The sequence below is a fragment of the Podarcis gaigeae genome (assembly GCF_964106915.1).
Source record: "Podarcis gaigeae genome assembly, chromosome: 2".
NCBI classification, from domain to species: Eukaryota; Metazoa; Chordata; class Lepidosauria; order Squamata; family Lacertidae; genus Podarcis; species Podarcis gaigeae.
In genome coordinates, this window is record NC_139679.1 from 70,555,694 (window position 1) to 70,611,528 (window position 55,835).

Sequence of the window (55,835 nt, forward strand, 5' to 3'; positions counted from 1 at the left end):
GGGGGGCAGAGCCCCCCCCAAACGAATTTTTGAGGGGGCTCGGGCCCCCTCAGGCCCCATGGAGTCGGCGCCTATGGACCCAGGGCCAGATGTGGCCCTCCAAGCATATCTGTGGCCCTAAGGATACTTCAGATGCCACATCCCCTCCTAATCCACACTTCTCCATCCCTCCCCAAGTGCTTTGGTATGTCCTTAAACTAGCTTGCCAGGATGGCATCGTATGAGTGTAGAAATGTCTGTCTTTTTTTGTGGCTGGAATGCGGCCTATCATATAAAGGTAAGAGTAGCACCTTTTGCCCACCGTCATGTCTAGCCCCATCCACCACTGGCAAATGGCTCCTGGAAGTTTTCCCTTGATGTAATGTGGGGGTTTTTTAACTAAAAAAAAAAAAATGTTCCCCATTCCTGGGATCTGGGCAAGGCTATCCATCTTGCAGTTGGAGCAATTGCACCAGGGCCCATGTCTGCAGATTATGAGCTCCCCCCCCCCCCCAAGAAAAAAGCAAGAGTCTTTTGGAAGCTGAGTTAGGAATCAAAATGTGACTGGAGAGGACCCTTTTTTTACTTGAAGTCAAGGATGCAGGTTTCATATAGCTCGCCTGAGCAATTCCCGATGTCTGAAGGGTTCCTTCACCTTCCACTGTGATTGGCTGTGAAGTAATCCTCTCTTTTTTTTTTTGGAGTTTGTGTTGTAAGGGGGTTGCAGCCGAAGGTAGCCCCCCTCCCACTTTTTGTGAGATATTTGGAGGTGGGTGGGGGCAAAAATGGGCACTGGAATGGTGGCAGGGGGCATATTTTGTGGCCCAGAGGGTTTTAATAGAGGGAGAAGAAGCAGACCGAAGTAAACCGCCCGCTGCTTCTTCCATTCCTCTCAGACTGAGGCTGGACTACATGCGACAAGAGCCGGAATTAGAAACAGCCTCGCGTTAAGCTCCGCGCTGGCCACGCCCCGGGTAGGTGATTAGCCGCTGAGTTTTGCGCGTCCTGATTGGCTGATCGGGCCGACCGCGAGGTTTGAAAGAGCAGGAGAAGCAGAAGAGGATTTCGAGGGCTCCATTGTGGCTCGTACGGACACCGGCGATCGAGCGGACAAAGCTTGGCGGGCCGGGCAGAGGAGAGCACGGAGCGGGGGAAAGCCTGGTGAGAGGGGGGAGAATTCCTTTGGACTCAATCCTTGCTACTGGTGTCGGGGAGAACGCGGCTCGGGCGTGAGTTGCTCCTTTACTTCTGCAACGGCCGCGGCGGGTGATTTAAGTCTCCCGCTGCCCCTCCTAATGTGAGCGCTGAGCATGTCTCATTTTGGGTACTCGTGAAAACCTCCCCCTTTCACTAGGTTGGCAGTCGTATTCGTAATTCTGGGCATTTATTTACCCACCTTATTTAAATTCCTCTTTACCTTATGGGACCTGGAAGATACGTTACAGACGCTAGGCTTGAGGCGGGTCTCCTGAATTAAGTTGCTCTCATAGGGAAAAGAAGAGGTGGATCCCAAAGGCAAATTAGGTAGAGTGGCATGTTCTTTTTACAAAATCCTTTGCAGAAGCTGGTTAAAGAAGCTACGCTTGCACGAAGGTCACATTCGTTGCTGCTACAATAGTGTCTGAGCCAAACAATGCACTTTCTAGTACTTCCATAACGAAACAAAGTGCCCACATGACAGTGTTTTCGCTGTCGTCCTAACCCCACTTCCTTGGAACTAAGTCCTAGTGGATTTATTTCTGAGGATATGTAGTTGGGAGTGTACTTAAGGGCTGTCCCTTGGTTGGTAGAGACCACGTGTGTTGAATACAGAAGGTCCCAGGTTCAGTCCCTGACATCCTCAGGTAGTGTGCAGACTGGGAAAGATGCTCTCTGAAACCTTGAGAGCTGCTCTCAGCAGGTAGAACAGACAATACTGGGCCCAGATGGAGCAGTGGTCAGGTAAGGTACCTCCAGATTTTTATCTAGTTAGTTTTTCCTAGAATGCAATGCATCTCTAGCCGAGGTATGTTGCTGGGATCCTATCTACTGTTTGGCTAGTGGAGTCAAGTAGATGGTTTTATTCAGTTCCAAAAGGTAATAAAATTGTGTTCCAAGGATGGAGGGGAAGGGACCTGACTCATGGCATGAATGGAACAGGGACTCCATAATTCTCAAGATGTATCATCACGCAGTTAACAGCCCTGACAAAGGGGCCAGACTAGGTGTTATCAGAGGGAAATGAGACCCAAGAAGAACAAATAAAGGTGCAGAGGGATGTTTTCCTGACAAGGGGATATGTAAATACTCTCATTGTGTGAAGTGGGTACTTGAACCATGTGTGATTGACAGGGGTATGTCTGGACCTCAGGTTTCTGTCTGGGACATACCTATGTTTTGATGCTGCTTTGTGAAATGTATTATGGGAAATTTTGGGGACTCTTAAGAAGCCATGTGCCCTTTGTTCTGGGCTTCTTCTTCCTTGTTTTAGTTTGGGAATTAAAACCTTGCTGCAACAATAAAGTGATCAAGGCTTCCTAGCCGCTGTTTTGCTTCAATTTGCCTGGCTGTGGTTTCTTGCTTGAACCTGACTGATTCAGAACCTGCAGGGCTAGGCCCTAGCAAAGCTGGGAAACGGTTTCAGTATTGTACCCCAATATTTTATCCTTATCATAGGCATCACACATTTTGCAGTTATAGGAAGTGTTGTTATAATTTATTTAGAAGTGGCAAGGAACCTGGAAACCAGGTGGCAAAGTCTGGCAGTGGAACTTATGCTTCTTTTTCTATTCCTCATCCTATGATGGGCTTCTCTTGCAGCATCAGTGTGTAGCCGCTATGGCCTCCCCAGTAGGGCTGTTATCTGACGAAGAAGCTGTCACTTCTCCTGTGCTGGAGTCCACTGTGGCAGAATGTGGGCCTGGCTTGTGCCGAGACCTCTTGGCGGAGTTCTCTGCCATCTCTTCAAGCAGTGAGCAGGTAAGAGCAGTGAGGTGAAGAACTAAAACCCTTGTTTGTGCTCCCTCGGGGGTAGCCAATGTGATGCTCTTTAATATGGTTGGACTGCAGCTGCCCACCAGCCCTGTCCAGCAGGACCTATGGTTGGGAAAGATGGAGCTGTAGACCAACAGCCTCTGAAAAGCATCTGATTGGTTACCTCTGGTCTGGTTTCAAAACAATTAAAAAAACAACAAAACGAATGGGCTAGTATTGCCTAACTCTCCTAAGTATGAACCTAAAAGTCACATGTGACTTCTCCACAGGCCGCTTCTGATGACAATGGAAAAGTGAAGGTATATGCAAGAGTGCGACCCCTGACACCAGCCGAGATGGAGAAACAGGAAGATAAAGTGAGTTTATAGGCAATGCATGGGCCAGCATCTAAGGTGTGTGGGGGGGGGGGCTGCTTTTCCTAATCTCCTGGGAGGGGATAGACACTGGTCTCTGCCCTTATCCAGAGGTATAATCACACCAGGAGGTTGCCCCCTTTCGCTCTCTGGCAAGGGGAAGAGTAGCCTGGCCCCAGCCTATCCTCATCAAGCTACAATTCCCCAAGTTCCTTATAAAGAAGGATCGATTGTTAAGCCATCCTGGTAATTGTAGCTCTGTGAAGGGAATAGGGGCTCTTAACGACTCTCAGCACCTTTTAAAAAAACAACAACACAGATCCCATAATTCTTTGGGGGAAGCCACAAATGTTTAAACTAGTATGCGGGGGTGCTCCTGCTGTGGCAAATAATGTTGAACGCGGAATGTTAACTGTCCTCTCTAGGGCTGCGCCTGTATTGACGATTCCGAGACCCTTCTTCTCAAAGCACCAAAGGATTCCTTCACCATGAGAAACATTGAACGGGGGCTTGGTCAGGCGGTGCACAAATTCACCTTCACTCAGGTACATACTTGGATCTTGGGTTTATGTAGGATTCAACATGGCCACCAGTTTTTTTAAGGATTTTGCAGGGCTCCACTGAGGAAAAAGTGGAGAAGCAGGGGCAACCCTTCCCCTCTTCGTTTTACTGCCTAACTCTAACCCCCTGAGGGGGAATGTATGGCCTGCCTCATATTTTGACCTGCAACTCCCATCAGCCCTAGTGGTCAAGGTTAATGGAAGTTGTAGTTCAACAATGTCTGGAAGGCCCCAGGTTCCCTTTCTCTGCTCTCTAAAGGACTAACCTGTAACATTTGGGGTTGCAGATCTTTGGTCCAGAGGTGGGCCAGGCGGCTTTCTTTGATGCAACGATGAAGGATGTGGTGAAGGGTGTGCTCCATGGGCAGAACTGGCTGGTCTACACCTATGGCGTCACTAATTCAGGGAAGACTTACACCATCCAGGGTAAGAAGCACTCAAGTCTGTGCTGGTTCAGGCAAGCACCTCTGCCTAGTGGCGGGGGGCGGGGGGGGCGGCACTTGTTTCAGTGTCTGCTCACTTCTTCTTTGACTTGCAGGTAGTGGTACTGATGCGGGGATCCTGCCTCGCTCCCTGGCCATCATTTTCAATAGTATTGGGACGCGGTTGTACCGGGCCATGGATCTGAAGCCCTTCCTCTCGAGTGAGGTGACCTGGCTGGACAGCAAGCAGGTTCGACAGGAGGAAATGAAAAAGCAGGCCCTGCTTTGCGGCAAGATGAAGGAGGTGAGTGTCCCTCCCGCTCGCCAAGTCTCTTGTTATAAGGAGAAAAATGCCCTGATCAGCAACTCAGTGGTCTTCCTTCCTTCCTTTGGAATTACAGGAGGAGCTGTATACTTCTCTGAATAGAAGTCACAGCACAGCATCCCAGCTGCAAGCAGGCACAAGCGGAAGCATTGACAGTGGCTTAGGTGGCCTCTCTTACAGCTGCCAGTCTGCCAACCTGACAAGCACCAGCCAGCTAGAAGGTACCTACTGCCCTGAGCCACCTGTTTGGGGACAGGTGGTTTTCTAATGGTCACGATCAAAGCTGAGAAGTACCTCAAGAGGTGTGGAATCTCAAAATAGATAGGGCTACCCAACCCACAAGAGAGCAAGGGGGGGATATCTAGTGATAGCATCCATATATCCATTTTATAACAATGTTGAGGTGGTTTATGGGGACTCATTGATGGGCTTTACAGGAGAGGGCCTTTGGGCTTCCTCTGGAGGGGCTTGTAAAATACTCCCTCAAATCGCTTTTGGCTTGGCCATTGCTTGATGGCCAAAGCCAGTCTTCTGTCACTAACTATAAAGCAGAAAGCTGGACTGTTGCTAAAATCTTATTTACCATTCAGTAGAAGATTTGTATTTTACCACTCTGATTTCACACCAGTGAGGGCATGCAAAGGCCTTCAGAAGAGTGAGTGGGCTAGCAATGAAGGGACTTACAGGAGACTTAAAATTAAGGCAGATTCAGAGGCATATGAGAAATTTTGCAAGGGGAGATGCCTATAGCCTTCTTTAACAGGGCAACTGCTGTGTGTTAAAAGGGGGGGGGGATTATAAAGTTAGTGGGGAGCCAGGCGAGGGCATTGGGAAGGGACATTGTGTCTTTTGGGTGAATTTCAGCTGTGGCAATCACTGGCAATATACACGTTTGGCTTTCATTGACAGAGACAGGGCCTCGCTGGGCTGACCCAGATAATGTCTCAGTGCTGGCACAAGACGTGCAGTTTTCCATCTGGGTCTCCTTCTTTGAGATCTACAATGAACAGATTTATGACTTGCTGGAGACGACCACACTTGGCCCAAACTGCAAGAGGCCCACCTTGCGGCTGTGCGAAGATCAGACCGGCAACCCCTATGTCAAAGGTAGAGACTGGCCAGCTTACCCAGCCAGCGGTTTTCCCGTAGCTTGATCCACTGGCAGTCTGTGGGTGGCAGCATTGGTAACGTGGGCTGTGTAACGGAAGAGGGTCTTGTCCACTTGCTGAGGGTGATCCCTCGTAGAGATCTGAAGCCACATATTCCTGTTCCCAGATCTGAACTGGATCAATGTTCAAGATGCTGCTGAGGCCTGGAAACTGCTGAAACTGGGCAGGAGAAATCAGAGCGTTGCCAGCACCCACATGAACCAGCATTCTAGCCGCAGGTCTGTAACAGCACCATAATTTTATTTATTAGCAGAGGGGTGGGGTGAAAGTGTGTGTCTCAGAATTGGCAAAACATGTCTTTCGCACAAGAAAACAAAACCCATGGAGGTAGGGGGGCAGCTCTGTGTGTATGAGATAGGGAATGGGGGTGACAATCTGAGCCCAAGCTACTGGTTTTCATTACTCTTTTGCTCTTTGCAGTCACAGCATTTTCTCCATTCGCATTCTGCACCTCCAGGAAAGCAGCAGTGGGATGGAGCCAAAAATCAGCGAGTAAGTCAAAGTTTTTGCATGCAGCGAAGGGCAGAATTATGAGTTTCCCTGTCAGTTGGCTGAAGGGCAATCTCATTTAAGGGTAGGGGAGTTCAGAAGGGCAAATGGGGTGTGTGGGAGAGAGTACTCTCCCCCCCCCCCCAGTCACAATGGGCACTTCTCAGACAGACGCCCACTGTATGTGTAAAGCTTTCAGGGGCTTTTCCAGTATCCCTGCAATGTGCCAGACCTGGAATGAAAATCTGTAATTAGTCCCCCGTTTTGCTTACCTGAAGCAGAGCAACCTAAATCTTCCATAGCGCTGAATTAACAGGTTTTGTTGGGTGTATTTGGCAGTGGTTGACATGTCTGGTGTGCAGGATTTCTAACCTGAAGAATGCAACACTTGGCTCTGGTAGGATTAGACTTCCTGTATCCTGATACTGACACCCCCCTCCCTCCTCCCCAGGATGTCCCTCTGTGACCTGGCCGGCTCAGAGCGCTGCAAAGAACAGAGAGTCGGGGACCGCCTGAAAGAGGCAAATAACATCAACACCTCCTTGCACACGTTGGGGCGTTGCCTCACTTTGCTGCGCCAGAACCAGCAGACCAGGTAAAGCTCTTCCTAGCTCTCAGTCCGACAGCTCCTCATAGCTCTGACTTGAACCCAGCAAGGAGCGCTTCCTGTAGGATGTCCTCTCCAACTTGAGATGTTGCTGGTTGTGTGTAGGGTTTGTCGAATTGGATTCCCGGCAGGTGGGGTGCCGGCCATGGTTGCTGCTTTTCTGCTCCATTTCTGGGGCTTAAATCCTCTTCCTGTATCCTTAACAGGCTGAAGCAGAGTGTCGTTCCTTTCCGGGACAGCAAGCTCACCCGTGTGTTCCAAGGCTTCTTCACAGGACGTGGGCAGTCCTGTATGATTGTTAATATCAACCCATGTGCTTCATCGTACTATGAGACTCTTCACGTGGCTAAGTTTTCAGCTATTGCTAGTCAGGTGAGACACAAAGTTGTTGAAGGTGAAACTAGGTGCCTGCAAGGTTCCATAAATGTTGGCTGGCCTTTGAAGTTTCACTGCTAATCCCTCCTCTCTCTCTCTCTTCTCCCCTCCCGTCCCGTCCCCCCAGTGTACCCCAAAGTGTGCTTGTTACACTTGTACTCTCTCCCCTACACCTCTTAAGTGTTTCCCCATTTTCTTTCCTTTAATAATGATAATGATGATAATAATTAACAATAATTTATTATTTATACCCCACCCATCTGGCTGGGTTTCCCCAACTCCCAACAGCATATTAAAAACACGATAAAACATCAAACATTAAAAACTTCCCTAAACAGGGCTGCCTTCAGATTTCTTCTAAAAGTCAGATAATTGTTTATTTCCTTGACATCTGAAGAGAGGGCATTCCACAGGGCGGGCGCCACTACCGAGAAGGCCCTCTGCCTGGTTCCCTGTAACCTCACTTCTCGCTGGGAGGGAACCGCCAGAAGGCCCTCAGTGCTAGACCTTGGTGTATGAGCTGAACAATGGGGGTGGAGATGCTCCTTCAGGTATACTGAGCCGAGGCCGTTTAGGGTTTAAAGGTCAACACCAATACTTTGAATTGTGCTCAGAAGCGTACCTATTTATTTGTATTTATTGCATTTGTTTACTGCACTTTGCCTGTAGATCTCAAGGCAGTCCACGACATAAAAATGCAAAATGCATAATAAAAACAAGAATGGAAACAAACTAATAAGCCCCCCAGACCCCAGCCTCTCTTCTCCAGTATCTTCTCCACACCTTACCTTGGCAACCTTTGGCTAAGTTCAGCAGCACCTGCAATTCCCTCTCTGAAGGACCCCTGGGTGCTGGTGTGCTATGTAGCACAGCTGGTTGGCTGCAAGAGAGCGGAGAAACAGGCAAGATTAGGGAATATGGTATATCTCAATCCTTGCCAGGGAAGAAACAGACTTTCCATAGTATGAGGAAGGACAGATAGCTGATTGTACTTCTAGGGAGGGCTAGATGTGGCTTATTAACCTCCAGGCATGGATATCAACTGGGGCAGGAGAATTTCCGACAATGTGTTAAACTGGCTAGGTTAAACATAAGGCTGTAGCCCATGGGTGGGAAAGCGAGGGCCAGATGCAGGCCTCTGCCTTGGCCCTGGGATTCTCCCTAGGCCACATCCCCCTGTGCTATCCTCAGGTGCTTTTGCCTGGCTGGGATGTGCCCATTGCTCTTTGGAATATGCCAACAGCAACACTTTGTATACCTTCCAGATCCTACAAGCTCCTACAAAGCTCCTGTCGATTCAGTCTCTCATCAAGGAGCACAGCCTCCGGGGGAAGAAGATCGCTGAAGAAGTACCGTATCAAGAAGCTGAATCGGACGAAGAGAGCGAGGATGAAATGGATGTGACCACATATGACAAAGAGGCAAGTGCTTGTTTGTCACTCACTGAGAAAGTCTCCCATTGGCAGGGTCCTTTGGTAGACTGGAGCAGTCAGAAAACCTTTTATGGACCCCCAGCCAAGAATAGACCGTGAAGTGTCAACTGAGGTTCAAAAATTCTGTGCCCTCACACAGGAAAAAATGGAAAGCTGTCTGATGCAATGATAGCCAGTTACCCCTAGGCTCCAAAACCTCCTTTGGATACTTACTTGCCCATTAAAAATTGAGTAGCTGTAGTAATGCTTGGATGTCTGGGGCAATTCCTCAACTTGGCTGTTCTGGAAAACCTGGGACTCAGCTACATTAGTCAAAAACCTGCGTTTTAAATGTGTTATAAACATGCAACACCAGATGGCACTGGAGAGCACAAAACTTTTCTATGAGATTTTACATACAGGGTTTTAAAAAAATTTGTTGAATGGTTGAATTTATGACTTACAGCGTTTTATTCCTGTGTGTAGATCCACCCCAGTTGTCATGTTCCTTTCCTCTCTTCCTTCAGGACCTGTTGCGTGTGGTTGAAGCTGTGCGAGACCTTCTGCTCAAAGAGCGGCAGGAGAAGTTTCAGCTGGAAATGCGTCTCCGCGATGAGATCTGCAATGAGATGATGGATCTCCTACAGAAGAAGGAACAGTGGACCAGGTACTGTTGGTGGCAGAGGGCTGTGGAGGCACGTCTCCTCCTTTCCAGGATTGGCCTTGGCGGTCCATCCCACATCTTGTCTGTTCTTGATATGACTCTTTCCCTGCCCACCCACTTTCACCTTCCTCTCTGCAGTGAGCATGTGGACATCCAAAAGGAGATGCTGGAGGACGTTTATGAGGAGAAACTGAACAGTCTGAAGGAGTCACTTACGGACTACTATCAGGAGAAGATTGAGGTGTGTGGGGTGAAAGAGCTGTGGGAAGGAGGTGCTGGAGGGTTTCCTGAGGGCAGGACGTTGCAGTTCCAAACCTTAGCACTGACCTGAAGGAAGGCACCCAGTTTTATTGGTGTCTGCAAAACTGCAGGGCCTCATGACATCTTTAAAAAGATTTAACAAATTTTATAACGGCATACGTGTCGTCAAATGTGCGCTCTAAGTCCATGAAAGCTTATGGCAGGGACACCCCAACGTTTTTGGAACCAGGGGCACATTTGGAAATCTCAGAAACTGTCATGGGCACTAATCAAAAGCCATTTTACATAAAGAAAAAAGCACACCTGCCAGTTCTCAGAACCCCCAAAACATCCACACCATGCTCCCCAAAACGAAGTCAGGCAAAAGCATGCCATACACCCCAAAATAAGGCAACCCCCACAAAAAAAGCCTTTTAAAAGGACAATTGAAGCAATTCAGGAAGAGCAGAGGGTGTTTTGGGGGGGTTCAGTGAGGGTGTCTGAGGGTTCCATGGTCAGAAACCCTAGCTTATGACATGGTGATTTCAGTCCACACAGAAGAAAGTTTGGGCAAGCAGGAGTGACCTGTGCACAGTTCAGGAAAGTTTTCATATACAGTGGTGCCCTGCAAGACAAATGCCTCGCAAGACGGAAAACCTGCTAGACGAAAGGGTTTTCCGTTTTGGAGGTGCTTCACAAAACGAATTTCCTATGGGCTTGCTTCGCAAGACGAAAATGTCTTGCGAGTTTCTGCAGGTTTTTTTTCCTCCCCCCCTTTTTCCCAAGCCGCTAAGCTGCTTATCAGCTGATCCACTAAGCCGCTTATCAGCTGATCCACTAAGCCGCTTATCAGCTGATTTGCTAAGCCGCTTATCAGCTAAGCCCGCTAATAGCGCTAATCCGCTAATGGGCTTGCTTCGCAAGACGAAAAGACCGCAAGACGAAGAGACTCGCGGAACGGATTCTTTTCGTCTTGCGAGGCACCACTGTAACTGGAGAATGCGGGGGGGGGGGGAGAAAAATGCCTTTCCATATGTGTGTGGAACAGATCTGATCTGCGAAGAGACTAGCTATCTCCCAAACAGCCTACTGAAGGCTTATAAATAAATATGCAAGAGGTTTGTGTGTGTTGCCACCTTGGAGGAGTGGACTACAAATGTGATTTGATAGGTTCTGTATGCAGGCGCATTCGTGGAATCCTTTGCACACTTGGCACTGAAACTTGGCTCTGCCATGGATTTCTGGGAGCATGAGAGTCTGCCCAAATGAGAATCTCATAACCCTGCAGGACAGGGATGGCAACCCATGGCCCTTCCAGATGATGTTGGGCTCCAATTCTCCAGGGGTGATGGAAGCTGTGGTCCAGTAACAACCGGAGAGTAGTTGCCGGTTCCCCATTCCTACTATAGGAGATTCTGGGGAAGTTTGATCAGCTTATCTTCTGCTGCTGCGGTTCATTCTCATCTCAGGTTGGCAGGCTGCATCTTCCCAAACAGAGCCTTTCCTGTAAATTGTCTTGTTTGTCTCCCTCAGAGTCAGGATGAAAAGATAAAAGAGCTGCAGGATGCCTTGCAAGAAGCAAAACGGCAACAGCAGCTCCAGGAGAGAAAGGAGGCAGATCCGGAGCAGACTCCACGCAAATCCAAACGACTGGCAGCAGCAACGCCTGCCCAGAATCAGGAATTGCTGCAGGCGAAAGCCAAGTTAGAGCAGTGTCAAGCAGAGCTGCAAAGAACTACAGAAGGTGAGGCGTTCTCCCCCTTGTAGTCGCATGGGCTCCAAGCAGGTGGTTGTCAAGAGATCAGACTGCGCAGCATCAATCTAGTGAACTGCAAGCTGACCTAGCATTTGGGAACCTTGGCTTCTGTGAGTGAGCGACCATGAAGTGTTAAAGCACACCTAGGATATCTGCCTATTATTAGTGTGGGACCCCTGCTCCTCCTTGGGAGCAGGTCTCCTTTTAAGAAGCTGTATTATAACAGGTCAGGCCGTGGGACCAGTTTTGTCTTTCCCATCCACCGATATATGACTTTTAAAGTGGAGGTACCTGGGAGGGAACCCGAAAAGCTTTGCATGCAAATCCCATTCCCCATCTTTATCTCTGTAAATGGTTGCGCATTGCAAGAAGTACTTTTTTAATATGGCAGGTTCCCACCTGACAGAGGTCAAAATTAGAGGGGGGGGAGGAGAATCCAAATAATTGATTTAAGGCCATTTTTGTTTAATATTTTAAATGCCCTACCAAAATTATGCACTTTGATCAAATTATAAATTTATTTGAGCATGTTTCTTTGCAAGACAATTGAAATACTCGTAGCCCTGAAATAGCAAGGTCTGGGGTGGTGAAAGCCAAAGAAGGGGGATAAAGTCCCCTTGACTATTAGGATCCCACCCAGTCGTCATCCTTCAAATGCTCCCCCTGCCCCACAAGCATGAGGTCTAGAGACATACCGTATTTTTCGCTCTATAACACGCACCCGACCATAACACACACGTAGTTTTTAGAGGAGGAAAACAAGAAAAAAATATTCTAAGCGAAACAGTGGATGTATGATTTTTGTGGTTCATGCTGTGGCCACAGACATGTGATCTGACGGTGAATTTGGAGTAGCCCAATGCAAAAATCCTGAGGATCCATGCTTTGTAAACACGTTTTTGCGCCATTGCGGCCCCATGAAACAGTGGGTGCGTGTGTGTTTTTTGGTGTAGGCTGTAGCCATGGACATGCTATCTGATCTGATGGTGAATTTGGGGTGACCCAGTGCAAAAATCCTGAGGATCCATGTGGATCCGTGCTTTGTAACCACGTTTTAAGTGGGGAGGGAAGGAAAAGCACTCAAGGGACAAGGAGCACGCGTGGGGTGTGTAGAGAAGGATGCTGCTAATAATGCAGGAGAGGAGTTTAAGGGGAGAAGGAACACGCATGGGCTGTGTGGAGAAGGATGCTGCTAATAATGCAGGAGAGGCTCCTCTCCTCTCCCGCTTTGCTCCTTTAAAACAAGCAGGCTCTGCTTCTCTCCCTCCTCCCCAGCTCGGCAGCTGCCGAAAGGCTCACACTCACACTTAAAGATAATTAAAAGCAACGCGCTAAGACAAACAAAGGAAACCACGATAGTAACCACTCTGAGACAAATCAAGAAAAATTTTGACCAACACTCTCCCCCAACAAGCACAGTGAGATCAAAACACACACACGCAGAGAACTGGCCCTAAAGTCGCAGGGGTGCTGGGGGAGTGAACGGGAAGCAAGAGAAGGAGAACGATCCCTCACACACAGAGAGAGACACAGAGTATCAATCCTAAAGTCGCAGGGGCGCTGGGAGAGCTGGGAGAGTGAACGGGAAGCAGGAGGAGGAGAACGATAGCTCAAGCACACACACACACAGCCCCTACAGTGGCTAATCCAAAATCAGACAGCAAAAAACTGCAGGCAGGGACAGAGAGCACGGGGTTGTTTTAAAGCAGCCAACCGGACAGAAGTCGCTTACACTCGTGTAAGCGGCTCCTCTCCTCTCCCACTCTGCTTCTCTCCCTCCTCCCTGGCTGGGCTCGCTGACAGGAGCTGCTTACACCCACTTTGCTGTTTCAAAGCAAGCTACGGACTGCTCACGACTGCAGCAGATTCCCCCGCTATCCGTAGGCATTCGCTCCATAACACCGTAGGCATTCGCTCCTTACTTTCTAGGAGGAAGAAACTGCGTGTTATGGAGCGAAAATTACGCTAATGCAGAGACGAACCTGGAAAATATACAGTAGTACCTCAGGTTACATATGCTTCAGGTTACAGACTCCGCTAACCCAGAAATAGTGCTTCAGGTTAAGAACTTTGCTTCAGGATGAGAACAGAAATTGTGCTCTGGTGGCGCAGCGGCAGCGGGAGGCCCCATTAGCTAAAGTGGTGCTTCAGGTTAAGAACAGTTTCAAGTTAAGTACGGACCTCCGGAACGAATTAAATACTTAACCTGAGGTACCACTGTAGTTCATTCCTATGTTTAGTGCCCCTAGTCTAGCAGTATATTTTCTAAATCTTCACCATTTCCCATTGTAGGGTAAACTATTTTGCTCTCCTCTGGCCTGGTCTGTAGCAGAAGGAAGGGGATTAAAGCGATGCACAACTTCTCTAAAAATAGCATTGTCGGGGTTCAAATCTGGCTTGAAACATTGCTCCTTAAACTGAAGAGTGTGGGAAAAGGCCTGGGTAGCCTGGCAGTTCTTGGGGAGAATTCAGCTCTTGTATTGAGGACTGGCAAAAATAATTTTAACGGTTGGGCTAAATTGCAATGATCTGTGGTTTGTCCTTAGAGTTGCGTAAACACCAGAAGATGCTGGAGCCTCCACTTTCCTCAAAGCCCATTACAACAAATGTGGACCGGAAGCTGGAAGAAGGCCAAAAGGTAACTGCCTGACCTTCTTTCCTGGCATCTGCCAACCTCCTTCCTTTACCCTGGCCTGAATGGCACTGTCTCTGAAAGCTTCATCTGCTGCCAATGGGTGCATAACTTCTTGTTCTCCCCAACCCCAACTTGCCACTGTATGTGGTCCAGTCTTCCTTAAGGGGCTGGACGCTGCCTTGTGCTTAAATGTCCTTCCCTCTCTCAGAATGTAAGGATGCTGAGATCTGAACTGCAGAAACTTGGGGAGTCCCTCCAGTCAGCCGAAAGAGCATGTTGCCACAGCACAGGAGCCGGGAAACTCCGTGAAGCTCTCTCAAAGTGTGACAGCATCCTGGCGAAGCAGGTAGGTGAAGGAGTCTCCCAAATTTCAGCAGCTTACAGGGGGCATGCATGCTCTGCTACACAAGATTTAGTTTTGTCCATTTTAGTCACTTTACATTGGTGCCTATAGACTGAACCATAAAAATTTCAGATCCAGCAGCACAACACACACAAATATATACAAGGTGACCTTTGATTTGATGGTGGAAAACCTTTGAAATAGATAGATAAATCCTTAGTGTCCTTAAGGTTCTGTGCCTTGATCCATTTTTATCTTGTAAACTGCTCTGAGATCTTCAGATGGAGTGTGGTGTATAAATTCAATACATTGTTGTTGTTGTTGTTACTACTATTTATTTGTACCAAGATTGTGCTTGAAAGTGCCAGATCTGATGTTTATGTTTTGGTCCATGGTGACAGATGCCACTGGCTGGGGAGAGGTGGGGGAAATACCATATAAAAACGTGCCAGTTTTTAAAAAACATTAAACCATTTTCTGGCGTAGTTGTGCTCACAACCACACTGCATCACACAACATTAGTGACCATAGAATCAACTCCTCCTCCCTCAGTTGTCATAGACCAGTCCACAATATTTGGTGGCTGGCTGAAGCAATCCCAGAGGGCCCTTGTTAAGGTCCAGGCACCTGTCATCTTCATCTCTAATGTTTCTGAGTCCATAAGCATTTTCAGAAGTCTTCACATTCAGGGTAATTGGCTGAAATGATTGGCACCTGTCTGACAAGAGGGGAGGCTCCATCTTCATAAAACTGAATTTCTCCACTGGCTCTTCCAGGACCAGACTTTGGCTGAGCTGCAGAACAACATGATGCTGGTGAAGATGGATTTGCGGAAGAAAGCAGCCTGTATTGCAGAGCAATTTCACACTGTGCAGAGGCTCCAAGCAGCACCGACCTCTTGCAGCAAAAAACGGTTTTGTGCCAACAATGAAAATGTGCAGCCCAGAAGTCAACCTCCCTTCAAGAAGCCTTTCTTGCACAATTTCCTGACTTGCGCAACAGCCATGCCTGCTGTAGCAATAGAGACCCCCTATAGTAGTATCCTACGTGCCCGTGGCTCTCCAACATCTAAATCCACGGCCTTTGGCAAAAAACACTGACTTTTGGGGGGTTGTAGTGTACCTGGGAACAAGCAACCGGTTGATAACTTTAATATTTTCCTTCACGTTAATGTGTTGAGGCCTGAGCTAACTAAATCTTTGGCTTCCCAAAGATGGTTACTTACTATGCATGCCCTCGGTTTCAGGCCAGCTGCTACTCCAGTGTATATGGAACCTGGATTCATATTCCTTATGTTTATCACCTCCAATAGCTTATGTTATGCATGTGAAATGTACATTATGTTAATTGTATAATAAATGTACCTTGTGTCTTCTAAAACCTCATGTTTATGTGAACAAGCTCTAATAAGGGAAACCTTTCTGGCATTTGTTTTTAAGTTTCTTCTATTTACCTGGTGGACTAGTCTCCACAACCACGAGGCCATAGCTGTTAACTTTTCCCTTTTCTTGCAAGGGATCCTATTCGGAATAAGGGAAACGTTGACAGCTATGCACAAGGCTGATTTTTGTGTCCCTCTGGTAGCCCAGACATGAGACTTCAATGGTTAATCTACACATGATCCCTAATACAGAAAGTATTCAAAATTCAAAGATTTTAATGGAACAGGCAATGTATCTTACTCAGTTGTGCATTTCTGGACAAAGGGAATCTAGCTCCTTGGGAGTGGGTAGAAGAACAGACTATATTTTCATAAGTGCTACTCTTAGTATAAATAAAAGTACTTAACTGATGCTAAATTGTATTCCCAGCCTTAAGACAATTATGAGCAGTGCAAACTATTCCAAACCAACAAGACGGATAATAACTACATCTATGGGCATAAATCCTGACAAAGTTCCAAGTCTGGCCTGCTAATTCCGGTTCTTGACTGAGGGCACAAATAGAAAGGACTCCCATGTCTTAAGGTTGTAGTTTTAAATCATGGCTATAATTCTACAGCAGTGGTGAGAAACTTGTTGCAGGCATCACATACTGACACCAGGGCAAGGTGTCTACTCTAAAAATACCCAGTTTAAACTGATCCTTAGAGGTGGTACAGTATTGTAATTGTCCTATATTTAGTCTTCTACAAAGCTGAAACCAAGGCATATACTATTAGATACTGATAACATACGCAGTAGAGCAAATTATGTGTACTACATTTTCTAAAAGCCACTCGCCAGGAAATTACCCTAGAGACTTAACTGTTACTTAGGCAGTGGCACAGCGGGTGTGGTTCTGGAGGGTCAATAATTAAAATTATATATGAGTTACACCAAACCTCTATACAATTTTGACAACCTATAATCCCCTAAATAGGCAGAATCCTTATTTACATGGTGTCTGGGTTTGGTTTTGCATATATTGAAAGTATGGTGCAGATTGGAATGCGGTAGATTAATAACTGCATTAACGTGAAAAATGTTAGCCTCCAATATCATTGGTTTTCAGTGCTAAGCAAGGCTATCTAGGATATAAGCTAAGTTAGAACAGTGCTGGCAGAGCTGAACCAAGACATTTTGCTGCCTAAGCCAAGGTAATTTGGCACACAAGATAGAAAATCCCACAACTGCTTTTCCCCAGGAGTAAAAATACATTAAAAATATTTTTTTTATTTACAGTCCTTTCATGGCATCTACAATCAGCTGTGACACTGCCCAATGGCAGGGGTGGCATTGAATGTCTGAATTTGATCTGGGCCCAAGTTTGTAGCTCACTGACTATGAATCAGTCTCTCTTAGCCTACCCACCACCAATTGTGATGATAAAATGAGGGCTCTGTATGAAACCCTGCCTGCAAGGATCTCTAGATAAGATAAAAATTAACAAAATGTGAGTGCTCTAGCCCCAACATCTGTGCTGTACAACAGAAGTCAAAGTTCTGTGTTTTACTAACATAAATGACAAGAATGTGTAGTAAAAACAATTTAATAGTGGAAGCAGAATTCAAGCTTGCTTGATACCATTACCTGCTCAACTGTAGACAAGTCAAGTTTCCATACCTGAATTCTCATGTCAGCTGAAGAAATTCATACCATTGTTATTCTTTACCACCTAGTTTTTTTCTGCTAAGTCACATTGAGGATAGATCACAACCATTATTTTATGTCATAGGATCATATTCAACAAAACTGCATCCCTGCTAGGATACTAGTTTACAACACCCCAGTTTCTAGTTCAAAGAACTAAGCAATAGTTTTTTTTCTACTGAACAGTTATGTTGTGTTCCTGGGCAACAAAAATATGTAGATGAGTTTTGCCACTCAAATAGTGGTGGATACTTCTAGAGCCCGTATATATGGAAAAGCTATGTCAACACTGCACTCTTATCTTAATGAACACATAGAAGTCCCACCACTTCATTGTTACCAGGCTACACAACAGCATCGGCTGTTGCATTAGTAAGGGAAATGATGGGATATGAATTACTACATTTTTCACCCATGTCTCTACATTTGTGCTAGACAAATGGCAGTCCCTTTGCTCTCTCCACTGGCTCCTTTTACCAGCTAGCAAATCTAACACAGCGATTTTGCTTGAAAAGTAACTAAAACCAAAAGGACAAGGGACCTACTGCTGCAAGGACATTCTTTCCATCATGAAATAAGAGCGAGGCAGCACCATTTCTCCTCCAAAAGATGACACACTGGTAGGCAGCAAGACATTACGAAGGAATGCCATGAACGTGACAGGCAGAGAAGCAACTCCAATTGATGTCAATGGAGGAAAGTGACCTTGGAATCCCTTCTTACACCAAGATGTCATGCTAGAAAGCAGAGGCATAAGAGGAGGAGAATGGATCCAGTCACTCTCTATGAAATATGGTGCCACCAGCCTTTGATGCCCGCAATGTAACTATCTTCAACAATGAGTTATCAGCCCTTCTAGGAAGGCATCACTGGATACAGAACTCTCCTTAGAGAGGCAGTATTAGAAGGAAAAACCAACCCAGGCTCCAGCTGGATTACATTTGCAGTTCACATCAGGCACACTTTAAGGTGTAATATTGGACAAGTTCAGGGGTGACACACGGCGTGTTGGAGTGTTATTGGCAGATAGTGAAGACGGAAGCAAGAAAGGTGTGGCAATCTCTGTGGACGAGGTCTCCCCTTGATTTCGTAACTGTAAGATTTGCCGCAAGAGGGCCTTCCCTTCTTCTCTTGTCTGGAAGAGAAATGAAGTTGCATGAGCAAAGAGCAAAGACAGTGCAATAACTAGAAAGGGGGCACATGGGTGTTCCTGTGCAAAGATCAGCCATTCTGAATTGCAATCAGACTTGTGGTTCAATGTCAGATCTAGCAAGCCTTTAGATACTGCAAATCCCATGATATATTTCTCCCTGAAGTGGCTACTCCAGCAAAATATTCACCAACTCTGGGGTGAGGAACCTCTGGCTCATGTGTCAAATTTGGCCTGCAAAACTGTTTTCTCTAAACCATGCCCACCTGTCCTATACCCAGTGTTCTATGTGACATCAGGTGTGGAGAAGGTAGAGACATGGCTTTGTCAACTGCACAACCAAGTTTCTCTTTAAGAAAGCTGGCTGTCAAGCATTTGGGAAGTGCTGAACAATGAAACTTTGACAGGTGAGGCAGGGCAACCTACCTGTCGATCATCTGATATCACAATGCCACCCACCTGTCAAAGTTGGCCCAATGGGGTGGGGAACATCTGGCCTGCTGTGCCAAAAGGATTCCCCATGCCAAACCAACTCATCAACAGGATTCTAAATACTTTACTTCCTGTTCATGCTTTCTCTTTATCTATTTCAAGGGCAAGCTGCAGGCCATATAAAGCCCACTAAGAGGTTTTTGGGTGGCCTGCAAGCACATATCTGGACATTTTCATGTTTTATCCATGTAACTAGCAACACATTTCTTACCAAGCAAAAACTAGCTACCTCTATTTCCACAAGGAATGTTTTTTTTTTTAAGCAGATTTCCTTACTTGCTTTTCACAAAGTTCTTTTCATGATCTGGTGTATTATTGATTGGTTCTATTAGTAGAGGTAGATGGGCGAGCACTCTGACAATCCTGAAGGATTTAGATTGTTGTTCTAGAAAAGGGTTGGGCTTTCAGCCTCTCTTTTAGGTTCTTTCAAAATCCTGTGTAAGTATGACTTAACACATGTGTGGCCTCAAATCATTATAGCCATACCCAAGAGTGGTCTCAATGGTGGCACTGTGGGGAAAAGCAGGCATGGGACCAAGTGAAGAAGTCCACAGATGATGTGTTGGCTACTCACGTCATTGAATGCACAGCATTTCTGGGCACAGGCTGAGGCTTCATCCCAGAGTTTACACTTGAAATAATATTGAGCCAGGTAGCGGAAGGCAGTGCTTACTTCCAGGTGCTCCACTATCTCCTAGAATAGAATAAAGGTATTTATGGTTTGGTTCAGGGTAAATTCATTTCTTATATCAATATTTAGTATTAATCTGGGAGAAACTGAGTATTTACAACTTTTTATTTAAAAAATCCAATTTAAATACAATGTTTTTCTTTATAAAAAAAACACAACAACACCTGTTTTTATCCACTCTGTATATCCTTCACTCTTTCATTCCCAAAATCATTTGGAACTGACTCACCCCACAAGAATAGATATCTTGTATGTATTTGATATAGCACTGAGCAGCTTGCTCTGATTCATTCAACTGTTCATGAAGCCTGGGAAAGAAGAAAAAAAAGCAAAAGTGTGTTCTTGCTGAAAGGATAAGACCACCACTATAAGAGAAGAAGCTAACTCCTGTCCACTATAAGTATTCAGTATGTAGTTGATGGGATTATCCTAATAACAAATGACATGCTTTGGAGTAAGCCTAGGTAGCCTATCAAATGTGAGCTGCATTTATAGGGGGGAAAGACATTAAGCAATGTCTTAATCTCTGCGCCTGTTACTCACAGGTATTTCCCAGGGGTCATTTTCATCAAGATAGGCAAACATCCCATTTCCACACTGTAGCAATTTTAGTTTTATATTTATCTTGATATACATAATAAAATACTTTTTTATACTTAGTTTATGTGTAGCCATTAAATTATTGTCAGAACCTGTATGAACGCACATTGTGTGACTCACCAAGAACACATGCGGATACCAAGAACTATGGAAAAACCACTAGTAGTTATCCAGAATATTGCTGCCATAAAGGTCAAAGATAATCTGGAGTACTTCCCCTAAATAATTTCCTGGGATCACAAGGACTAAGAGCTATGCAGAAAGACAGGAAACATCCACATCATATCGCCTGCAGACTAAGATTTCAGTCCAAAAGGCAGTGGTCAGATAAGGAGGTTTTGCCAATCTATCCAAGAAAAGCAATATAAAACTACTACTTACTTTGCTAGTTTCACCAGTGCCATTTTTTCCACATCTCCAACAGCATAGGCTCTCCAATAACACTGTCAAGAAAAAAACAACAAATGCAAAAGTGTCTAGTCCAGAGGCAAAGGTGATATTGCCTACTATCCTGCCTAGCAGAGATGAATGAATAGTATGAAGCATATCAGAAGTAACATAATACAAGAATATAGGAGTGATAACTCCAATAAACCTAGCTCCAAGTTTTAGACAATATTTCCCTCTTTTTTTCGAACAGAGGATGAAGAAAAAAAGCCATCAGAAGATCTGATTGCTATTATTACATGGAAGAAAAGTGCAAACAGAATAAAAGCTCAGTTCTGGAAACTGCTCAATTTTTAGCACTTTCCCCCAGTACCTATGTTCCAGCTACATAACCTACATTCACCAGTCCATTCTCAAGAGGCAATGAATGGACAGAGGCAATTCAATTGTTATAACAAAACAGCACAGCAGAAATACACTAGCATTTCCTTTATCTGGTTCAGGATAATGCCCACTGCTGCTGCTCAAATGGAAATCCATGTCCCGCCCTACCTTTTTGGCTTCCACTAGCTGATTCAATTTCTCGTAACATTCTCCAAGAGCTACCAGCATACGGGAATCATTGGGCCTGTGAAAAACATGAAACTATCAGCTGGCTCACAAAAAGACCGAACAAGCTCAGACTTCTAAAGCTACCTAAAGCCCAATGAGCACAAAGCCTCACTTTTAAATCTTACAGCACAACAGTCTTTTTTTTGTCTACGTCCCAAAAGAAGAAATCAAACACTTAAAACCCAGCTGTTGGAACTTGTTATGATTTCAAAACTGAGTTTTAAAATTTGGATTGTCCCATGCACCCTTCCTTTAACTGTAGAGTAGGGAAGAGTCTGGGAGCAATGGAGAGATACGGGGAGCTATATTAAGTGCCAAATTCTCATTATTTTTTTTGCAAAAGATCAGATTATCTTTTAAATGACAGTTAAAATCCCCTGCCTCTGGTCAATCTCAAGTCTGCACTGAAACGTTAGATTTTGTAATTTGCAGGGCAGCCATGGCAATGCACATCCCTATCTCATTTATAGCAAGCTGACTCCATACACTGATAATGGCAGCTATTAAAAAGAGTTAGACACAAGGACAGTATCTATACTGGGCAGTTTTACCTGAGCTGATGGGCCCGCCGATAGTAATAGAGACAGTAAAAGGGCATCTTAAGGATCTCATATGTTTGCCCCAATCCGTACCATGCTCTGTAGTCTCTTTTATTCACTTCTATGGCATGTCTAGAAGAGAGAAAGCCACAGGAATTCTTTGAAAGAGTATACAGGTATACGGCACAAATGGAGGTAAGATCATAACAGTCTGCATTTGTTAAAAAAGAAATGCACAAGCAGAATCTATTGGGAGAGTAACAACAATAGAAAAAGATCTTGTTAAAAGTACTCCCCACCCTAGGTGGAAACCAGAAGTAAGCCTTCTTTTTTGGAAGGCATTTCCACACGCACCTATATGCCTGAATAGCTGCTGATGTGTTTTTCATTTCCATATATTCGTGTCCCATGAGGGTCCATGCTCCAAGGTATCGAGGATTCAGCTTCAATGCTCTCTGGAAGTAGAGAGCTGCTTTTTCATGCTGTGAGCGCAAACTATAGTAGTTCCCTATGGCAAAAGCACAATGAAAAGTGAGCAGAGAGCAGCCAGGGGCTGGGAAACAACAACTCTACTAACACTCTTTCATGTGAAAGAGGATCATGTCCTGCAGCTTCCTCCCATCCCTCTTCAAGCAAGCAAGGTCTCTCACCAATCACACAGCAGGTCTCAACACGGTACTTGTCAATCTCACATAGGTTGTGGGCCAGATAGCTCAGTTCAGGCTTCATACTCTAGTGGGATAAAGGAAAGCGGTAAGCTTAAGGACAGGAGCCAGTGGGTGGGGGTGGAACTGCAGGGATGGAAACACACTCTTGTAACACCACTGCATGGAAAAAAAGAAGGAACAGCTTTTCAAGCCACAAAATCAGTCAGTAGGTTGTCTGAACTAGGAGAGTACAATGAGAACAACAAATCTTGGGATGTTTGGAAGTCATCAGCAACAGGGACTACCAAAGACTTGGCAATTTCATACAATATCCAGAATAACTTCACAAACTGGTTCAAGGCAACTGGAACATCTCCCTGTAGCAAATGTTTCCTGATTCTGTTTGCCATTATATTCTCTCACTTGATAGTGCAATGTTGTTATTTCCTTACAGACCAAATTTCCCTACTGGGGTTTACCACTAAGAAAACATTAAGTTTAAGGGATATAGACAGAAAAGTTCTGTACACAAACTGAAGGATTGCGAGCAATTTAAGGCTGAGGTAGGGTCATATGCAGTAGCGGCCAGCATGGTAGTACAGGAAGTGACTGCCTACCTGGCTCCCCAATGCAATGCATCGCTGCCAGTTACCAAGACGCCAGGCAGCAGGGAACTCAGCAGAATACAGACAGACAGCTCAGCCAATCCAATGCTCCTCCCACTGTGCCAAGCTCCCTGATCCCTCCCACTCTCCCTTTCTGTAACATGGCTTTGGGAAGACTGCTAAGCAACTGTATCCTGCCCACACCATCCACTGCTCAACCTATAATGTAATTCAGACTGAGAAAAAAAGTACTCACTCTGACATAGAGCAGATTAGAGAAGGTGTCCATATTTTCTATCCTGTAAGGGTCTTGTTTTCTTAGTTCATTGAAGATGGACAAAGCTTTATCAATATCTGAGGAAAGAGAAAGGCAGGCACTCAGGGGGAAAAAGCAGGAAACAAAACACCAGAATGCCCAAATCTGGAAAGATTCACTGACCTCTGATATTGTGATAGGCCACTGCAATCTGAGAGATAATGTAGGTGCTCTTTGAAAATCCTGCATCAATAAGACTCTGGTACTTCTGTAAGGCCTCATCTATCAGCTGCAACTCTGTGTAGATGTGTGCCAGGAAGAACTCCTTTATCCAGGTATCTGGCAAGGACAGGAACTTCAGCTGGCAACAACCACAAACAAAGAGGGACACATTTAGAGAAGCAGTCTACAGCAGCCCCCAAGAACTGCAGGAAAGGTTACAACATGGGCTCGGTTCTCTCCACCCACTCAATGGAAAGAATGCTATCACCTCCAGCTGCTACTGAGTTACTTAAGATTTGCTGGCAAATTCAAGTATTCCAAATCAGAAAAACCACCAAACACAGTATCGACCTCATGATAGTTCATGGATCAAATAGTACCAGAAAATAGTGGCCAGATCTGAATTTATATCCTGCCTTTCCTCCCAAAGAAATCTAGGGCAGCAATCATCACACACCTGCACCTGAGAATCCCACAAATTACCATTTCTTTGTCTGTGATCAAGTTACAAAGCTCCAGCCAGGCCCCCCAGTGCAATGGCAAAACATGGGTAGCTTCAACAAACACATCAATGGCCTCTTTGACCAGGTCCAGCTTTCGTAACACAACTCCATACCTAGGGGGATACAGAGAAAGAGTAAGAGAAACACTACTAGGGCAAGAGCCTATGCCATCCTCGTGCCCTAGTCTGACATATTGTGTGGCGAATTGCATGCACACAAACAGACAAGAATCCCTATTCATTTCACAATCCCAACTTCATCATACCTGGATGTAAACATATGGCTATTCCCTACAGTATGTCATTAGTGCATCACTTCAGTGCTTACAGATAAAGGCCAAATCCATCCAGTTCTCTGGCTTTGCGTTTCTTGCTAAGCTCTACCCGTAGCTCTCTTAGAACTTCATTCTTCACCTGCCCCTTTTCCAACGGACCTGTAAACAGAGTAATCTGTTATTTGGTACCATTAGCAGTACGTGTTTATAAAACCATTTTTAAATATTGTACTGCAAAGATTCTGCCAAAGTTTTGTTTAAAGCAAAGGGTGGTACTATTGCAAAACATTTTGAGGACTACTGCTTTAGACAGATGCTAAACTAGCTCAAATACAGAACAATGTATGATGGGGAAAGGGAAGTTAATTTAACAGTTAAATTTTGCTCATGTTTTGCATTTTCTTTTTTAAAAAAATCAATCAATAGTTAAAGAAAAAATAAGTTGTAGTCTTGGAAACTGTAAATCAAGCGTCAAAAGCCAAACTGGAAAAAGTTGTGTGTTGGTTTCTTACCCAGACTATCCACTGTCTCATCATCCTTCTTTTTTTCACCTGACTGCAAACAAACAAATTTTTAAAAGAATTTTAAGAACCAGCAATTTTCTACCATGAGATGTTCACTGGACATGGGTCCAGCTACTAGAAGCAAAAATAATAAAACTTCACTTTCTAGATATATCACATAATCTTTATGAAGAGAGGGAGGAAATCAAGGAATGGGAACTGATTTATCTTATTAACTCACCAGGTATCTGGAGTACATATATAGGAAATAGGCCTTCTGGCTCTTGCAGCCCCGGAGGAAGTAAGCAGCCCTGTCATACTCTTTCAGATCAAAGTAAGATTTAGCAAGGGTGTAGGCATCCAAGTCACGAGCATCCTCCTAAGGACAAAAAAATAAAAAGTTAAATTCCAATGTAATGAATTCCTTAGACACCGTCTGTCAAGTAACAAAAGCAAATGCTTTTCTTGCTTTTGGTTTCCACTGAAAGACAAAATACAGGGTTGAAAACAGCAGTTCTCAAATAATGTCTGGCTAACCAAATTCCTATTCTTTAATACAATTTGAGCTTCTCTGAGAATAATAGAAAATCAGTTTAATTTTATGATATTTTAAGCTTTGGTGACAAGAGAGCAAAGTGAGAGGGATTAAGCCCACACAAGCTAAAAAGAAGGGATCCTAAGAAAGCAAACTGGTTGCATTAAAAATTGTTTGCCTGGCAAGTGACCCTAGCACTGCTAGAAGCAATATTGGGAACCAAGGGTCCTCTAATCTTTGGATTGCAGCCAGAACCCTTCCCTCCAACTCAGCTACAAAGAACTGAGCCTTAAATAAATGCGCACCTCTCTCATCCCTTCCTTCAACAAGTAAAGCCTTCAAGTGGATAAGACAGGCAAAGTGACTTGCAAATGGAGCCTGCTTGTCTTATTTCTAGCATTAATGTTTCTAATTGCCACAACTTTTTAAAGTTATGATTTTCTAGGACACTACATCATAGCAGCCTCATCTGTATTATGTGTTGCAAAAACAAGCCCTCCTCCCGTACGTACCTCTGTGAGTTCAGGTGCAGGAGGCAGCTCATTAAAGGGCAGAGGGTCCAGGGCAAAAGCCAGCTCTGAGGCCCTACAACAAGAAAGCCCACTGCAGCTTAAAATACACCACTTTCTGCCAGTCTGGGTCACAATACAGTGGTACCTCAGGTTACAAATGCTTCGGGTTACAAACACTTCAGGTTACAGACTCCGCTAACCCGGATGTAGTACCTCGGGTTAAGAACTTTACCTCAGGATGAGAACAGAAATTGTACAGCGGCAGCGGGAGGCCCCATTAGCTAAAGTGGTACCTCAGGTTAAGAACGGTTTCAGGTTAAGAATGGACCTCCAGAACGAATTAAGTACATAACCAGAGATACCACTGTACTCATTACATACAACAGGGGAAGGGAACCTTTTTCTTTACAAGGGCCATTTTCCCTCATACGCAACTTTCCAGGGGCAGCATGATGCTGGGGTGTGGGTGGGTGTGCGCATATGTGTGTGTAGAGGCAAAGAGTGGGAGGCACAACTGATGCGATTCTCACCAGCAGGCAGCCTCCTATGTTTCCAGGCTCACTGCATCCAGGCAAAAACCCTTGAGGACACAGAGGAGGGCCATGGTAGTGTGTAGCCTGGGGAAGAACCATAGCCAGGAGGCAGTTTCAAGAGCAGGACACAGCAGCTTGATGAGCTGCACTTGGCCCCCAGGACTAAGGTTCCCCAACATGCACAATAGCATGAAGAGACTCCCCATACACAGGGCTGGATTTAGGTTTGATGAGGCCCTAAGCTACTGAAGGTAATGGGGCCCTTTATATCTCCAGCTGTCCTTTGTCAACAACAAATTGTTGCTGTTTTTTGTGTTGTATATATGCTATATGGTAATTTATGGATCTAACAGGTCCAAACACAACACAAAACACTATTGCTGTATGTAGGTTTTATTTTATTTGTTTTTTAGCTTGTATTTTGGAAATTTACATCCAGGTTTTTTTTAATTTAAATTTTTTTGGGGCCCCTCAAGCGAGTGGGGCCCTAAGCTATAGCTTGTTTAGCCTATATGTAAATCCAGCACTGCCCATACATCCTCACATGGCAGGCGGCCTGCAACCCGATATGTATAGCTGGCACTTCAATGTGCACATTGTGCACAGACCCATCATAAGCCATAATACTTAAGCAACCTTAGTAACAGCAGAACGGCGTTCCCCTAAAATAGGCAGCCAGCCCCCTATTACAATTTAGCTGTGCAGTAGCCGGATGACACCTGGCTATGCCAAAGAGTTAGCAAGGGGCGCGCTCGCTGCCGAGGTCTTTTATTCCTCGCCCTTCCCTATGGCGACAGCATCCCGTCGCCCCAGAGCGCCCCATGCAGCCTGCGGAGCCCCAGTTTTGCTGGAGACCCTGAACGCAGCCCTCCCGCGACTCGGTGGAGAGCACGCGAAGCCGTTTCTCCGCCACCTCCGCGGCCTCCTCACCACTTCCCGCTGTGTTGCAGGCCGCGCTCCCGGCTCCGCTCCGCCACGTCCAGCAGCTGCTTCTTGATCCCGCGCAGGTCGGAGAAATCCGCACTGGTGGACCCGGCCACAACCGCTGGCGCCGTGGTAGTCGCCGCCATCTTCCCGCAGACGCAAGCGCCGACCAACCAAAGCCAAGCCTCGCTCCTCGGCTCGCGCGCGACGCAGCCCCGCAACCCTATTGGAGGACGCCGCTCGGCTCCTTCACGCGGCCTTCGACTAATGAAAACTGGAGGCCTGGAACTCCTGGACCCTGATTGGCCGAGAAGTGACAGCCTGGAGAAGGCGCGAGTGAGATAAATTCCGAGCCCGCCGATGGTTCTTCCTCGGCATCCCTCTCCGACAGGATGAGTGATGTTGCTCTAGCAGGGGTAGGCAACCTAAGGCCTGGGGGCCGGATCGGCCTAATCGCCTTCTCAATCCGGCCTGCGGACGGTCCGGGAATCTGCGTGTTTTTACATGAGTAGAATGTGTAATTTTATTTAAAATGCATCTCTGGGTTATTTGTGGGGCATAGGAATTCGTTCACCCCCCCCCAAATATACTCCAGCCCCCCACAAGGTCTGAGGGACAGTGCTCCGGCCCCCTGCTAAAAAAGTTCGCAGACCCCTGCATGGCATGCAGGAGCTTGAACTAGGCACCTGCTCCGCGATTTAGGGAGCAGATTAGAGTATGTTTATCCTACCTACGTCAAGGTAAAAAATGGTGCAATACCTCCTTATTTATTTTCTTGTATTTCCTAGATATAAGGAAAATAGGTATTTGTACAACATGAATGTGCAGTCGGAATGGGCCTAAAGTTCTGTCTCCTATTCCTTTGCAATCCACTCACCTCACAGAGTGTTTGTTGTGGGGGAGGAAGGGAAAGGAGAATGTTAGCTGCTTTGAGACTCCTGAAGGGGAGTGAAAGGCGGGATATCAAATCCAAACTCTTCTTCCTTTGCAATCCTAGAAACCTAAAAAAAATACCAAAACTCTGCTGGTTTTTGCTTACTGACAAGTGATTGATGGATGATCAACACGGTGTTTTCCCGTCCAGCAGATGCACACCCATATGCTGTTCTTTAGCATTATTGATTATATTGCACATAATCATTGCATAAATCTGGTATTCTATGAAACACTTGGTGCTTTGAAGTTGTAATCCTATGATACTTTCCTGGAAGTAAACCCCATTGGATTTAGTACTAGTGGCACTGTGGGTTAAATCACAGAGCCTAGGGCTTGAGGTCGGCGGTTTGAATCCCTGCGACAGGATGAGCTCCCGTTGTTCGGTCCCTGCTCTTGCCAACCTAGCAGTTTGAAAGCACATTAAGTGCAAGCAGATAAATAGGTACCGCTCCAGCAGGAAGGTAAATGGCGTTTACGTGCGTTGCTATGGTTTGCCAGAAGTGGCTTAGTCATGCTGGCCACATTACCCGGAAGCTGTCTGTGGACAAACACCGGCCTATATAGTGAGATGAGCGCCACAACCCAGTCGTCCACAACTGGACCTAACGATCAGGGGTACGCTGCTGGGATTTCCCTGCACTATGCGTAGTCTATCACTTGCAGTTGCTGTTTACTTCTGTGTGAGTTAAGAGTCCATAGTCTCTGGCTGGACTACACTTCTCATCCAGTTGGGTAGTAAGTCCTGCAGCAGGGGATGCTGGGAGTTGTGGTCCACCAGTGTCTGCTGGAGGCTACTCCAAGAGTGCTGCAGGAGACCCCTAGTGGTGCAAAAGTGTATTCCATTTCTGACCTTACAAAAGAAAGAAACAAGACATAAGGTGCTTCTGTGCCGACGCTCTTTTCAGGAGGGATTCACATACTAGTAAATTCAGGATGTGCAATTAAAGTTGATTTGCAGGTCTTCCAAAAAAGTATTATCTTTCCCTATTGCAGGTTTGTTGTGCAAGAAGGAAATTGAGGGCAAAATGCTGTGGAACGTGTGAGAAAACACTTGCTTTGATGTCACATCTAGCCTCTCCACAAACAAATCTGAGCAAATGCTCATTAAACTGCTGACATTGTCTAATTGCTCTACAATCATATCAGGATGAATGCTCAATAAACAGGGTGTCTGGCAGTGCCCAGAGTGGAAAAAGGGCCTTTTTCAAAAATTGGACATTGTATGCAGCCTGAATTAGTAACAATGGATAGATGCCAGTTGCAAATAAATATTATGCAAGCTTGGTCATTCCAAAGTTTATAGCCTTATTTACTAAATATAAGTAAAAATGGGCATGCTTAATTAGATCACTCTGTAGGCCCTAGAGTCTAATGCATCAGGAAATTTTCTAGTCCAAACTAAAATTCCCTTAAATTGTATGGAGTAATTCAGAAGTTTCCAGAAAACCCATATTACTGGAAAGAACTTGTTTTGTTTCTTTGCAAAGCTCTTTCTTCCTGCTACTCTTTAAAAAGCTTCCTGCATATAATACTCTCTCCAAAAAAACAGAGCACGGGTTTCTTTTGCAACCTCTCGCCACTCTGAATGTCTCCACAGAGATGGGAGAATTATTATTACAGTTTTCCACACACACCCCATCCCTTCTCACACTCTAGTCTCTGTCATAAGGGTTCTAAGTTTACGCCATAATGATCTCACAGAGGTGTGCATTAGGGTCAGAAGTCAGCACCATAAAATAAGAGCACTGATTAGCGCGATGCAATCAGACTCGCACTTTGATTATCATGCTGGGGAAATGTTCTGATATCTTTTAAATCAGCAATTGTCAAATCTCCTACATTAACCTGGATCTCTATGGGTACATAAATGGTCTATGGCTACTAGGAGCTATATATAGATAACTACGTAGTTACAGAAATGTACAGTTATTTAGAACCCTGTCTGAGGTGTTTTCTGAAATGGATATTGCTTTGTGTGATTTGCAACATGTTCATATGCAAAATTAGGCTGACCAAAGCATGCTGATTTCAGTTGGTTGAGGTATACCTGAAGTACACATCATACCTTTAAAGGCTTTCCACGGAGAGCAGCAGCATAGGCAAGTGAGGATCCCGCTTACAGAAGCAGACCCAGAAAGGAGGTACCAGGTGGCCTTGAGAAAGGATGTGCTAGGTGGCCTTCTCTCTCCACTGCCCTGCCCAAGGAGGTTTTGAAATGTATTAAATTGGGGAAGGGAGAAAGGTCACTTTGTCAAGGACAATTCAATTTGCATCTGTTCTGATCTCTGCAGATAGTAGGGCTGGGCGATATCTGGTTTTCAAGATCATGATATATCACCAACTAAACATCACATTATACCAATATATCACAATATCTGAAATCAGGATGGAGCTTTGTAGAGGCTGGCTTCACGGTTTTTCCCACATTGTGAGTTTTGCATAATACCCCCCACACACACCCACCCACCATGATTTGTGATATATTGCCGGGTCAAAAAATTATGAAACTGATATCACAGTATGGACTTCAAACCAGTTTGGGACGATATATCAATATATCAGACCCTCCAAGTGTCCCTATTTTCCAGGGACATCCCTGATTTAGAGTAGCCACCCCTGTTTCTTATTTGATCCTGGAATGTCCCACTTTTCCTTAGGATGTCCCTTTTTTCATTGGATAAATGTTGGAGCTGTCTGCAGGGAAGGTTTTTTTTAATGTTTAGTGTTTTATTATGTTTTTATATATGGTGGAAGCTGCCCAGAGTGGCTGAGGCAACCCAGTAAAATGTGTGGTGTATAAATAGTAAAATTATCATTATGTAATGGGACATCCCTATTTTCATCAGAGAAATGATGGAAGGTATGATATATCACCCATCCCTTGCAGGTACCATACTTATCAGTGTCAGCTGAGGGAGGCAGTGGAAGACAGGAGTGCCTGGTATGGTCTGGTCCATGGGGTCACGAAGAGTCAGACACTACTAAACGACTAAACAACAACAAAAATGCCAGTTTTATCATCCCATTGTTCTGACTGACTATTAGGCGGCTTGTTGAAGGCTTGGGCACTTCTGGTTGGCATGTGCCATGTGCACAGAACCAGACTGGGTAGGTGATTTAACTGATGGACAGGCAGCTAGATCTTAAATTTATAAGGCCTCTCTCTTAGCAATTCCCCTCGGACAGAGCTGAGTGCTCACATTATTTTTGGTTCCAGTTAGTGAGCAGAAGATGGCGCTTTGGGCTTTTCCTTGAAAGCTGGAGTGAAAAGGGCGAAAGGGTACTGATTGCTAAGAGTTCAGTAATCCAATTTCTCCAGACTGGCTTCATAATGAGAGCTCATAATTCATTCTGTCACTCTACTATGTAATAGATGCACCTTTTAAGTGACACCCAGGGCTGGCTTTTAAAGCAGGAGGCTAATTAAATACGCCGCGCATGAAGCTGATAACATCTGAGAGAGCTGCAGATTAACTTAGCTGACATTAAGTGGGGAGACGTTGGGAAAGCAGGAGTTAGTTCATCACATCATTGCACAACGGCACAATTTTAGACTAATAATCTCTGCTCTCCCCTGGAACAACCTGCTAGTGAGAGAATGACCGAGAATCAATAAAAAGATGAAGGGTAATGTGTCCATTACATGAATAAATTGCTAAGATGCAACAATTATTGGGCTATGAGCGTTTATTTGTAAGGTTATGGACCCCAAGCCCACAGTTTATGCTAAGAGAAATTCAGCCAGAATAATCTTTGATGGGGCAGAGAGCATTGTGCAGAAGTGGACCAATGTTGCATACTTATGAACAAATTTTGAACTCCTAAGAGGAACGGAAAAATCATTGTCCATCTATAACAGCTAGTAATGCACATTTGTACTGTATCTGAATTTTGTGTGTTAGTTGTATTCATTTTAATGGGTTTTTACACAAACCTCTTGTGTTTTTAAATTCCATTTCTGTCTAAAGATAACTAGATTACGTTTAACCTTTGGACAGGCTTGCCAGTCTGAAACCAACGTTGGCTCTCCTTTTAGGGTTTCTCTGGGCAGTATCTTTCTCAACCAATTAATTGGAAATGCTGAACCCAGCCAGGAGCGGGTGGGTAAGGAACTGGAAATGAGATGTACCAAACAGCACTTCTTAAGCTGTACTGTAGGTCTTTCTAGGACTTATTCCCACTGCATAGGATTGCATCTTTAATCTGTTTTGCCAATTGGTAAATTGCTGTCTGCTTTGGAGTCTCTTGTTTTCTTGGCTTCTTATCTGTCTGTACTTCAGCCTGTCTCTATTTGCCTGCTCTTCTCTATTTTCTTGATACTCTTTTGTTGGTCAGATTAATCCTATTTAACACTTCCATCCATTCTCTCTCTTGATCTTTCCCCACCTACTCACATTGCCACTCCTCTCTCCTTGCAAGTGTTTGAACAGTATCTGGAAATGTGTATTTTCTCCCCAAACCTGAGATCTCCACCTGTTCTCCCCATCCCTTTCCTAATAGTCTTATCTTTCTCAGATCAAGAACCTGTGGGCAGGGTTTGCTCTTTTTAACTTAATCATTGTGCAGTGACGGGTGGTGATTGAGGATGATGATGATTACTATTCTAAAATAGGGCACTACTCAACTAATGTTTAAGGTAAAGGACCCCTAGATGGTTAAGTCCAGCCAAATATGACTATGGGGTGTGGTGCTCATCTCGCTTTTCAGTCTGAGGGAGACGGCGTTGTCCACAGTCAGCTTTCCAGGTCATGTGGCCAGCATAACTAAACCGCTTCTGGTGCAACGGGACATCGTGACGAGTGCCAGAGCGCATGGAAACGCCATTTACGGTACCTTCCCGCCGCAGCAGTACCTGCTCACCCTATTGCACAGATTTGAACTGCCAACCTCCCAGTTGGCAAGCCCAAGAGGCTCAGTGGTTCAGACCACAGTGCCACCCACGTCCCAACCAGTATAGAACAGACCCACAACAGTGTATATATAGGTCACTCAGCACAGCTCACACTGCTGTTTTCTCAGCATAAGGACTTGTAGATAAGACCATGGGGAGGTGGCAAGTCCTCTTTAAAATGTATCCTAAGTGATTCCATTCTACCTTGTGTGTGCATTAGCCCTTATGATAAACTACTACTAGCAACTGAAGTAGCAAGACTCCAGGCTCACATCTCTTATTTGCCTAAGTGTATAGTTCTAAGATGTGAGAGTATGTCACATTTTGGTCTGATGTGCATAGAACAAGCTGCATAACTTAACTATTTTATTTTATTTTATTTACAGGTGTCTAAATTTGAGGCCCTCTTTGAGAGGAATGCCCCAGGCCAAATGGCCCTCCTGGACCCATCGCTAACAGGTCCTGTGTAGACATGCCCTAAATGAGCAGGTGTTGCTGTAGATAACGGCTGCAACAACTGTGATGTCTCACAGTATACTAGTGAGGTCTGAATGATGGTCCACAATTTATCCTCAAGCACAGTAAGAGCGAGTCATTTTTAATCAGCTGCTCAGCAGGGAGAGAGGTGCCACACAGGACCACAGAAAATGGGGGAATAGATTCCCAGGATAAAAACCCACAGCCAGTGTGTGTGGAAAAGTCATCTAATGTGCACTGTGGGTTCCCTTCTTCAGTAATGAGAGAGAAAGAGCTTACAAGGCATTGAGGTCTTGCAGATGCTTAGAGATTGATGAGAACTCTTAACGCAGAGTTCCTGAGACTTTCTTCATTTTCATGGTTGTAGAAAAAGGTTTGTTAAAAATAGATTCAGAATTCAAACTTGGAACATGATAGTTATTGAGAGCGGGCTTCCCTCATACATTTTTAGCTCTCTTTAAATTGTGGTTGGAATTGATACCAGAATCAGCGGATTTACTTTTAATTAGAAAAATTTGAAAACTGTTTTGAGCTTGGGTTTTATTTATGCAGGGAAACAGAAGGATGTGATCCTTTAACAGCTGTTCACATGAACTCCTGAGTTCACTCCTAGTTACCGCAATGATAGAATGAAGATGGAGAATATTCAAAATACAAGATAAAAATGATTTTAACTTACAGAATATGTCTGTAATGAGCACAAAATCTCCAGCATGATAAATGAGATGTGAAAGGTGTGTTGGGATCTACTATTCGCAATTTTATCCCCTGGGATAATATGGGATGTATTTCCATAAGACATAGAAAGGCAGCACATACATTAAATATGAAAAATACATATTCTTTACAATGCACAATTGACCTATGGAACTAGGTTCCTTTGGGAGGAAGGATGGGATATAAATTCAATAAATAAAAATAAAAGTCAACTGCCCCAACAGATCCCTGAAAATACATAAATGTATAACAAGTAGAGCCAGGAGGAATTATTGAAGATGGTTTTTTAAAAGTGTTTTAAAACTACTTTGGAGCAAAGTGCTGGTGTGTTAGACACTTGGAACATTCCCTGCAGGCAGATATATCCTTAATTGGGTCCAGGTCCAGATTAATTACTATGCTAAGCACGCTGCAGAATGGTATTAAGCTCCTGTAGTAAAGCTGGGGTAGCTATGCTCCCCCACCCCATTCTAATTTACCAAAGACGCCTGAGGTGTCAGAATTAGGAGAGAAATAAAAAGCAGCATAATACCATTCTATCAGTATGTAGATGAACAGGGACAGGGTCCAAAACTAACCACCAGAACATTTCCTCCCACCCTTTGGTAATGTTTTATATTGGTAATGTTTTTCACTTCATAGTACCGTAGCACATTAGTGTATGCTGTCTGATTTTCTCCCCTTCAATTTAGTTCAATTTCCTTTTTTCCCAACTGAATGTAGGCACTCTGTACCAATTATTATTGCTACTTATCATTCCCTAACAAAATGCCCATAATTTTAGAAGCTATGTGGTATGTGAGGGGTGGGCCCTTATATGGACACTCTGGAATGTGCAATAGGACTCTGTATGCACTCTGTACAAGAAGAAATACCACCACTTCCAGGGCACAGGTGGGAAGCCTGTGACCAGGGACTGACTTTTGAAAATGTATTTCCCCCTCTTTCCATGTAGTTTCACAATAATTGTAAGTGGCAGACCCTTATTTGAGAAAAATAAGCTGATGTGGATTTATTTATGTTACTTTTTTCCTAGTGATGTGGCTTGGGGAGTGCGTGGCGCTGTGGTCTAAAGCACTGAGCCTCTTGGGCTTGCCAATCAGAAGGTCAGCGGTTCGAATCCCCGTGACAGAGTGAGCTCCCATTGCTTTGTCCCAGCTCCTGCCAACCTAGCAGTTCAAAAAGCATACCAGTGCAAGTAGATAAATAGATACCGCTGTGGCGGGAAGGTAAACAGTGTTTCCATGTGCTCTGGCACTCATTATGGTCCTTCATATGCCAGTAGCGGTTTAGTCATGCTGGCCATATGACCTAAATAGCTGTCTGTGGACAAATGCTGGCTCCCTTGGCCTGAAACAAGTTGAGCGCCTCACATAACAACAACAACAACAACAACAAATCATTTATATCCCACACATCTGGCTGGGTTTCTCCATCCATTCTGGGTGGCTCCCAACAGAACAACAACAGCAATGTGATAAAATATCAAACATCAAAAACTTCCCTAAACCCCACAGTTGCTTTTGACTGGAGTTAACCATCCAGGAGTCCTTTACCCTTTTCCCTTACTTGGCATGTCTTTGGGATATATGGTAATATTTCAAGCCAATTACCACTGCCTTTAAGTTTTAGTTCTCTATGTTACATGATTACTGCTTTGCAAAAGTTTGTAAATTATATGAATATTCTGTATTCATTATTATTGGGAGGGGGCTCAGACAAAATTGAAAACCATAAATTCAGTTATGCTTTTTTTAATGAAAAGGTAAGTTACAAAGAATAGAAAAAATGAAGAGTAATAGTATCAAAAAGAATGTTATTATTGTTTTATTTATTAAATCTATAGAAACTTATTATGGCATAGGCTTCTGTGAACTAAAGGTCATTTCATCAGCTACAACTTAGATGAGAGCCAGTATGGTACAGAGGGTAGTGTATTGGACTTAGGGTTTAGAAGACCCAGGTTCAAATCTCCGTTCAGCCATGAAGCTCACTGGGTGAACTTAAGCCATTCACTGCCTCTCTCAACCTAACTACCTCACAGGGTTGTTGTGAGAATAAAATGTACATTACGTTGAACTCCTTGCAGAAAAGCGGGATATAAATGTCAAAGTAAATAAAATGATAATAAATAGTTCAATGTGACACAAGACTCTATGTTGATTTTGCTGCAGGAGACTGTCTACTCCTCAGAAAAAGAATAGAAAGGCAAGAGTGGAGAACATCTGTTAAATAAGCTTGAGAAGTAAGTGCAAACAAGAAGCGTCATGATGTGCCTCAGCTTCTGAGGTAAGTTGAGCCCTGTAGAGGGAGCTAAAGCTGCAGCAACTGCAGGTCCTTCACACACGGCCTGGTGCTGGTTGTTATAGCAGGCAATTATGTACCACAGTTCCAACTCCAGTCTCCAATTGTCTCTCTCTTCCACCTCTCTGCTCATTTCCCCTCTTTACCCCTAGCTAGACATCTTATAAATCAGCTGCTTTGTGTTGCAAAAACCAGGCAGGCCGTTTCATTGGCTGTTGCCAGGAAGATGTCTCATGTGACTGAGGTACACACACATCCGCATGGTCCTTGGTGGTGGTGATGATTAGCTCTCAATCTGAAGCATCTACTATCTGGAGAGCCTGTTAACATGAGTAATAGAACACAGAGTTTGACTTTCCAATTATTTGATGCAGTGCTATCTGTGCTCCAGCCCTTAGGGGACAATCAATGACAGAATACACTTAAGGGAAAGCAGGGAGCAGCACTGATTGAAAACAGACCCTTCCTCATTACAGAAATGGCAGTAGCAAACCATTCATTGCAAGAGTTTATTTATTCCTGTCATCTTTTGCTGGCAAAAGGTGCTAGGCTGTTAGCCCTCGAGACAATTCTTCCATCTGCAAACCTAGAGCTCTGTGCAGCAGAAGCCATATCTCACGGCTGCATTTCAAAAAACAAGGATTATTTCTATGACTGATAATGAAACCTCGTCTCCATGGCTTTTTCAGACTGTGACCTCTGTTGAGATTGAGGGCTGGTGGCTAGGTTGTATGGTGAACTAGGAACGCCTGAGAGCTAAGGCGTTATGAAATTATCTTTCTGCATGGAAGGTACTAAGTGGAAATGCAGTAGCAACCGGTTACTCTCAGCATGTGCTAAATGTAAACTAGTGATAAAAACAGAAGAGCCTGCTGGATTAGACCAATGGCCCATCTAGGCCAGCATCCTGTTCCCACAGTGGCCAACCAGATGCCCATGGGGAACCTGCAAGCACATGAGCACTCTCATCTCCTGTGGTTTCCAGCAACAGCTATTCAGAAGCTTTACTGCCTCCAACTGTGAAGGAACTGCATAGGTGCTACTGGGATCCCGTGCCCATTTCTGTATCCTAGGCTGGATCTAAACACATCAAAGAAACGTTTCAGGTAGGGAAGAAATGGGACTCCACAGCGTCATCTAGTGGCACAGTGTTATATCACATATACAACGCTTTTTCTTTACCGATCTAGCTGAGTCCCCAATACAGTGGTACCTCAGGTTACAGACGCTTCAGGTTACAGACTATGCTAACCCAGAAATAGTACTGTTATGTACTGAAGTTCTCACCCTGGGCCAGCAGGGGGATACTGTAGATAGTTTTCACTCAGGTCCACGTCAGTTATTTTAGGCGGGAAACCCTGGGTTGTTGTTGCTACAATGTTGATAGCCGGCTGCCTATAAAAGCAGGCCGGCTGAGCTGTTTGCTGTTCAGTTTTCTGTTCCAGCTTACAAAATAAAGAGCTGCTTTGGAGAAATCGCTGTGTCGTCTGCCATGTCTACCCACTATTCAACAAGTACCTCAGGTTAAGATCTTTGAGAACAGAAATCGTGCGGCGGCAGTGGGAGGCCCCATTAGCTAAAGTGGTACCTCAGGTTAAGAACAGTTTCAGGTTAAGAACAAACCTCCAGAACATTAAGTTCTTAACCTGAGGTACCACTGTATCTCCTTATGCGAACAAAGGAGCTTCCAGATCATCTCTATTTTTGAGTGGAATTCAGTCACATACCAGCAAAGGGTCAAACTTCTGAGAAAGTGACGGAAAATGTGGGATAACACTTGCTTTGATGCAGCATTGTCTAACCTCCCCACAAACCAATCAGAATGAATGTTCATTAAATAGCCAATGTTGTCTTATTTCATTGCAAACAAATCAGGATGAACATTCAACCTTAATACACAGGTTGTCTGGAAACATTGTATATTTATATCAATGTGCAAGCCATGGAGATTTTCCCACTTCTTGCCGTCTATGAAGTCACTTGCCTTATGAGTGAGTTGGGCGTCTCAATCCACACAGAGTGCACTGGGCCCAGAATATCCTGTTGGAATCCCTGCATGACAGGGTGTTGAGAATTCTCACTGAAATGAGATTGTTTTCTGAGCCCAGGGAAATTTATCTGGTTTATAGTTTGTCCCTTGTTTCAGAACTAATCATCATGCTTTTCCTGAATTAATGTATGTTCTACTCATGATTCTGGGGTAACCTAATATTATGCTAAATTTATTCATTTATATCCTGTCTTTGCTCCTTGGAAATATATGTATTTTCTCAGCCAGTCTTTTCTCTAGGCACTGATAAGATACAGCGTTTCTGCAAGATTGCGGCATCACTTGTCTTCAAACTATGCCACAGAATGTGTCAATAAACCCCTGCACACACTGCCACACATTGGTAATTCTGATGTGGTATACAAAAAATAAGAAAATGTGGGGAACTATGAAGTGTCTCCATTATGTTGTGAAGTAGCTAAGAACGCAGAAGATCAGAAAAATGCTCCAGTTCCAAAAAAATATTTCTTTATAATTTAAAATATTTGAAGGCCCTGTCCCTGTACCTGCCATAGGGGTGTGCACCAACCATAAAATATGGCTTGGATCACAATTCAGTGTTTTGTAAAACAGTCCATTCTGGATGGAACAATTTCAGTGGCTGCTGGATTTGTATAAGGAGTTCAAGTCTTCTTCATTTCACCTCATGGGAAATTAAAAAAAAAAACTTTTTCTCTTTTGGCAGAGGTAAATGGCATTTGCATGCATGCATTGCATGCTCATCACGGTGGCTAAAGCCTAATTACAGGCAAAGAGGTCCAGGGTCTTTAAAATGTGACTTCATCCCGCCCCCAGAAGGAACCAACTATAACTGTTTTAAATTTGGGGGCAAAAATGGATGACATATGTATTCTGAGGGCAGGTTTAGGTTTAGGGTGGGAATCATCACTCATTATATTTAGTGGCTGAAAATTGCATATATTATAGATACACTCCTGTTGGGCACGGGGAACCTACCAAATATAGGTCTAGGGACTTTGTGCTGGGCGCCTTTAAAATGGATTTTGGAGTAGAAAGAACTAAGGGATTCACTTTCTGAATATAAAAATTCCCTTTGATTACAAGCTTGACCTGTCAGTCATTATGGAGCATTCCTCCTGTGCCTTTTCACTGTTTGCTCTCCCTCCATCACCTCACCCAGATACTATGGTATCTTTAGAGACGTTACTTTTGCTTTCAGCAGACACTTGTCTGCTGTATTTTTTGATGTCTGGATCGCTGAAGTCCCACAAAGCACTTCAGGGCTCCTTGCTTCAACTTGTACCATATTGTAAAGATCCTGCTTCACCTCTGACAAGTTCAAAATGCCTTCACAAAGTATCCCATTTTGATTTGGGATTTGAAATTCATCTGAATCTGCTCTCACACACAGGCAGGAAAGTAGGGCTTCTGAGGCAGGTCTCGGGCTGTGGGCACAGGCAGTCATCATGAATCCTTGTCCCAAAACATTTAGGGCTTTAAAGTTCAATTGCAGCACTTTAAGTTGGGCCCAGAAATGCACAGGCTGGTCTCTGCATGCCCTAATAGAAACCACCTCCTGTTCAAATTTGTTAAGTACTCTTTTAAAGCAGTCAGTCGGTTAAACCACAGGAGTGCTCTAGACAATGGTTGTAGAAGACACCATTGCAAAACCACTTACATGGCAATCATTCTATTGATTATAATGGGAATATATGCTGCTTAGTGGCTCAGCTATAACCCAAAAGCTACATTAACCTGGCTAAATACTCTTAGGGTGCAATACCAGTTTGAAATGCTTGTTTAATATGCAATAGAAATGCAATTTCACTGAGGTCTGATTATTCTGCACCTCTGCCCTGATCTGCTTGCTGCATGAGTGCCTCTCTCTTTCTTCCTTAAAAAAACACACCCCACACCTCATTTTTCTGCATTTCTCTCATACCTTTTCAGCACTTAATTCCAGGCATCTAGTGATCTGTCTCTGACTTCACCATTACAACATGATGACTTCATAGTTGGGTTCAACGTGTCAAGAATGCTATTAATCTTTCCCCGCTTGGGTTCATATAATTCTCAGGTGAGATGAGTGATACAGTTAATAAATTGGGATGGAATAGCTGCAGTTGTCTCTAGGGCACTCTGATTCATGCAATGTAAAGACAGACACCTCGTCTTCAGCTCCTTCTTTTATAAATGCCCCAGGAATCCATTAGCAAAATGCACAATATCCAAAGCCAGCCAAAAAGCAGTCTTTGTTGCCATCATCAGTGCATGCAGCGAACTCCAAATCTAAAAACAAATTGAATCAGAGCTCTGAGATTCCACATGTGCTCAAATCCTGTCTCATCCCCAAAGGAGCCGTTATAGGAGGAAAAGTTTGGTAAACATTACTTTGGAACAGAGTTGAGTTGTATTGATTAGATGTGAAGTGTCTCCAAAATACAGTGGTACCTCGGGTTAAGAACTTAATTCATTCCAGAGGTCTGTTTTTAAGCTGAAACGGTTCTTAACCTGAGGTGTGCTTTCACTAATGGGGCCTCCTGCTGCCGCTGTGCCGCTGGCGCACAATTTCCTTTCTTATTCTGGGGCAAAGTTCTTAACCTGGAGCAGCCACTTCCTGATAAGCAGAGTTTGTAGCCCAAAGCATCTGTAACCCAAGGTGCCACTGTACAGTCATACCTCGTTTTGCGAACGTGATCCGTGCAGGAGGCACGTTTGCAACACGCAGCATTCGCAGCCTGAGGTGCCACGTCTGCACACAGGCGTGATGTGATTCAGCGCTTCTGCACATGTGTGTGACGTCATTTTGTGCTTCTGCGCATGTGCGAGCGCCAAAACCCAGAAGTAACGCATTCCTGTACTTCCAGGTTCGCCACGGTCCGCAACCCGAAAACGCGAAACCCGCAGCGTTCGTAACCCAAGGTATGACAGTACCTCCCTTTTGTTATGCACCTAATTAAAGGCACCAGAATGCTAATTAAGGCCAGAGGCTGGCAGCTATGTCGATATCCATCTGCTTGGTGCTTTACCCAAAACAAACCCCCAAAGTGGAGTTAACAGATGGTGTGGTGAAGCAACAGCTGAACTTTGCTGCCCGATACAAGCAGGCCAGCCTCTGGTTTCAGTGCTCAGTGCCAGCTAGTGGCTTTGGGACTTATTGTACACCTCAAATGCCAAAGACCATGGATGTGATTGCACACTGCGTGAGCAAAACTACAGTTGCAGGCTTGATGGTGGCTTTTAGGGAGCAGCATTGTAACTTTCGATTCCTCACCCCCCAAAAATAATAATGTAGGGTTTTGTTAAAATATGTATATAACATATTTCCTTATGTTAACTGTGTGGTTCTAAAGGAAATGATTGTCAAACAATGATATGCTTAGCACATTCTTCTTTCTTTTAAGTGTTAAATAAAGGTCAAAGTACAGTGAGTGAGGTTAAATGCAAATTGCATCAGCTGGGGGGGCTGATTGTTAAAGTAATTGGATCAGGGCAGACATGGAGCGGTAGTTAACCTTTTCCTTCCCCTGCTGCAGTCCTAAGGAAAATTCCTCTTCTGACGTCTGAGGTTCTTTTGGTACCTCTTTCCCCCCACCTCCAAAGCAAATACTAGCTTCAGACGAGGGAGGATCTCTCAGGTCCACACAATGGTTTCATTCAGATCCCTTCCATTATTAGTCCCCAACTGCACTGATGCAAATTGCATTTTTCTAAAAACCACACAGAGGCATTTCACCTCAATCATCCTTTCGCCCTGACTCATCATTACCAGGGAGCTTTTGAATACATGGCAAGTTTATGCAGTTCTGACCAGTCATTGAACCCCTTTCTGGGAGTGGACTTGTTGTACAGCATTTAACCCCTGGTCCAGCAACTAATAAAAGAATGATCGGAAAAGAATGAGTGGAAAAGTAAATAAAAAGCACCACGATGAAAGAAATCAAACACCAGCACAAAGAGAAACCACTCCCTTTTCCATTTGCACTTGCCATTGTTACGAAAGGCATTTGACTTCCAGCCCATCTATAGAAGCATCGGGGGTTGAGAAGAGTGTGTGGTATGTACATGCCACACAACAGATACCTAGACAAAAATCAGGTAGCAGAAGAACACTAGCTCCTAGCCCTTGTGATCATTTAGAACCATTTGTAAATGCATGTGTAGCATGTGGTGGAAGATCTGCAGACTTGGAAAGGTCTGTTTTGTTGAACAAAGAGTCCAACGGCCAAGAACTTCTACTAACCCAAGTGCTGCTGTGGAACCTGAAAGGTCTGCTGCCCACAATCCCTTGCACATTATAAAGTGTCCTGAGGCCCAGCCCTTCAGTCTCATGCTGTTTTACTGGCACACATACACTTACATACTGACAGATGGATCAGGCCAGAGGCCCATCTGATTTGGCATCCTATTCTCACAGTGCCACCCCAATATCTATGAGAAGCCTACAAATGAAACCTAAATGCAGCAGCCGAAGTGTACTGCCTCTGACCAGGGAGGCAAAGCATATCCATTGGGGTTACTAGCCTTATCCTCCATGAATCTGCTTGACTTGCTTAGGACAAAAGCTGGGTCTGCCCTTGAGGAAGGGCTACAGATAGTTCTTGGTCCTTCTCCACTGGCTGCTGCTTCCTCGGCCCTACACTAACCAATCCCATTCTCCATTTCTTTCTCCCTTTTCCTCTCACCATGCCCAGAACAGCTCCCATCCTTGTCAAAAGCTGTTGCACAGCTATAATAAAATATTATCTAGGCTCAGCTTCGCATTTGACTGGGGGCGGTGCAGTGGGCTGGAAGTCATGTGACCTGCTCAGAGCACATAAGCTGGTCAACGGGGCTCAAAATTCATGAATGTCATGAATTAAAAAACCAGCGATCTTTCCAAGATCTGAGCAAGCTTATTTGGAAATGAGCTGCTTGGAAATCAGCGGGGCTTCCCATCGATCAAATGGGCCAAGGATTGGAGTGTAGTACATAGCCTTTCTCCTCTGTTGTCCTGGCCCAGGTTCCTTTCATTTAGATAGGTCTCCTTGTGCCAGAAGAGCACTTCATGGGTCAGACTGTTAGTAGCAGCATTCCTGGATGGAGGAAAGAGGGAGGGTGGTGAAAAATGTCCACTTCACTAAACTGAAAGGACGTGTGCTTACCCTGCAGGGAAGTAGAGCCCACAGGTTTGCTCTGCCACCCGTCAGCTGCATTATCTAAGCATGGCCTACTTTGATGGTGTCTGCCATAGCAGATTTCCTGTGAATGTTGTTCCACATTAGCAGCACACCTTGCCTCCCAATGTTCGCTACACTCATTAGGCAATGCAAAGTGACACTGTACCCCGACAAGTCTCCTCTGTCTTGTTGCATTTTTCAGAGAGGCTTCTCTCCCCTTGTTTTATAGAGCTTCATGCTTCCATCAGATCAGATAATAGGGCAACTGCTTCAGTCCTGAGCTTGTTATCGCCCTTGCTAAAATGTGGACATCTTTCCTGCTTACATCTTCGGACTGAGCACTTAGGAATTGTCATTAAAACCTCTTCACAGCAGTTGCCTACATTTTAAACGAAGAGTGATGATTACTAGAGCTACAGGTTTTGTCAATTAATCAGTTCATTTAATTGTTCTTGAGCGGTCAGAAAACTTGTGCCCAATTACCTGGGCAGAATATTTTTTTCAAAAGGAAGTTTACTTTTAATGCAATCACTTGCAGTTAAAAATATATGCATGTCAGGCATCTTCTTTGAAGAGGCATCCCTTCTCTCGTATAAAGAAGAGGCTATCTCTTCTGAAATGGTGTAATAATGGTGGTTGATCCAGACAACTCTGTTTTAGTTCCCCAATTGTATTCTTCTTGTCCTTTGTATGATACTCGCAGTGCTCTTCAGAACTCTGAGAATACAGTACTCTTAAATTTGAGGGAATGGAAGTTATGTCGGCAATCCCATACTCATTGACAATAAGTGCCATTGAAAATGATTCTGGGTAAACACATACAGAATTGCACCAGGAATCTTATTTCTGTTTTTTCTTAAGTCCAATTCATTCTTGGTTGGGCCCAAGGTTATATTCCTGAAATCTATGAAACAGTGAAATGTGAGCATTGGCTCCATTTTATTAATAAGCTATATGAAAAGATAGAGAGGCAACCCCTCATCTTAGCTTTTCAGCCATACCGTTCATGGTGATATATTTGTGTGGTCGCCATTCTGTCAGAAAAAGTAAGCCCTCGATGATTAATTTAAATATATATGCAAATTCAAAACTGCCTGTTGTCTAACATTAGGGCTCACTTGTCACTGTCCCAAGGAGGTGGAGAATGGTTTGGCCCTTTCAGCCTTGGCCAAGTGACCAGACATCATGAGGTTCCCAGAAAACTCTGGATGGATAACAACCCTAATGATGAGATGAGATGCTTTCAAGCTAAACTAATTGGGCGTATTGGAATTCCTATTTTTATTGGCCACATTGACTCAGATAAAAGATAAGATGGTACCATGTACATTCTCATCATGGAGCAGTAAATCAGCCAATAAGGTTTATATGCTGTCAGTACATTAGCTGCAAATGTAAAACTTATTTCCTGGATGTTGCTTCGTAAGATGCACTATTAGACAATCTGAAGAAAATTAAGTCATAAGTGTTGCAGGCTTACAGCATCAGCATCATACATTTTATGAGAGTCATTGGGTTTGCCAGATAGAATCAAGCCTATCAGCTGTGTTTCACTCCAGAATCTGGTTTCAGAAACTTTCCAAATCCATTCATTCTGGGGAAAGGGGACTTTTAAGGTGGCCAGAAAATCAACTGGGGGTTATGAAATTAAGATCTCACCCAGAATAACTTTGGGCTGGTTTCTCGATGTCCAGTGCATCCCCCCCCCCCCCCCGTCTGATAACTTAAGTCAATTTCAGCGGTTGAAGAGTATCTAAGGCCATGTTTATCAAGGCTTCCTGTACTGCAGATCTGATGCCTTGGGTCATAAATGCAGACTCTTATATTGGTAAATGTGTGCTCCAGTCTCACACTGTGTATCATGAGATAATGGGAATGTGGAGAGGGACACTTACAGAGGACAGTTGGTTGGTTGGTTGGTTGGTTGGTTGGTTGGATGCAGAAGTGCTCAGCCCCTTCCATGTTTGCCTCTTCTTTCAAGCACCTTCCCCACAATGTCCTAATTCACCATTCCCATTACAAGCTGACCATCTTGTTATAATCAGCAGCAGATGCTGGAAACCACACCAAGCAAGTTGGAGTTAACTTTTTATTAGCAAAAACAGGATCTGCACAGGAGCAACTCTTCTTCATGAAGCAGTTGTGGAGACTAAAGGTTCCTGTCTCCCCACATCTGCCTAAGTCTCCTCCTTTTCAGGGTTTTCCCCAGGCAATCTGAGACTTTGCCTGCTTGAAGCTAACTTCTCTGCTCTCTTCATGCCTCTCTTGATTCTGAGAGACTATGGGGAGAGGACCTTGTTGCAGCATGAGGGCGAAACACCCATGACTCTTCACCAGCCTTTTGGCCTCCCTCCTTCCACTCTCCTGCTTCAGCCTCTGCCTCTGATTCTGGACTTCTCTCCGCCACAGACTGTGCTGAAAGTTGGGGTACGATCATGACTATATATATCTGCAGCCATTAGGGCTGCCATACGTCCGGATTTTCCCAGACATAACCGGGATTTCAAATGTAGAATTGATGTTTGGGATGAATTTCTGATCTTTGACCCTAGCAGCCATCACTGCAGTTACAGTTAAGTGAATGCAGTACATGTACATATCTACTTTTAGATAGAATAGTTAAGAATCTGCCATCCTCCTTTGCACTTGGACAGAGAACCAAGAACCCTAAGTGTGCTGTTAGCTTTCATTATTAAAAGAAACGTAAGAACGGCTTCATTTTCAACACTGCTTTTAGTATGGTCAGACAATGGGAGTTAAAAAGCTTTGTTGATGCATAATTACAGCGAGAAGTGCAATTTTCTAAAGAATAACAAGCATTCTTTTTCATGATTGTAGTTAAAATGTGATTATTACAGTCCCTTAGAGCCAACGATGCTTAAATGCAGAAGAGGCGGGAAGTTACATCAGTTGCAAATAAGAGAATTGCTGATAACTGTCTGAGGACCAGAATGTAGTACTATTGCAATATTTTCAAAAATAGGGTAGGAGAAACAAGGAGGGGCAGGTAGAGCCATGCAACCTCCCACACTGCAATCCACTTTCAAAATGATTCTCTTCCTTCCTCCCATTGCTCCTTGATCTACTCTCCCAGTCCCTATAGGGCAATCTGTATCACTGCTGTATTCCAAAATTCACTTTCCCTAAAACAAATCTGACCCAGGCCCTTTGTTCTTTTTAGTGGCCCCAGTTCTTGGAACAGATACAAGGAGCTGGGCTTTCTCCAAGTCAAGAATCCAGCCTTTCTGCATCATTTTTCTCAAGCAAACCCTGTAAAACTCTGCAGAAATAGTTCTTCTAATTGGTGGTTGCTGCTGTGTCTGTGTGCTCTTTGCTAAACCACACACACCCTGCTTCGATGGGCTTCCTTATTATTGCTTCATATCCAGCCTAGTTACGGGAACATGCGGCAGAATTGTGGTCAGGCATCCGCCTCACTAGAAAGTTGCTGCTGAGTGGACTGTGGATATGTTCCTGTCTCATTTATGTTTGCAAGGAATCAGCTTTGTTAGACATCTGCTGAGGCCTCAGCACCTCAGCAGTGTCTGCCACTGATCCCCTGATTCACTGCTGCTGACCAGGAAGGGCATCAGCACTTGTGCAACAAGAATATGCAAAGCCCTTAGCCGGCAAGTGGAACTGAGATGGTTCCCTCCATCCTCCTGAACGTCCTGAAGCCTGTTGAAGTTAGGCTGGCCAGAGTTCAGAGGAGGGCTGTTTCCATTGTGGCACCCGTTTTGTGGCATGAGCTCCTTATGCTTTGGAGCTCAAATGAGCAGCGAAAATGGGTGCTTTCACAGGCAATTGAAGGCCTTCCTGCAATCACCCTAACTGTAAGGTCTGGAATGTAAGTCCACATGACATGTCACCATCAGCAAAGGCACAAACAGATCTGGTCTCCTTGTAGAAGTGCTTCCTTGGAAGCACTGTCTTCTTACCTTGAACAAGAACCACACAAAAGACCAGTCCTACCCTTTTAAAAGTAGAGCCAGGACACGTGTGTCAGGTGTGGAGGCAACACATTTGCTCTGCCTAGCCAAGTTTCTGCTGGTGTACCTTTTGAGCCTTGCAGCCTGTATTCTGAGACAATGCAGTGTGCTAATTTTCTTAATAAAACCTTCAGAATTTCCTGAACCAAGGGTCCGAGTCATAGGATCACAGGAGATCCTAACCCTCTGCAATGTAACGTCTTTTGCGTGAAGCTGGAAGCCTAGACAGGAGGAGTCCTTAGAATGCACAGGACCCTAGGAGAAAGCATGGCGCTTAGAAGTGAGGTTTTATAGGGGAAGTAAAGTTTTATATGTTTGTAGTGGTGCTAAGTATCCCATCTCCTGCCCCACACCTCTATGAACTAGAAAGGGATGCCCCACCTACGCTGTTTCCCACAGCTTTAAGCAGAATCTGATGCTGTTTTCCTCAGTTATTAGCATGTTGATGCTGCTGATCATAGAAGTGTAAAACTGTAGAGTTGGAAGGGACCCCAAGAGTCATCTAATCCAGTGTTTCCCAACCTTTTTTGGGCAAAGGCACACTTGTTTCATGAAAAAAATCTCGAGGCACACCACCATTAGAAAATGTTTAAAAAATTAACTCTGTGCCTATATTGACTATATATAAAGTAACTCTCTTTAATAGGAATCAAATAAACACAAAGAAAGTATTTTATAATTACTTTATTATGAAATAGTAAGTAAACAGAAATATGAAAAATTATAAAATACTTTATTCAGTGCGCAACCTGGGCCTGTTTGGCTGAACACAAAGCTGATATTCTGGCTGGAATCGAAGAAAGACACAAACGTAGCTCTTCGTCAACAGCTCTCAGTCTCTCTCTGTATTTAGTTTTTATAGCCCCGCCTATTCAAAGAGGACTATTAATTTGGAGAGCTGCTATCTTCCAAACTGTGAGACGACGAGGCAAAAGGGGAGCCCTGAATGGAACTTTGCGTTTTTGTCTCAACGCCGGTCTCGCGCTGCCGCTTCCCGCGCTCTCAAGGACCCGGGAGGAGGAAGGCATGAAGGGAATCCCGAAGGCGCGAAAACCTCGCGCATGCGCAGGCCTTCCGCCTGCGACAGCCCAGTAGGCCGGCCGAAGCGAGCGGCGATGGGATGTGGGAGGGAGCTCGCTCGCCGCCCCGCGTGTGCTCGCCGCTGCCGCCCCGCCTCTCGCCGCCCGACTCGCCCGCCTCCCTCCCACGGCACACCAGGCAACGTCTCGCGGCACACTAGTGTGCCGCGGAACACCGGTTGGGAAACACTGAATTCTAATCCAACCCCCGGCAAAGCAGGAATCTTTTGCCCAATCTGGGGCTCAAACCCATGACCCTGAGATTAAGAGTCTCGTGCTCTACTGATTGAGCTATGCTCCTTGCTGCTGTTTTATATACAGTACACACACACACACGTTTTATGTTGAAATATGCCTTGTGAATCAGTTTTGATTCAAGAGGCAGGATATAAATATTTTAAAGAAATGGTATTAAAAATACAGTTGACCTTGAATCATAGCTCCTTGTCAATCAGTTTCTTGTTTCCAGCCGGCCTTGGAACCAACGCTTGAGATTTCCACATCCCACACACTGCCCTTTCTATGTAACTAGCACTCTCAATATTTTCAAAGTACGGTAGACGCTTGCAATGTTGGACTTCTGCAGTCCTCCATTCTGGTAAAAGATAATGGCTCAAAAGGTGTTTGCGTGTGTGTACAGATATCTAATGAATATAAATAACTCAGTTTCAGAGACATAACAGTTAATAACTGTAGCAAATAAAAGGACTCGGACAGCAAACCTCCCAGGAGTCTGAGCTTTCAGTGAGTGACAGGTACATTAACTGGAGATGATTGGACTGCATCCAGTCAGTTTATAAATGGAGCAGTCAGGAGTAGTAGAAGCACATTGCAAGCATGTATAAACACGAGATTTATCCCGGGAACATTTAATTAAACTGGAAAGGTAATGTGTAACTCTTCCATTTCAGGGAGCACTACATTGGAGTCAGATGAGTTACTGTACAGGGGCGAACACTTTGTCAAGTTCAGGGTATACATACAGCATGTATGACATGCGATGAAAGCAGAAATGCCACTGCTTCTCTTCTTTGTCTGTTAAACTGTGCTAGACTGGTTGGTTTAAGCAGGGGAATTGGTAAGTCGCTGCAAAGACACCTATCCTTTAGAAACAAGCAAACAAATAAAGAAATTAGTATGAGAACACATTGCTTTAAAATTTATTTTATAGTATCTTGTTTTCACTGTAAGGCCCTGATGAGTCTGCTGGACTGAAATGTGGGGTATAGAGGCAGAAAAGAACAATCTGTGTTTATCATTTGTGGTTTGTTGGGATGGGGCAAAACAAACCGTGAACCTTGGCTCAGAGGTAATGCTAAACCAGACCATGGCTTGTTTTCCAGCAGTGCAGCAGCAGCAGCAGCAGCAGCAGCAGCAGCAGCAGGAGTGGTGGGGATCAGTGGCAGAGGAACCCTCTCTGGCACCCGGGGCGGAGCAGCCTGTACAGACTGCACATGTGCGGCATCCCAAACGGACTGCGCATGTGCAGTGGCCGTATGGGATGCCGCACATGCACAATCCATATGGGCTGTCGCTCGTGCATGGCGACGGTACAGGCTGCCACGTGAGCACCATCCCATACGGACACCGCATAAGCGGCGCCCATATGGATTGCAGGCCCCCTTGGCTGGGGGGAGCCAGGGCCCATCTTGTCACCCCTCCCAGAGTGGTGCCCGGGGGGACCCGCCCCCTCCGCCCCTCTTCCTATGCCACTGGTGGGGATGAGGGAGGAAGCACTCACAGCTACAGCAGTGAACATTGGTACACTGCACAGAGCATACCGTAGTTTAATTTAGCTACGCTTTAAAGAAATGTGCAAACCAGACCAGAGTGTTATTCAGTAACAGGCAACCTGTGCTGGGTCGTCCAGGCCTGTCACGAGGGCATTTGGAGCTGCTGGTTTTTGCGTTGCAATTTCTGAGAGTGTAATTTTAGAGGTTAGAGCAAAGGAGACAGGGTTAATCGAGCAATATCTTCCAGCATACACTGTAATAAAGCCCTTCTGTGTGCTAAGTAAATGCCAGCTTATTTCCGGACTATGCTGTAATGTGCTAGCTGCGCAATTATATTTTTCTTGAATAACACTGTACAAGCAGCCTGCTGCATAGCATCCTTGTTATGCTGGACACCACCAGCCTAATGAAGCTGAGTTCAGTGAAACTTTGAAAGAGAATGGGCAAATCTGCCAGTACTGGTTTCTCTCAGTTTCCTATTTTTATGTTCAGTTCACCACATTTCTTCATCAGGTCCTCATGAATATTCACCAGCATTTTAGTATGAATTTCTCCAGGTATACACATTTTTGTAAGCTATTTCCCATAATATAATGTTGAGAAGAGCAGGGCTTCACTGTCCAAACTAGCTGCAGCATGCAACTGTTTGAATGCTAAGACAGCCCCACAGGTTGAAGGTTCATGGGGATCCCAGACCTACACTGGTGATATATTGGTTAATTCAAGAGAATTTAACTGCACACACACACATCACTGTCTAAGTGGAATTGTTCAGTGAAGTAGAATAGTCTCGCTAGTGACATTCCCTATGCCCATGTAGCTATGTTTTTTTCTTCCCGGCATTGTATTCCATGTTGCTAAGGTAATTTCCCTTTCTGAACGTCTGTGGCCCCATATCACCTCTTCACCTCAACTCAGAAATCAAATGCAAAGGTCGGAATTACCACTCCAGGAAGCCTCTCAGCAGGGACAGCAAACACTGAATTACAGCAAAAAATAAATAAATGTCCCAAGATTTGCTACCTTGAGATGCTAGCCTCACCCTGATCCTTGGTGGGGATCTGCTTAACTTTCTTCTCGTTCTAAACTCTCTCTCTCATTTTTAGGTGAGCAAAGAGCATCCTTCCAGAGCAAGTCTGTAAAAAGCTCCTGCCTTCTTGAAAATTGCTCTGAAGAAGACACACCTTTACCACAGGGCCTACTGGAAACTGCCAAATGATAATGGCCAGGAAGAGGGGTGGTGTTCTGTCAAAGGATCTCATTTACTTAATTGTTTAGCCAAAAGCTGAAATGTCTGGAAACCACAAAGTCATGGCCCTTAGAAGTCCGCATTGTTCTGTACTCTCACAACATTATAATAGAGTGATTTCATCACCGTTATTTTCATCTTTTCTCTCCTTCAGTTCTTTTTAAATAGTAAACTAGTGAGGCTGTCCTATAGAATGATGGCCCTATAGAATATATTGAATATCCTTTACTGGACCAAGTAATTGCATAAAATAGGAATGCTCTCCAAACCTTAACTTTAGGAAGAGTTGTTTAGAGCAACAACAACGTTAAAATCCTCCTCTGCCTTTAACAACAGCCCAACATGCGGATGTAGTTGGAGAAGCTTAACCTTCTATATGTCTCTGGATCAGGCTAGTGATATAGGCACAGTAAAAATAAATAAATTTAAGTGGCAAGTCTAGTTTTTGACCAGAGGTTATAGCATAACAAAAATGACCCTGAACAACTTAGCATCATCAGCAAATTTGGCTACCGCACTGCTTACCCCTAGCTCCAGCTCATTTATGAACAAGTTAAAAAACACAGTGCAGATGACAGAATTAGATAAGCTTATGCTATGCACTTCTGTATTGAATAAACATGACGGAAAACATTTTAGGGAAAGCATTGTGTTATTAGCGCCATTTGTGCAGTTTCATGTAATATTGCCATGTCAGATATCGGCCAATCATGGATGTTATTGATTGGGCATTTTCTGTTTATTGACCTGATGATTTCAAGCAGGTTCAACACAGTTTGATTTATGTTCTTTTCGGAACATAAATCCACGATAAAAGGTTGGCGGTCATTTGGTCCGATTGCTGGTGATTTATCTGCTCAGAAGAATTTTAGGTCTGGGAAGAGGGGGCTGACCCATTAATTTGGCAAGGAAGGTGGCAGAATTGGCCATCAGGAATAGTTCTGAGTGCCTCCACTTTCTTGCCAATAACACTTGTCAAATCTTTCAAGGCCAGTTAATTTTTTTTTGGGGGGGGAGGGGGAATCACTATTAATATGCATCAGAAAAGAAGGAAAGCTATAATTAAAGAGAATGTGGCTTCCTAGGCCCTGGGCTGTCCATCATATAAGGAGAGCGATTCTGCTTAAAGCTGACGTCTTGTTTAGCATTGATAATTCTAGAAAGAGTCCAATTAAAGTATTTCAAGAAGACATCCCAGTGCAACTCTACATTGATTGTGTTGCTAATGTATATTGAGTTTTAGCTAAATACAGCCCCAGGTGCTGTACTGGAAAGCACAGGAGCTTGCTGTCCAAAGCTCTTAATCTTTTTTGTATCGATTTGGCCGCTAATGATATAACCTTCTCCTCTAATTAACTGACATCTGCATTAGGCGGAACAAGAACTCCCCTTTACCAGACTTTGCCCACCTGTTACCTACTCAAGTTTTTGTTTTGAGAAATATGGCCTCCTCCTCGGTGGTCATTGTACCCAAATCTCATTCCCCACAAGAACCATCGTGAGAAAGAACTGCATGCCCTCCAAGTGTCCAGGGAGAGTCCTGGAATTGTGAAAGCCATCCTGGCTTCTGATTTGATCCCAGAACGTCCCTGTTTCCCTTGTCAGTGCCAAACTCAGGGAGAAGGATGAGCTGGTGCTTGTCCCAAGTGACAGCAGCGGTGGCAGCTGTGAGGGAGCATCCCATTGCCTCTACATGGCCGTTGCTGCCAGCCTCCTCCCTTGGGCAGCTTGTAGCAGCTGCTGGAGAGCAGGCGAGGAGGACAAGAGGCTGTGGCTGCTGAGGCCTAACCCCCCGTGTTGCACCAGATTTCAGGGGCAGGCATAGGGCAGGGCCACCCTGGGTGAAAAGAAAGGGGGAGCGGAATGGAGTCTTGATTTGTAAAATGCTTTGTGTGTCCACATCTAATCTTGCCCCATTCTAAAATTTATTAATTGCCGTGCGTTTTTAGTTTTGCAAATCTACCAAAGAATCTACCAAAGGTTTGTTTGATAATGGGAGCCATCAGCCAGGGAGAAGACAATGCCGGCATGGAGGGGGAAGTTACCAGGGTAACGGGGGGGGGGGGACCACAGGAAAAAAGGTGTCCTTTTAAACTGAGGTTTTGAGCAAGGGTTTTGGGGAAGGAAAAAGGAGGGGCCAGAACTGGCCGGGAGATACTGCACTGAAATATCAGGGGACATGACTAGCTGCTGCTTTGGCCCCAAGCATGCTGAAGCCATGAGAGGAGCCACGAGAGACACTCTTGGGGAGTAATGTTTTGCATTTCCTCCATCAAAACTCAGGTTGTAAATATGTGTAAAATAAACTATTTTCCTTAAAGATACTAGTCTTCGCTGTGTCTCATTCCTAAAGATCACAAATCCTAGTTAAATGCCAACACCACTGCAATCTTGCTACCGTTTAGCAAAGGTTGGGGTGGCCTGTAACAATATCATTGCCCCCTTTAAAACCATGTCAACAGTACTTTGCTACACAACATAACCAAGGTATAGCCAAGTACAATATATTTTCTTGAGTCCTCAAAAAAATGGCTTACAAATCTGAGAGTACTTGCTTTTCACTTACAACCATTTAAACATTTTTATCTCGTGTTAATTGGTATATGAGGTAAACTGTAACTGCACGATGTCATCCGGCCAACCTCAGATGACATACCCTATTTACAGGGGCTTTTTGTTTGCATACACTGCAAACATCCTATCTGCATCCTCAGAGATTGTAAGAACAAACAATCATCCTGGTCCTCTCAGCAGGAAACATTTTATCTCTTCTCTCTGGTTTTTAAGACAGCCCAAACACCATCTGACTTCACAAAATTCATTACTAAAGTTGTTGTTTTTTTAAATTAAAAAACTGGATTTCAAATACTTTTTATTACTAATTATTGTGAATGGGGGAAGAAAATAAACATCAAAGAAATAAATAGCCATATCCCTCAGTTTCTATAAATACTAAATGACATACTGAAGTGGGTAGTTCATCTTGCACAGTTAAGTAAACTTTCCCTCTGATGGAAGGAAGCAATATCACTTGTCTTGTGTGTATTGCTGAATGGCCTCTCCACTGTTAGTTTATTGCTTTCCAGATTTGATTTGTAAGATTCATGCTTATGGGCTGATGGCAACATGGAACCTTGGGTGGTACAGCAAATGGCACTGCTCTGGGCTTCAGCTTGCCAGGTTTAGGGTTATAGCCAACTATGTTCTACTCAAGAGTAGTCCCACTGAAATTAATAAACCCATTCACCACATACATTAATTCCAGTGGGTCTGTTGGCTACAGCCCTTAGCATGGGAGAAGGATAATGCACCTGTCACATTTTATATAGCAAAGAAATTTTAGCATGCAACTTTCCCCACTCCATGCTGTGAAAAGTGATTGAATTTTTCTATTCCACATCAGCAGTGAGGACTCAGGAGTTCTGTGGTCCCATGAGCAGGTGAACTGATACTGTACCTTGTGAGTGAAACTGGTACGGGGTTGGTCATGGTGCCCCACACGTTAAAAAATTGTGAAATTGCTCAAACATACACTGTGTTAATGGAGCACTAATGGTTGCAAATACCCTTTTATCAGATGGCATGCATAGGTTTTGGAACCTGCCAAAGATGATTGACTGCTGTTTAGGTCATGCCTCTGATTATCAATGTGCTTAATAGCTTTCTGCATTTATAACAGCATAATGGGTAAAAGCAACATGTGATGAAATCATTATTCTAATTCATCAAATTCTAATTCATCAGGGAACAGTAGGAACTCAAGATGTCTTGTTGAATTTGCCCTTTTTAACAGGCTCAGAGGGCAGTGGCCAGAGAACTACAGTTTGCAGAAACCAATATAATATATACCATTTGCATGAACCCACAATATGCTGTGCTGGGTGTCTCTGCTGTAGACAACTTGTCTTCTGTTTGCATGTTGTTCCCCAGTT

The 55,835-nt window shown here is 44.4% G+C and overlaps 2 protein-coding genes and 2 long non-coding RNA genes across 6 annotated transcripts; 3 read left to right on the forward strand and 1 right to left on the reverse strand.

The window, feature by feature from the left end:
• Positions 1–689: 689 nt before the first annotated feature.
• Positions 690–15,682, forward strand: KIF20A (kinesin family member 20A). 2 transcript variants are annotated; one of them, XM_083726368.1, is made up of 19 exons: positions 690–1,140; positions 2,779–2,937; positions 3,222–3,308; positions 3,731–3,850; positions 4,153–4,291; positions 4,404–4,591; positions 4,689–4,833; positions 5,522–5,719; positions 5,888–5,999; positions 6,202–6,273; positions 6,722–6,865; positions 7,084–7,249; positions 8,518–8,673; positions 9,192–9,331; positions 9,467–9,569; positions 11,102–11,312; positions 13,871–13,962; positions 14,168–14,305; positions 15,079–15,682. In XM_083726368.1, exons 2-19 carry the CDS (start codon positions 2,797–2,799, stop codon positions 15,400–15,402), a joined length of 2,676 nt encoding a protein of 891 aa, XP_083582494.1. In that variant the 5' UTR covers positions 690–1,140; positions 2,779–2,796; the 3' UTR covers positions 15,403–15,682. The 2 variants fall into 2 exon arrangements, with proteins under 2 accessions (XP_083582494.1, XP_083582495.1); XM_083726369.1 differs by lacking the exon at positions 690–1,140 and adding an exon at positions 1,190–1,208.
• A 1,574-nt stretch (positions 15,683–17,256) lies between these two features.
• On the reverse strand, positions 17,257–27,581 carry CDC23 (cell division cycle 23). Its single transcript, XM_083726375.1, has 16 exons — positions 27,365–27,581; positions 25,902–25,974; positions 25,096–25,233; positions 24,864–24,906; positions 24,405–24,510; positions 24,058–24,190; positions 23,536–23,713; positions 23,353–23,450; positions 22,495–22,576; positions 22,199–22,352; positions 21,857–21,976; positions 21,246–21,321; positions 20,688–20,749; positions 19,936–20,014; positions 19,590–19,709; positions 17,257–18,508 (listed from the first exon to the last, which is right to left on the reverse strand). The coding sequence occupies exons 1-16, from the start codon at positions 27,502–27,504 to the stop codon at positions 18,338–18,340; spliced, it is 1,773 nt and encodes a 590-aa protein (XP_083582501.1). The 5' UTR covers positions 27,505–27,581; the 3' UTR covers positions 17,257–18,337.
• A 138-nt stretch (positions 27,582–27,719) lies between these two features.
• Positions 27,720–32,342, forward strand: LOC310838771. Its single transcript, XR_014561160.1, has 3 exons — positions 27,720–27,774; positions 31,182–31,402; positions 32,293–32,342. It is a non-coding gene; the product is annotated as an uncharacterized lncRNA (long non-coding RNA).
• Positions 32,343–36,559: 4,217 nt separating this feature from the next.
• Positions 36,560–54,181, forward strand: LOC310838770. 2 transcript variants are annotated; one of them, XR_014561158.1, is made up of 3 exons: positions 36,560–36,668; positions 40,645–40,771; positions 51,761–54,181. It is a non-coding gene; the product is annotated as an uncharacterized lncRNA (long non-coding RNA). The 2 variants fall into 2 exon arrangements; XR_014561159.1 differs by lacking the exon at positions 40,645–40,771 and adding an exon at positions 49,833–49,999 and having other exon boundaries at positions 36,567–36,668.
• The last annotated feature ends 1,654 nt before the right edge of the window (positions 54,182–55,835 follow it).

Excerpts from the sequence above, each read along its gene's own strand:
- KIF20A (XM_083726368.1), top strand. The coding sequence starts at position 2,797 with ATGGCCTCCCCAGTAGGGCTGTTATCTGACGAAGAAGCTGTCACTTCT. Across the intron at positions 2,938-3,221 it reads TCTCTTCAAGCAGTGAGCAG|GCCGCTTCTGATGACAATGG; the intron begins GTAAGAGCAGTG and ends ACTTCTCCACAG. Across the intron at positions 13,963-14,167 it reads AGCTGGAAGAAGGCCAAAAG|AATGTAAGGATGCTGAGATC; the intron begins GTAACTGCCTGA and ends TCCCTCTCTCAG.
- CDC23 (XM_083726375.1), bottom strand. The coding sequence starts at position 27,504 with ATGGCGGCGACTACCACGGCGCCAGCGGTTGTGGCCGGGTCCACCAGT. Across the intron at positions 25,234-25,901 it reads CTGCACCTGAACTCACAGAG|GAGGATGCTCGTGACTTGGA; the intron begins GTACGTACGGGA and ends TTTTGTCCTTAG. Across the intron at positions 24,907-25,095 it reads ATATGTACTCCAGATACCTG|TCAGGTGAAAAAAAGAAGGA; the intron begins GTGAGTTAATAA and ends GTTTGTTTGCAG.